Here is a 72,089-nt window from a genome sequence, read left to right as displayed (position 1 = left end):
CTCCCCCTAATATTTATCATCCAGGTTTGAGGAATCACGAGAATTTCTCTTATGCGAACAACAAGAACGTGTTGAATCCTCCACCAGGGTTCAATAGACAAAAAGGGGAAGGAAAGCCATCTTTTGAAGATCTAGTTGGTACATTGGTGACTGCGTCTGGGAAGAGAATGGTGAGAACTGAGTCTCGTCTTGATAACATGGAGACACACATGGGTAATATGGGTGCCACGATGAAATCCTTGGAAACACAGATTGGGCAACTAGCCAATGCTTTAAATGATCAGAATCGAGGACAGTTTCCCAGCAATACTGAGGTGAATCCTAGGGAACAGTGCAAAGCTGTCACACTGAGGAGTGGCAAGGAAATTGGGATTCCAGAGCCTACTGAAGAAAGTGTAGAGATTACAGTTGAGGAAGATGAAGGAAAGAGTGCAAGTTTTGGAGAAGAGAAAGCAGAGAAACCTGAGAAAGTACTTAAACAGCAGCCCTTACCAAAGGTGAATCTTTCATATCCACAGAGGTTCAAGAAGAAAGGGTTGGATGATCAGTTTGCGAAGTTCTTGGAAATTTTCAAGAAAATACACATCAACATCCCATTTGCCGATGCATTGGAGCAAATGCCCAACTATGCTAAGTTCATCAAGGATGTGATGTCCAAGAAGAGGAAACTTCAAGAATTTGAGACAGTAAAGTTAACCGAAGAATGCAGTGCAATACTCCAAAGGAAACTACCACAGAAACTCAAAGATCCAGGGAGTTTTATTATTCCTTGTGTTATTGGTGGTTCTAGAGTAAATAGAGCTTTATGTGATTTGGGCTAGTATAAATTTAATGCCTTTTTCTATTTCCAAGACTTTGGAGCTTGGCGAGGTGAAACCTAGTACTATTACTTTGCAGCTGGCAGACTATTCACTTACGTATCCACGAGGGATAGTGGAGGATGTTCTGGTAAAGTTAGACAAATTCATATTTCCTGCTGATTTTGTCATTTTAGATATGAAAGAAAACCAGGAGACCCCGCTTATCTTGGAAGGCCGTTCTTGGCCACCGGGAAAGCCTTGATTGATGTGCACAAGGGCGAACTCACATTGAGAGTAGGTGGAGATGAAGTCGTGTTCAAAATCTACAACACCATAAAAGGACCAAATGAGGTAAATACTTGTAAGAGTATTGATATAATTGATTCATGTGTATCTCATGTTGGTGCAAGTAAGTTGACAAAAGACTCTTTGGAGAGATGCTTGTTGGAGTCAGTTTCCACAGTTGATGAAGAGAACTGGGATATGCTAGAGGAGTTACTTGCTCTCAATACGCTACCTAAAGAAAAGGATAACGCCCAACTTGAAGAGTTACTTGAGGATGCAAATAAAGAGGTACCAAAAGCATCCCCTGTGTTGAAGGATTTACCGAGTCATTTGTGCTATGCATTCCCAGACGAGAGTTCGTCACATCCGGTAATTATATCTTCTGCTCTTACTATTGATGAAAAGGATAGGTTGTTGAGGGTGTTAAGAGAATTTAAATCTGCGTTGGGATGGACAATTGCTGATATAAAGGGGATTAGCTCTACTGTTTGTATGCATAAAATATTGATGCAGGAGTCATATTCCCCTTATGTTGATCATCAGATGAGGCTTAATCCAGCCATGAAAGAAGTTGTGAGGGCTGAGGTATTAAAATTGTTAAATGCAGGTGTTATTTATGCTATATCTGACAGTTCTTGGGTTTCACCAGTACAAGTAGTGCCTAAGAAGGGGGGGAATAACTGTAGTAAGAAATGAGAATAACGAATTGATTTCGACTCGTCCAGTGAATGGTTGACGAGTGTGTATAGATTACAGAAAATTGAATGATGCGACTAGGAAAGATCACTTCCCTCTTCCCTTTATTGACCAGATGCTTGATAGAGTAGGTGGTTATCGTTATTATTTCTTTCTAGATGTTTATTCCGGTTACAATCAGATTGTCATAGCACCAGAGGATCAAGAGAAGACTATCTTCACTTGACCCTACAGTACATTTGCTTTCAGGAGAATATCATTTGGTCTTTGCAATGCACCTGCTACTTTTCAGAGGTGTATGATGGCCATATTTTCTGACATGGTCGAGGAAATAATGGAAGTTTTTATGGATGATATCTTTGTGTTTGGTTCATAATTTGACCATTGTTTGCAGAATCTAACGCTTGTTTTACAGAGATGTCAGGCAAAGAATTTAGTGTTGAATTGGGAGAAATTCCACTTCATGGTCTCAGAAAGTATTGTGCTTGGGCATAAAATTTCAGCTAGAGGGATAGAAGTGGACAGAGCCAAAGTTGTGGCAATTGAAAATCTCCCACCGCCAAAGAATGTGAAAGGGATCCGAAGTTTCTTGGGACATGTCGGGTTCTATCGTCGTTATATTAAAGATTTCTCTAAGATTACTAGACCTTTATGTAATTTGTTAGAAAAAGATTCAACATTTATTTTTGACGATGATTGTTTGCAGGCGTTTAACAGGATCAAGGCAGTACTGATTTCTGCACCCATCATGATATTACCTGATTGGAAGGAGCCCTTTGAGCTCATGTGCGATGCTAGCGACTATGCTGTGGGAGCAGCATCGGGACAAATACGGGACAAGATGTTCAAAGCCATCTACTATGCAAGCCGTACACTCTGTTAGGATCGGTTATTGACTAAGGAGTGTTTAGAAGGGGGGGTTGAATAAACACTTCTAGGAATTTAAATGTTCTTCGAAAAAGGTAGTTCAGTTTTGTTACAAACTGAACTAAGTATCCCGTCGGTCAATATCAATCAGTTAAACTGAATAAGCAGTTGCGGAAAATAAACTGATTGAAAGATAGAATATCTAACTGAAAATGAAAAGCTGAAGTAAAGACAACACAATATGTTTCTGGATGTTCGGAGAATTGAATAACACCTACGTCACCCCTTCTATCTCAAGGATAGGATATTCACTAAAAGACTTTGATCGAGTACAACACTTGTACAGACCCACTTCGGTTAGGACTTATCTATTGCCTGAACTGAAACTCTTAGTATAATACAATGATCACTGTGAGTAACTGAACTTAGCACTTATTGAATTATCAATATTACAGAGTGCTAGTTTGCTCAACGTGTAGCCTTGATTGCTACGAATAGATCTAATAAGTATGAGCTGAGATTTTGACAGAGTAATAGCAAGTTTGAGATTAATCGATCGTCTCTTTTGTCATCTGCTCTTTAGTCATTTTTATAGACTTATCTTTCAACGGTAATTTTGAATTTACGCATCCGTTGATTGCCACCTCATCATTTCTTGGGCAGTGTTCTTGATTGCCACTTCATTATTGATTGTAAGACGGCGTTTTTAATTTCAATAGCCGAAATACTTTGTTCTATGCAGTGCGGCTTTCCATATTCAGTTGCTGTCTGATATGTCTTTCTGTCTGTTGAATGATCTTTCCCGAGGTATCTTCAGTTGAGAAGCTTTAATGTTTTCGGCTGAATGTTTTAACTGATCAGTTCTCAACTGATCAGTTTGTGTCAGCTGATTTCAGTTGAATGTCCAGCTGCCGAATTTGCTTTCACGTATTAGTTGATTTAATCGATTGATTTATGTTTTTGTCAAACTCCAGAATTTAGTTTCCAACAATTTCCCCCTTTATGGTGTTTGACAAAACCAAGAGACTTAACTCAGCTCTTTGTTGATAATAGATTATGCAACTGAATCATAGAATAGCTGGGTTCCTTGTAGATAATATAGAAGTCTGAGAAAATGATATCAGTAGATAATAATAGTCTGATTAATTCTTCATCTAATTCTTCAGCATAACTGAATCACAAAATAACTGGACAAATGATATCAGTTGCTTCAGCTGCTTTCCCCATTTTTGTCAAATACCTCCATTTTATCTGAGAGTTTTTTAACATCGATGGATAGAAGTTTTACATCTGACGAGATACTTGTGGCCATAGTGGTGAAGGAAATCCGCAGTAATTCTATCTGCTTTGAAACAGAGGTTTCCAGTCGCCCAATTCTTTGACTGTTTACATCCTGATTTGTAGAGAAAGAGTTGATGAGTCCCTGCTTCAGATCCTTTACAAGTTGTTCAAGAGAGTCCATATTTTTCTGAAGTTTATTCAGTTTCTCTAAGTTGGAGGCATGTGAATGGTCCAGCTTTAGAGTGTGCGATAGTTGTGTGTTCTGAATTTTGGAGATGGTAGAGGTCATTTGCTCCATATTATTCTGTAAGTGCTGAACTTCTTCCAAGATAAGTTCAACATCTGTTGAAGATGAAGGAGGAGACTGATAAGATGTTCCTGGTTCTTTAGAGATGTGCTCAGAGATGACCAAAGTTTGATCAGTTGAGACTGATTCAATGACATTTTGAACTGAAATATCAGTTTCAGTTATTTCTCCTTGAACTGGAATATCATCAGCAGTGATTTTATCTCGATCCTGAGGTGGTGAAGGAGGGTTCTGTTCAGCAGATGATAAGAGAACTGAAGTTGGTGCCTCTAAAGGATGATTGATGAAAGTGTCTGGCTCATTAGTGAGGTGAACCGGATCAGGTTGTACAGCATCAGTGACCTCTGGATTGATTTGATCAACAGAGTGATCAACTGTAGATATTTCCTGAACAACTGACTGAACGACTTCATCAATGTTTCCCAATTTCAGCTCAGCCTCAGAATACATCTTTGGAATAGTAGTTGTTGGTGTTGTCTTGAATGAAGATAGGGCAATTGATGAAATACCTTCTGGTTGGGATGAAGAATCAGCAAGATTCGTGACTGGGTTTCCAACTGAATGGTCAGCTGGAGCTTCTTCAGCAATTTTGTGAGACATCTCTGGGATGATCAGTTCTTGACCCATTTCCCAGTCTTTAATTTCTGCTTGCAGTGTTATCAGATCTGTTTCCAATTGAGCATAGACTGCTTTGTCGTTGAATGCAGTTGGGCTAAGGGGATTAAAGTTTTGCCTGAGTTCAGCAACTATTTGCTGCAACTTTTGTTCCCGAGATAAGTTAAAGAAATATTTCTTCCTTTGCAAAGCTTGCTGAATAGAGGAAGCCTTAACTGTTTTTAACACTATTCGTTCTACATCAATAAATCTTTTCAACTTGGATTTATTGTGCAGTTCCTTAGCAAAAACATTAACTCTGAAATTGACCAATTCCTCAAAAACTTGGTACCTCTCTGCTGCAAATGTATTGACTTCTTGCCAGATGAGGTCAATGTGAGTCTGAATTGCATTTGAGGGTCTTGGTTCTTCTTGAAGTTTATCCTTGCCCTTAGAATCACTCAAAATGTGTGGGATAGTTAATCCAGATGTAGTTGCGTCAATATTTTCTCTGAGTATTATTCCGGTGGGTCTGGCAAAAGGCAAAGAAGAGTAAGGTGAGATACTAATCAGTGGAGCTTTGATCCCTGGAAGTTTTGATGATTTGCTGGATGCAGTGATGTTTGGCAGAAGTGAGGATAGTGGTAACTGATCCTCAGTTAAGGATGCAACTGAAACTTCCTTTGTGATAACATTCTGAATTGGTTGTTGAATTCCTGCATCCATTACCTGATCAGTGGATGTGGGTTTAACATGATCAACTGATTTGGTCTTCAGTGTCCTTGGTTTCTTGAAATTTGAAGAGCTAGAGTCTTCTGACTATCAGAATAACTGAGAATCAGTTTGCATTTTGACTCTTTATTCTTTGTTAAGTTCTTGGCAACTTTGACTGTTTTGGGAGCAGCCTGCTCCATCCCAATTTCCTTCTTGATCTTGATGAATTTCTCAGGAGAAAGATCTAATTTGGTTTTTGATGGTAGAATGTTTTTATCATTGAACACCTTGAATCTTGATAATCTGTCAGAATCATAAGCAATTAACCCTTGGTTTTTCAGCAGATAACTGAGCTGGACAGCAAAACCTTTGGATTTCTTAGCAGAAGAGAACATGTTCTTCAAAATAGTGAATAGAAAATGCTTCCAGTTGATTCGTCGTCCAGTCATGATTACTGTGATGAGTTGAAACTTTTCCAGAGTTAGAGCAGCAAAGGACCCAGCCTTCGCCAAAAGCCCTTTGGCTACAATATCTGCCAGCAGTTGCCCCTCGTGCTTTAACTCTTTCTTGGGATCGGAAACTTTGATTTTCCGTCCATCTGCAGAGAGTAAAGTTTGCATCTCTTCGATTTCCGATGCTTTGATCTCAGAAATTTGTGTTTGCCCATCAGAAGGCAGTAAAAACAAATCTCCAAAATAATCTTCAGATATGATCATTAGTTTGTTATTGATGGTAGCAGCAATGTTTTCATCAGAATCGATGAATCCTGTTGAATAGAAGTCGTGAAGCTCTTTGGGATAAATTTCCTGAGCGTAGAGACCCAAAAAGGGTTTTAAGCCTGCTGATTCAGTTGCTGAAATACTTTCTTTACATCAGCATTTGTAATGGTCATAATTGAGTTGAAGTTGATAGCCATGGCGTTCAAAAGATGTGCTGGAATCTGGTTTGTCATTTGAAAGTGTTAAAAACTCTGATATCTCTTAAGATGAGAGTTCTTTAGAAAGATAAAGTGCTCGTAAAGGAAAACTGAAATGAAGCGGGGAATTGCAAGCTGTGAGCTCTGCTTCTCAAATGCCTTTAAGGTAATCTTGGACCTTTCCAAATGTGGATGAACAAACCACTGTTTATAAACAGGATTTATCTCTGGATCTTTTAATCGATCTTCAAGATTTTTAATTTGATTATTAATTAATTTAATCTTCTTTTTTAAGATTTTCAAATAATTTGCAGACGGCATAATATAATCAAATGGAGGATCATAAATATAATCGTATGACATAAACTTACATGAAATGATGAAACTTGAAACTGAGAACTCAAGAACTGGAGAAAACTTCGAAACTCTTATTATGAGAAAGTAGTAGAGAATTTTGGTGTGTCGATCGCAAAGGGAGTCGACTCCTTAAATAGTAAAGCAATACATACTAGTTACAGTGTTTACACAAATAAAAACATGACACGTGAAAAGTAAAACTCACACTCAATAATGCACCACAATACTACATACTTTATTACAAAGACTATAAGTCCCGTGATTGCTTGCCTTTTCATCCACTATCTTTAGTGACATCCAGCTCATGCATTCAATAATGCATATATGTCATCTTCCTCATACGGGTCCTGAGCGTCTTGCAAATTATCCTGATCTGTCATTGGAGTATCATCCTCCATTTTCTCTTTTCCTTTAGAAGAAGTAGATTCTTGTGTTGACAGATTTGATTTTTCTCCAAATACTTCAGTAAACATTGAAGTAATGGTATCTTTATCAAGATGTTGGAAAAGTTCTTTTAACAGTGTTGTTTGTGTTGGGGTATCATGATTTAAATTCTTCATGGTTTCTCTGGCAACTCCCAGAGCTATTACCCCTTGACGGTCATATACTTTGCCTTCTGCAAAGAAATCTTCTTTACCCCACCATTTGATGAGAACTTTTCTGATTAAGAAAGTAGAGGTATATTTGAGATCAAATTTCTCTTTAGCCATATCCTGTAATCCATATTCCCATCGAATAATCCAAGGAACATTGTAGTTAACGGCGAATTGTAATATGGCTGTTAAACCATCAAACTGTGTGTTTGCATTTAAAAATTTATTCCATATGTTTTTAACATTTCTCGGAAGAATAGAGGGCATTACCCCCCATGAGAAGAAAAAAGTTTTAAACCAAATTGGTATAAATTGATGAATATCATCTAATTGGAATTTTACCCACCATGAATGTTTTCTTTGAGAATTTTCATATAAAACAATGATATCCCAAGCCATGATATAATCATGGTAATTAAACATATTAGGCATTGCCTGAAAGGTGTTTAATTGACGTGCTTGTCCAAGGGATAAACCCCAATTAGCAGCTGGGATAATCTTTTTTATTATCATTTTAGAAAAAGCGTAATCGCGATTGCGATCCATATGTTGGATTTCAACTGAGCCAGTTTCGACTAGAATTGTTTCAAAATAATCACGAGTTTTTCTCCCCAATATGGGTTGTAAATCTTTAATTAAATAGCTTTGAGCTATATGAATTGGGGATAGACCTTTTAGGTCTTTGTCAACAGGACAGCAATTAAGACATCCTGAAATTAGATAAGGATATTTTAATTCCTCTTTTGATCCCTTTAAAGCAAATATAGCATTATTATAATAATGTATTTCATACGCAGTAGGATCTTCTGCAAATTCTTTAATTGGATCAAACTTTTCTTCCTCTGTGTTAGCCATATTTGACTGAGGAACTGTAGCACCTCTTTTGAAAGGTGGTTTATTCATGGGCTTCTTCCCGGTGGCTGGTCTTTTTAAGACTGTCTTCCAAGGCTGATCCCTGCAAGAATTCTCTAGTTAGAAAATCTGGTAAAGAATTAGATTTTCCAGAAATATGTTCAATATCAAAATCGAAACAGGCTAATATTGCTTGCCATCTAGCAAATATTTGTTTAGATGCTATTACTTTAACATCTTTTAAAAGAATATCTTTGGCAGATTTGCAATCAACTCTTAATAAAAATTTCTTATTTAAAAGATCACTTTCAAATTTTGTAATATATTTAACAATTGAAAGAATTTCTTTCTTTATTGTAGAATAATTCTTTTGAGTATTATTCCAAGTTCCAGAAGTATATCTTACAAGAATTTCTTTAGATGTATTATCTAATTGTTGTTTAATTATTCCTCCATATCCAATATCAGAGGCGTCTGTTTCAACTATTTTGAATGCTTCAGGATTAGCAATAGATAAACAAGGGAGTTCTTTAACTCTTTCTTTTATTTTTTGTATTGCTAAAGTATGACTATTAGTCCATGGTTGAGGATTTTTCTTCAACCTTTGAAATAATAATTTACAATCTTGAGCGAGATCTTTATAAAAATCTCCTATATAATTAAGACTTCCAAGAAATCTTTGTAATTGATTTATATCAGTAATTTTATCAGGAAATTTATCAGCAAAAACAATTGCTCTTTCAATAGGAATTATTATTCCATTTTCAATATAATGTCCTAAGAATTTTATCTTAGTTTGAAAAAGTTTTACTTTTTTCTGATTTACTGCCAAACCAGCTTTTTTAGTAACTTGAATAAATATATTTAAATGTTTAAAATGCTGATCAATATTATCAGAATATATAAGGACATCATCTATATAGACAATAATATAATCTGTATAAGAATTATAAATTTCATTCATTATATTTTGGAATTCCATTGGAGCATTTTTTAATCCAAATGGCATTACATTCCATTCGTAATGGCCAAATGGTACAGTAAAAGCTGTTTTATATTTATCTTCTTCTTTTAGAAGAATTAGATAAAATCCTGATTTTAAATCAAAAGAAGAGAAAACTTTTCCTTTAAATAATCTATTTAGTAAATCTCTTTTATTTGGTAATGGATGCTTTATCCATTTTAATGCTTTATTAAGTGGTTTATAATTGATAACAAGTCTTGGAGCTCCTCTTTCAATTTCGGCTGCATTTTCAACATAGAAAGCTGGGCAACTCCAAGGACTATTACTTGGTCTGATTAACTCTTTTTTAAGAAGACTATCAATTTCTTCTTTGCAATAATTTAAAAGTCTAGGCCCCATTGCTATAGGCCTTGTTTTTGTAGGAATTTTATCCTCAGAAAAATCATCTGTATAAGGAAGACTGACTTGATGTTTTTTCCTATTCCAAAAGGCATTAGGAACATCAGCGCATATCTCTTTAGATATGATTTCTGAAATAATTTTTATTTTTTCCTGAATTTTATCAGATTTTAACTTATCTTTAATATTTTTAAAGAGAATTTCATCTTTTAATGAAGTAATAAAATTTTCTTTATTACTAACTATTTTTTGTAAAATATTTATAGATTTTGAAACTGGTATTGTTGTGAATGGGAAAAATAAATCATTACCTTTAATGTTAGTATATAAACCCTTTTCATTAATTTTATTAATAGGAAACAACATTTGGAAAAATGGAGTTCCTAAAATCACAGGAGTAGATATATTTTTAATGAGAATAAAAGTTGTATTTAAACAAACTCCAGAATTACATATTGCCACATCAGACAATTTGTAATTAACTATAAGAGGTTGCTTATTAGCAGCAGTGATAAATTGAGTAGTCTTTTTATAATATTTAGACGGAACAATTCCTTCACTGATGCAATTTACATCAGCTCCTGTATCTAATAATGCTTCAATAGTAATTTTAAATTTTTTGTTAATAATTAATGTTACTTTTGAGTACCATTTTTGAGAAATAATCTGATCAATTTTATTGATCCATACCATTTGATTTATTTTTTGATCATCATCATTTTTTGATAAAATATCTTCTTCTTCTTCTTCTTCCTCAGAAGTAGAATCTTTGTCCCAAGTATTATTATTAATACTAAGAGTATTTACTCTTTCTTTTAAATATTTTATCTCAGATTTTATCTGATCTATTTCTCCTTTTAATTCAGAAATAGTAGGCTCTCTTTCTTTTTGTTTAGCCTTTTCTAATATTTTATTATAAGAATATAATTCATGTTCTTGTACAGTATTTTGTACAAGTTTAGTCGGCTTGTGATTTGCCATATTTAAATAATGTTCTATAGCTTTTTTTTTTTCTATAGGGTCCTTTATTTGATCTATGAGATCTAAAATGAAAGTTTCTTCATTTGATATGACATTGATTTCTAATCCCATAAAATTTATGAGACATGTATCACAATCACAATCTGGATTGCAAATTTTATTTTCTGATATTTCAGAATCATTATCTGTACTACTGTTAGAATATTCAGATAATTCATTATCAATAATATTGATATAAAAATCTTTTTCCTTTAGATTTTCTTCTGTATTAAGAAGAATATTTATCAATGATTCTTTTAAATCATTGTTTATATTGAGATTATTAATCTTTTTCTTGACATAACACTTATTAGCTTTATGTCCAATCTTTCCACACTTCCAGCATACTGGAACTTTATTAGAGTTATTTTTTATAGGTTTTTTAAACTTTTTCTTAGAATATTTTTTAGATTTTTCTTTATCTTTTATATAATGGTTTTTCTTTTTAAAAGGAAATCTTTTCTTTTTCTTATCCCTTTTAGGATATTGTATTGGTTGAAAGCCTATTTGCTCACAAAAATCACCAATAATATTTCTATTTTCTTCTTTTTGCATATCAAGTTATCTTTTTAACTTGATATCATTACAAAGATTAATTCCTTCTGCAGTTATTTCTGCAGATAAATCTCCGTAAGTAAGAATGTTCCAATCTATGGAATTTGTTGGAGATTTAGATTTTAATCTATTTTTTACTCTTTCAGCAAAAAGAACTGGAAGTCCAGAAATAAATTTTTCTTTCCAGAAATTTGCATTGCAATCATTTCTAGTTAAAACCTTAGTCATAAAAACATCTTTATACCATCTGAATTCAGATAGTGTTGGGCATCTAAAATTCATTAATTGTTCTTGAGATCTATCTAATTGGAGTTCATTAGCTCCAATAAAATTAGATAAAATTGTATAAATAAGTGTATTTACAGCATCTGACTCTTCTCTTCCATTAAGATCAACTATAGAAGAGTTTAGAATTTTATTCTTTGCTTCTTTAGAAAGATAAAAATCCCACCAACCTTGAAGTTGGCCTGTGAAACCAGTAATAATGGCTTGAGCAATTTGCCTATCATTATTACCTTTTATCTTTGCCGCAGAAGAATATATTAACATTTGTTTAATAATAGTTTTAATCTGATATTCAGATTTTCCATCTATATTCCATTCAGTAATGGCTTCCCCATTAAACTGAACGTAATCTTTTTTCTCTTCAATTTGAAGATCAACAGGTGTAGCCTTTTTATAAAAAGGTTTTACAATTGATACTTTATGCATTTTATTAATCTGCATTTCATCTTCTGACGAACTAGAAATATTATCTAGTTGTTCAGATTTGGTAATTACCGAAATAGAACCTTTCTCTTTAATATTAATTTTTTGTAATCGATCTATTAAACCTTCCATAAAATCATCATCTTTTTTAGAACTTAAAAGAAAATTTTCTTTTTTAAGATTAGGAGGAGGTTTTATCATCAAAGTTTTTGAACTTTCACCACTAGAATTTCCTTGTTTGGATTTTGATAAAATCTCTTCTATTCTAGTAGTCTGATTTCTTAAAGAATGTAGAGTAAGATTGGTAAAATTATTCTGTTGAATAATATGGTCAAAATTACCATGCCCTATTTCTGATTTTATAGGGGCAGCATATATTTCTTTATTACCCTTTTTAATTTGTAAAGTAGTAAAAGGAGGATGAATCTCAAAAGATTCTTCTCCAGTTTCATGAACATATAATTTATATGTTGATTCAAGAGTATTTATAAAAGACTCATCTTTAAAATTTGGAAATATCTTATTCCTTGCTGGAAAATATAAATTTTCCATCCATTTGAAAAAATCTAAATTTAATTTAGTTTCTTCAATCCATTCTAAGTATCTTGAAACATATAATGTTTGTTGTTTTGAATTTAAACAACTTAAAAACCATTTTTTCTTATTAAAATTTTTAATCTTATCTAAACTCTTTTGGATAGAGTTATTATTAATAACCATAATATTATATCCCATATCAGAAAAAGTAGGAGAATTTGATTTTTTATTATTAACAGAATAACTTCGTTGAAATCTAGACGTACTAGATTCAGGAATATCTACTTTATATTCTGGATGAGATACATTATCATTAGTCTTTTGAAGACCAGATATACTAATTTTTTCGAAATCAGATATAGAAGAAGTAGAATTTCTACTTTCTTCAGGAAGTTTAATTCGTAAATGTCTTTGAGATGAGAATTTTATTTCGACATCTCCATCAACATATTGAATTATACTTTCTAGTTTTCTAGATTCTTCTTTTAAAGAAGGGGCTATACTTTCCATTTTCCAGATTTCTGGCAGAGTAACTTGACTCCAATTAATTGTTTTAGGAATCATAATATTACTTTTAGTAATATCAGTTATGAAAAGAGTAGTTTCTCCTCTTTTTGAACTAATTTGATTAGTATTGATTCTAAAATTGGATATCGTTGAATTCATGACTTTGTAACAAATTCTATATAATAGAACAACATTTTCTGTTCCATCTATCATATCAAAACCTTCAGTTTTTATATTTAAAGTGAGGGCTTTCATGATATTTGGATCAGAAAGAGAAATTGGAAAATTAGGGAAACAACTAAAATGTATTGGTCCTTCGCATAATGAAGATTCTACTATTCCTAATAAGGAATCTTCGAATTTATTATGCCTTTGATCTCTTACTAAGATTAAAGCTGAAGTATTTAGACCTAATCTGGTAAGAGGTTTTAAACCTACTTGTATCATTCCCAAATGCATAAATTTGTAATTTTGCTTGTGAATATTAACAAGGTTTTGAAATAATAAACTAAATGAGTCGTATCCTCCTTTTAGAGGAATTGCTTCTTCAATTGTTTTAATAATATAGTCGGATTTAAAATTAAATCCATTAGTTCTATAAATCTTCATATTAGAAGATGTTGGTATTTTCCAGTTTTGAATATTTTTCTCGAATTTAAACATTTAAATATATTTATTCAAGTTACTAAAAAAGCTGGTTTGGCAGTAAATCAGAAAAAAGTAAAACTTTTTCAAACTAAGATAAAATTCTTAGGACATTATATTGAAAATGGAATAATAATTCCTATTGAAAGAGCAATTGTTTTTGCTGATAAATTTCCTGATAAAATTACTGATATAAATCAATTACAAAGATTTCTTGGAAGTCTTAATTATATAGGAGATTTTTATAAAGATCTCGCTCAAGATTGTAAATTATTATTTCAAAGGTTGAAGAAAAATCCTCAACCATGGACTAATAGTCATACTTTAGCAATACAAAAAATAAAAGAAAGAGTTAAAGAACTCCCTTGTTTATCTATTGCTAATCCTGAAGCATTCAAAATAGTTGAAACAGACGCCTCTGATATTGGATATGGAGGAATACTTAAACAACAATTAGATAATACATCTAAAGAAATTCTTGTAAGATATACTTCTGGAACTTGGAATAATACTCAAAAGAATTATTCTACAATAAAGAAAGAAATTCTTTCAATTGTTAAATGTATTACAAAATTTGAAAGTGATCTTTTAAATAAGAAATTTTTATTAAGAGTTGATTGCAAATCTGCCAAAGATATTCTTTTAAAAGATGTTAAAGTAATAGCATCTAAACAAATATTTGCTAGATGGCAAGCAATATTAGCCTGTTTCGATTTTGATATTGAACATATTTCTGGAAAATCTAATTCTTTACCAGATTTTCTAACTAGAGAATTCTTGCAGGGATCAGCCTTGGAAGACAGTCTTAAAAAGACCAGCCACCGGGAAGAAGCCCATGAATAAACCACCTTTCAAAAGAGGTGCTACAGTTCCTCAGTCAAATATGGCTAACACAGAGGAAGAAAAGTTTGATCCAATTAAAGAATTTGCAGAAGATCCTACTGCGTATGAAATACATTATTATAATAATGCTATATTTGCTTTAAAGGGATCAAAAGAGGAATTAAAATATCCTTATCTAATTTCAGGATGTCTTAATTGCTGTCCTGTTGACAAAGACCTAAAAGGTCTATCCCCAATTCATATAGCTCAAAGCTATTTAATTAAAGATTTACAACCCATATTGGGGAGAAAAACTCGTGATTATTTTGAAACAATTCTAGTCGAAACTGGCTCAGTTGAAATCCAACATATGGATCGCAATCGCGATTACGCTTTTTCTAAAATGATAATAAAAAAGATTATCCCAGCTGCTAATTGGGGTTTACCCCTTGGACAAGCACGTCAATTAAACACCTTTCAGGCAATGCCTAATATGTTTAATTACCATGATTATATCATGGCTTGGGATATCATTGTTTTATATGAAAATTCTCAAAGAAAACATTCATGGTGGGTAAAATTCCAATTAGATGATATTCATCAATTTATACCAATTTGGTTTAAAACTTTTTTCTTCTCATGGGGGGTAATGCCCTCTAAAAACATATGGAATAAATTTTTAAATGCAAACACACAGTTTGATGGTTTAACAGCCATATTATAATTCGCCGTTAACTACAATGTTCCTTGGATTATTCGATGGGAATATGGATTACAGGATATGGCTAAAGAGAAATTTGATCTCAAATATACCTCTACTTTCTTAATCAGAAAAGTTCTCATCAAATGGTGGGGTATAGAAGATTTCTTTGCAGAAGGCAAAGTATATGACCGTCAAGGGGTAATAGCTCTGGGAGTTGCCAGAGAAACCATGAAGAATTTAAATCATGATACCCCAACACAAACAACACTGTTAAAAGAACTTTTCCAACATCTTGATAAAGATACCATTACTTCAATGTTTACTGAAGTATTTGGAGAAAAATCAAATCTGTCAACACAAGAATCTACTTCTTCTAAAGGAAAAGAGAAAATGGAGGATGATACTCCAATGACAGATCAGGATAATTTGCAAGACGCTCAGGACCCGTATGAGGAAGATGACATATATGCATTATTGAATGCATGAGCTGGATGTCACTAAAGATAGTGGATGAAAAGGCAAGCAATCACGGGACTTATAGTCTTTGTAATAAAGTATGTAGTATTGTGGTGCATTATTGAGTGTGAGTTTTACTTTTCACGTGTCATGTTTTTATTTGTGTAAACACTGTAACTAGTATGTATTGCTTTACTATTTAAGGAGTCGACTCCCTTTGTGATCGACACACCAAAATTCTCTACTACTTTCTCATAATAAGAGTTTCGAAGTTTTCTCCAGTTCTTGAGTTCTCAGTTTCAAGTTTCATCATTTCATGTAAGTTTATGTCATACGATTATATTTATGATCCTCCATTTGATTATATTATGCCGTCTGCAAATTATTTGAAAATCTTAAAAAAGAAGATTAAATTAATTAATAATCAAATTAAAAATCTTGAAGATCGATTAAAAGATCCAGAGATAAATCCTGTTTATAAACAGTGGTTTGTTCATCCACATTTTGAAAGGTCCAAGATTACCTTAAAGACATTTGAGAAGCAGAGCTCACAGCTTGCTGCTTAAAATTGAGATTAAATCTCGTATTTGTAACAGTGTGATTAAATCTCGTATTTGTAACAGTGTAATAGTGGTATCAGAGCCATTGTAATTGGAGAAATTCTTCAGAAATTAATACAAGTTATTCTTCTACGATCTTATTCTTTTATTCTGTAAGGAAGAAGGTAGTTATACCCTGGAGAAATCCTTAAGTCGGGTTCCATAAGACCTGTAAAGCCAAAGGGTAAGGCAGGGTAAAGCCTTGACAGTATCTACCATATTCTTGAATGGATAAATTAATACGATCTTTTACGAAGAATAAATCTTCAAGTAGTAATACTAAGAACAAATAGTTAATTATTTCTGAAAATTTCGAGAAAAATATTCAAAACTGGAAAATACCAACATCTTCTAATATGAAGATTTATAGAACTAATGGATTTAATTTTAAATCCGACTATATTATTAAAACAATTGAAGAAGCAATTCCTCTAAAAGGAGGATACGACTCATTTAGTTTATTATCTCAAAACCTTGTTAATATTCACAAGCAAAATTACAAATTTATGCATTTGGGAATGATACAAGTAGGTTTAAAACCTCTTACCAGATTAGGTCTAAATACTTCAGCTTTAATCTTAGTAAGAGATCAAAGGCATAATAAATTCGAAGATTCCTTATTAGGAATAGTAGAATCTTCATTATGCGAAGGACCAATACATTTTAGTTGTTTCCCTAATTTTTCAATTTCTCTTTCTGATCCAAATATCATGAAAGCCCTCACTTTAAATATAAAAACTGAAGGTTTTGATATGATAGATGGAACAGAAAATGTTGTTCTATTATATAGAATTTGTTACAAAGTCATGAATTCAACGATATCCAATTTTAGAATCAATACTAATCAAATTAGTTCAAAAAGAGGAGAAACTACTCTTTTCATAACTGATATTACTAAAAGTAATATTATGATTCCTAAAACAATTAATTGGAGTCAAGTTACTCTGCCAGAAATCTGGAAAATGGAAAGTATAGCCCCTTCTTTAAAAGAAGAATCTAGAAAACTAGAAAGTATAATTCAATATGTTGATGGAGATGTCGAAATAAAATTCTCATCTCAAAGACATTTACGAATTAAACTTCCTGAAGAAAGTAGAAATTCTACTTCTTATATCTGATTTTGAAAAAATTAGTATATCTGGTCTTCAAAAGACTAATGATAATGTATCTCATCCAGAATATAAAGTAGATATTCCTGAATCTAGTACGTCTAGATTTCAACGAAGTTATTCTGTTAATAATAAAAAATAAAATTCTCCTACTTTTTCTGATATGGGATATAATGTTATGGTTATTAATAATAACTCTATCCAAAAGAGTTTAGATAAGATTAAAAATTTTAATAAGAAAAAATGGTTTTTAAGTTGTTTGAATTCAAAACAACAAACATTATATGTTTCAAGATACTTAGAATGGATTGAAGAAACTAAATTAAATTTAGATTTTTTCAAATGGATGGAAAATTTATATTTTCCAGCAAGGAATAAGATATTTCCAAATTTTAAAGATGAGTCTTTTATAAATACTCTTGAATCAACATATAAATTATATGTTCATGAAACTGGAGAAGAATCTTTTGAGATTCATCCTCCTTTTACTACTTTACAAATTAAAAAGGGTAATAAAGAAATATATGCTGCCCCTATAAAATCAGAAATAGGGCATGGTAATTTTGACCATATTATTCAACAGAATAATTTTACCAATCTTACTCTACATTCTTTAAGAAATCAGACTACTAGAATAGAAGAGATTTTATCAAAATCCAAACAAGGAAATTCTAGTGGTGAAAGTTCAAAAACTTTGATGATAAAACCTCCTCCTAATCTTAAAAAAGAAAATTTTCTTTTAAGTTCTAAAAAAGATGATGATTTTATGGAAGGTTTAATAGATCGATTACAAAAAATTAATATTAAAGAGAAAGGTTCTATTTCGGTAATTACCAAATCTGAACAACTAGATAATATTTCTAGTTCGTCAGAAGATGAAATGCAGATTAATAAAATGCATAAAGTATCAATTGTAAAACCTTTTTATAAAAAGGCTACACCTGTTGATCTTCAAATTGAAGAGAAAAAAGATTACGTTCAGTTTAATGGGGAAGCCATTACTGAATGGAATATAGATGGAAAATCTGAATATCAGATTAAAACTATTATTAAACAAATGTTAATATATTCTTCTGCGGCAAAGATAAAAGGTAATAATGATAGGCAAATTGCTCAAGCCATTATTACTGGTTTCACAGGCCAACTTCAAGGTTGGTGGGATTTTTATCTTTCTAAAGAAGCAAAGAATAAAATTCTAAACTCTTCTATAGTTGATCTTAATGGAAGAGAAGAGTCAGATGCTGTAAATACACTTATTTATACAATTTTATCTAATTTTATTGGAGCTAATGAACTCCAATTAGATAGATCTCAAGAACAATTAATGAATTTGTGATGCCCAACACTATCTGAATTCAGATGGTATAAAGATGTTTTTATGACTAAGGTTTTAACTAGAAATGATTGCAATACAAATTTCTGGAAAGAAAAATTTATTTCTGGACTTCCAGTTCTTTTTGCTGAAAGAGTAAAAAATAGATTAAAATCTAAATCTCCAACAAATTCCATAGATTGGAACATTCTTACTTACGGAGATTTATCTGCAGAAATAACTGCAGAAGGAATTAATCTTTGTAATGATATCAAGTTAAAAAGACAACTTGATATGCAAAAAGAAGAAAATAGAAATATTATTGGTGATTTTTGTGAGCAAATAGGCTTTCAACCAATACAATATCCTAAAAGGGATAAGAAAAAGAAAAGATTTCCTTTTAAAAAGAAAAACCATTATATAAAAGATAAAGAAAAATCTAAAAAATATTCTAAGAAAAAGTTTAAAAAACCTATAAAAAATAACTCTAATAAAGTTCCAGTATGCTGGAAGTGTGGAAAGATTGGACATAAAGCTAATAAGTGTTATGTCAAGAAAAAGATTAATAATCTCAATATAAACAATGATTTAAAAGAATCATTGATAAATATTCTTCTTAATACAGAAGAAAATCTAAAGGAAAAAGATTTTTATATCAATATTATTGATAATGAATTATCTGAATATTCTAACAGTAGTACAGATAATGATTCTGAAATATCAGAAAATAAAATTTGCAATCCAGATTGTGATTGTGATACATGTCTCATAAATTTTATGGGATTAGAAATCAATGTCATATCAAATGAAGAAACTTTCATTTTAGATCTCATAGATCAAATAAAGGACCCTATAGAAAAAAGAAAAGCTATAGAACATTATTTAAATATGGCAAATCACAAGCCGACTAAACTTGTACAAAATACTGTACAAGAACATGAATTATATTCTTATAATAAAATATTAGAAAAGGCTAAACAAAAAGAAAGAGAGCCTACTATTTCTGAATTAAAAGGAGAAATAGATCAGATAAAATCTGAGATAAAATATTTAAAAGAAAGAGTAAATACTCTTAGTATTAATAATAATACTTGGGACAAAGATTCTACTTCTGAGGAAGAAGAAGAAGAAGAAGATATTTTATCAAAAAATGATGATGATCAAAAAATAAATCAAATGGTATGGATCAATAAAATTGATCAGATTATTTCTCAAAAATGGTACTCAAAAGTAACATTAATTATTAACAAAAAATTTAAAATTACTATTGAAGCAAAAGGAGGATACGACTCATTTAGTTTATTATCTCAAAACCTTGTTAATATTCACAAGCAAAATTACAAATTTATGCATTTGGGAATGATACAAGTAGGTTTAAAACCTCTTACCAGATTAGGTCTAAATACTTCAGCTTTAATCTTAGTAAGAGATCAAAGGCATAATAAATTCGAAGATTCCTTATTAGGAATAGTAGAATCTTCATTATGCGAAGGACCAATACATTTTAGTTGTTTCCCTAATTTTTCAATTTCTCTTTCTGATCCAAATATCATGAAAGCCCTCACTTTAAATATAAAAACTGAAGGTTTTGATATGATAGATGGAACAGAAAATGTTGTTCTATTATATAGAATTTGTTACAAAGTCATGAATTCAACGATATCCAATTTTAGAATCAATACTAATCAAATTAGTTCAAAAAGAGGAGAAACTACTCTTTTCATAACTGATATTACTAAAAGTAATATTATGATTCCTAAAACAATTAATTGGAGTCAAGTTACTCTGCCAGAAATCTGGAAAATGGAAAGTATAGCCCCTTCTTTAAAAGAAGAATCTAGAAAACTAGAAAGTATAATTCAATATGTTGATGGAGATGTCGAAATAAAATTCTCATCTCAAAGACATTTACGAATTAAACTTCCTGAAGAAAGTAGAAATTCTACTTCTTCTATATCTGATTTTGAAAAAATTAGTATATCTGGTCTTCAAAAGACTAATGATAATGTATCTCATCCAGAATATAAAGTAGATATTCCTGAATCTAGTACGTCTAGATTTCAACGAAGTTATTCTGTTAATAATAAAAAATCAAATTCTCCTACTTTTTCTGATATGGGATATAATGTTATGGTTATTAATAATAACTCTATCCAAAAGAGTTTAGATAAGATTAAAAATTTTAATAAGGAAAAATGGTTTTTAAGTTGTTTAAATTCAAAACAACAAACATTATATGTTTCAAGATACTTAGAATGGATTGAAGAAACTAAATTAAATTTAGATTTTTTCAAATGGATGGAAAATTTATATTTTCCAGCAAGGAATAAGATATTTCCAAATTTTAAAGATGAGTCTTTTATAAATACTCTTGAATCAACATATAAATTATATGTTCATGAAACTGGAGAAGAATCTTTTGAGATTCATCCTCCTTTTACTACTTTACAAATTAAAAAGGGTAATAAAGAAATATATGCTGCCCCTATAAAATCAGAAATAGGGCATGGTAATTTTGACCATATTATTCAACAGAATAATTTTACCAATCTTACTCTACATTCTTTAAGAAATCAGACTACTAGAATAGAAGAGATTTTATCAAAATCCAAACAAGGAAATTCTAGTGGTGAAAGTTCAAAAAATTTGATGATAAAACCTCCTCCTAATCTTAAAAAAGAAAATTTTCTTTTAAGTTCTAAAAAAGATGATGATTTTATGGAAGGTTTAATAGATCGATTACAAAAAATTAATATTAAAGAGAAAGGTTCTATTTCGGTAATTACCAAATCTGAACAACTAGATAATATTTCTAGTTCGTCAGAAGATGAAATGCAGATTAATAAAATGCATAAAGTATCAATTGTAAAACCTTTTTATAAAAAGGCTACACCTGTTGATCTTCAAATTGAAGAGAAAAAAGATTACGTTCAGTTTAATGGGGAAGCCATTACTGAATGGAATATAGATGGAAAATTTGAATATCAGATTAAAACTATTATTAAACAAATGTTAATATATTCTTCTGCGGCAAAGATAAAAGGTAATAATGATAGGCAAATTGCTCAAGCCATTATTACTGGTTTCACAGGCCAACTTCAAGGTTGGTGGGATTTTTATCTTTCTAAAGAAGCAAAGAATAAAATTCTAAACTCTTCTATAGTTGATCTTAATGGAAGAGAAGAGTCAGATGCTGTAAATACACTTATTTATACAATTTTATCTAATTTTATTGGAGCTAATGAACTCCAATTAGATAGATCTCAAGAACAATTAATGAATTTGAGATGCCCAACACTATCTGAATTCAGATGGTATAAAGATGTTTTTATGACTAAGGTTTTAACTAGAAATGATTGCAATGCAAATTTCTGGAAAGAAAAATTTATTTCTGGACTTCCAGTTCTTTTTGCTGAAAGAGTAAAAAATAGATTAAAATCTAAATCTCCAACAAATTCCATAGATTGGAACATTCTTACTTACGGAGATTTATCTGCAGAAATAACTGCAGAAGGAATTAATCTTTGTAATGATATCAAGTTAAAAAGACAACTTGATATGCAAAAAGAAGAAAATAGAAATATTATTGGTGATTTTTGTGAGCAAATAGGCTTTCAACCAATACAATATCCTAAAAGGGATAAGAAAAAGAAAAGATTTCCTTTTAAAAAGAAAAACCATTATATAAAAGATAAAGAAAAATCTAAAAAATATTCTAAGAAAAAGTTTAAAAAACCTATAAAAAATAACTCTAATAAAGTTCCAGTATGCTGGAAGTGTGGAAAGATTGGACATAAAGCTAATAAGTGTTATGTCAAGAAAAAGATTAATAATCTCAATATAAACAATGATTTAAAAGAATCATTGATAAATATTCTTCTTAATACAGAAGAAAATCTAAAGGAAAAAGATTTTTATATCAATATTATTGATAATGAATTATCTGAATATTCTAACAGTAGTACAGATAATGATTCTGAAATATCAGAAAATAAAATTTGCAATCCAGATTGTGATTGTGATACATGTCTCATAAATTTTATGGGATTAGAAATCAATGTCATATCAAATGAAGAAACTTTCATTTTAGATCTCATAGATCAAATAAAGGACCCTATAGAAAAAAGAAAAGCTATAGAACATTATTTAAATATGGCAAATCACAAGCCGACTAAACTTGTACAAAATACTGTACAAGAACATGAATTATATTCTTATAATAAAATATTAGAAAAGGCTAAACAAAAAGAAAGAGAGCCTACTATTTCTGAATTAAAAGGAGAAATAGATCAGATAAAATCTGAGATAAAATATTTAAAAGAAAGAGTAAATACTCTTAGTATTAATAATAATACTTGGGACAAAGATTCTACTTCTGAGGAAGAAGAAGAAGAAGAAGATATTTTATCAAAAAATGATGATGATCAAAAAATAAATCAAATGGTATGGATCAATAAAATTGATCAGATTATTTCTCAAAAATGGTACTCAAAAGTAACATTAATTATTAACAAAAAATTTAAAATTACTATTGAAGCATTATTAGATACAGGAGCTGATGTAAATTGCATCAGTGAAGGAATTGTTCCGTCTAAATATTATAAAAAGACTACTCAATTTATCACTGCTGCTAATAAGCAACCTCTTATAGTTAATTACAAATTGTCTGATGTGGCAATATGTAATTCTGGAGTTTGTTTAAATACAACTTTTATTCTCATTAAAAATATATCTACTCCTGTGATTTTAGGAACTCCATTTTTCCAAATGTTGTTTCCTATTAATAAAATTAATGAAAAGGGTTTATATACTAACATTAAAGGTAATGATTTATTTTTCCCATTCACAACAATACCAGTTTCAAAATCTATAAATATTTTACAAAAAATAGTTAGTAATAAAGAAAATTTTATTACTTCATTAAAAGATGAAATTCTCTTTAAAAATATTAAAGATAAGTTAAAATCTGATAAAATTCAGGAAAAAATAAAAATTATTTCAGAAATCATATCTAAAGAGATATGCGCTGATGTTCCTAATGCCTTTTGGAATAGGAAAAAACATCAAGTCAGTCTTCCTTATACAGATGATTTTTCTGAGGATAAAATTCCTACAAAAGCAAGGCCTATAGCAATGGGGCCTAGACTTTTAAATTATTGCAAAGAAGAAATTGATAGTCTTCTTAAAAAAGAGTTAATCAGACCAAGTAATAGTCCTTGGAGTTGCCCAGCTTTCTATGTTGAAAATGCAGCCGAAATTGAAAGAGGAGCTCCAAGACTTGTTATCAATTATAAACCACTTAATAAAGCATTAAAATGGATAAAGCATCCATTACCAAATAAAAGAGATTTACTAAATAGATTATTTAAAGGAAAAGTTTTCTCTTCTTTTGATTTAAAATCAGGATTTTATCAAATTCTTCTAAAAGAAGAAGATAAATATAAAACAGCTTTTACTGTACCATTTGGCCATTACGAATGGAATGTAATGCCATTTGGATTAAAAAATGCTCCAATGGAATTCCAAAATATAATGAATGAAATTTAAAATTCTTATACAGATTATATTATTGTCTATATAGATGATGTCCTTATATATTCTGATAATATTGATCAGCATTTTAAACATTTAAATATATTTATTCAAGTTACTAAAAAAGCTGGTTTGGCAGTAAATCAGAAAAAAGTAAAACTTTTTCAAACTAAGATAAAATTCTTAGGACATTATATTGAAAATGGAATAATAATTCCTATTGAAAGAGCAATTGTTTTTGCTGATAAATTTCCTGATAAAATTACTGATATAAATCAATTACAAAGATTTCTTGGAAGTCTTAATTATATAGGAGATTTTTATAAAGATCTCGCTCAAGATTGTAAATTATTATTTCAAAGGTTGAAGAAAAATCCTCAACCATGGACTAATAGTCATACTTTAGCAATACAAAAAATAAAAGAAAGAGTTAAAGAACTCCCTTGTTTATCTATTGCTAATCCTGAAGCATTCAAAATAGTTGAAACAGACGCCTCTGATATTGGATATGGAGGAATACTTAAACAACAATTAGATAATACATCTAAAGAAATTCTTGTAAGATATACTTCTGGAACTTGGAATAATACTCAAAAGAATTATTCTACAATAAAGAAAGAAATTCTTTCAATTGTTAAATGTATTACAAAATTTGAAAGTGATCTTTTAAATAAGAAATTTTTATTAAGAGTTGATTGCAAATCTGCCAAAGATATTCTTTTAAAAGATGTTAAAGTAATAGCATCTAAACAAATATTTGCTAGATGGCAAGCAATATTAGCCTGTTTCGATTTTGATATTGAACATATTTCTGGAAAATCTAATTCTTTACTAGATTTTCTAACTAGAGAATTCTTGCAGGGATCAGCCTTGGAAGACAGTCTTAAAAAGACCAGCCACCGGGAAGAAGCCCATGAATAAACCACCTTTCAAAAGAGGTGCTACAGTTCCTCAGTCAAATATGGCTAACACAGAGGAAGAAAAGTTTGATCCAATTAAAGAATTTGCAGAAGATCCTACTGCGTATGAAATACATTATTATAATAATGCTATATTTGCTTTAAAGGGATCAAAAGAGGAATTAAAATATCCTTATCTAATTTCAGGATGTCTTAATTGCTGTTCTGTTGACAAAGACCTAAAAGGTCTATCCCCAATTCATATAGCTCAAAGCTATTTAATTAAAGATTTACAACCCATATTGAGGAGAAAAACTCGTGATTATTTTGAAACAATTCTAGTCGAAACTGGCTCAGTTGAAATCCAACATATAGATCGCAATCGCGATTACGCTTTTTCTAAAATGATAATAAAAAAGATTATCCCAGCTGCTAATTGGGGTTTACCCCTTGGACAAGCACGTCAATTAAACACCTTTCAGGCAATGCCTAATATGTTTAATTACCATGATTATATCATGGCTTGGGATATCATTGTTTTATATGAAAATTCTCAAAGAAAACATTCATGGTGGGTAAAATTCCAATTAGATGATATTCATCAATTTATACCAATTTGGTTTAAAACTTTTTTCTTCTCATGGGGGGTAATGCCCTCTATTCTTCCGAGAAATGTTAAAAACATATGGAATAAATTTTTAAATGCAAACACACAGTTTGATGGTTTAACAGCCATATTAAAATTCGCCGTTAACTACAATGTTCCTTGGATTATTCGATGGGAATATGGATTACAGGATATGGCTAAAGAGAAATTTGATCTCAAATATACCTCTACTTTCTTAATCAGAAAAGTTCTCATCAAATGGTGGGGTAAAGAAGATTTCTTTGCAGAAGGCAAAGTATATGACCGTCAAGGGGTAATAGCTCTGGGAGTTGCCAGAGAAACCATGAAGAATTTAAATCATGATACCCCAACACAAACAACACTGTTAAAAGAACTTTTCCAACATCTTGATAAAGATACCATTACTTCAATGTTTACTGAAGTATTTGGAGAAAAATCAAATCTGTCAACACAAGAATCTACTTCTTCTAAAGGAAAAGAGAAAATGGAGGATGATACTCCAATGACAGATCAGGATAATTTGCAAGACGCTCAGGACCCGTATGAGGAAGATGACATATATGCATTATTGAATGCATGAGCTGGATGTCACTAAAGATAGTGGATGAAAAGGCAAGCAATCACGGGACTTATAGTCTTTGTAATAAAGTATGTAGTATTGTGGTGCATTATTGAGTGTGAGTTTTACTTTTCACGTGTCATGTTTTTATTTGTGTAAACACTGTAACTAGTATGTATTGCTTTACTATTTAAGGAGTCGACTCCCTTTGTGATAGACACACCAAAATTCTCTACTACTTTCTCATAATAAGAGTTTCGAAGTTTTCTCCAGTTCTTGAGTTCTCAGTTTCAAGTTTCATCATTTCATGTAAGTTTATGTCATACGATTATATTTATGATCCTCCATTTGATTATATTATGCCGTCTGCAAATTATTTGAAAATCTTAAAAAAGAAGATTAAATTAATTAATAATCAAATTAAAAATCTTGAAGATCGATTAAAAGATCCAGAGATAAATCCTGTTTATAAACAGTGGTTTGTTCATCCACATTTGGAAAGGTCCAAGATTACCTTAAAGGCATTTGAGAAGCAGAGCTCACAGCTTGCTGCTTAAAATTGAGATTAAATCTCGTATTTGTAACAGTGTGATTAAATCTCGTATTTGTAACAGTGTAATAGTTGTAACAGTGTGATTAAATCTCGTATTTGTAACAGTGTAATAGTGGTATCAGAGCCATTGTAATTGGAGAAATTCTTCAGAAATTAATACAAGTTATTCTTCTACGATCTTATTCTTTTATTCTGTAAGGAAGAAGGTAGTTATACCCAGGAGAACTCCTTAAGTCGGGTTCCATAAGACCTGTAAAGCCAAAGGGTAAGGCAGGGTAAAGCCTTGACAGTATCTACCATATTCTTGAATGGATAAATTAATACGATCTTTTACGAAGAATAAATCTTCAAGTAGTAATACTAAGAACAAAGAGTTAATTATTTCTGAAAATTTCGAGAAAAATATTCAAAACTGGAAAATACCAACATCTTCTAATATGAAGATTTATAGAACTAATGGATTTAATTTTAAATCCGACTATATTATTAAAACAATTGAAGAAGCAATTCCTCTAAAAGGAGGATACGACTCATTTAGTTTATTATCTCAAAACCTTGTTAATATTCACAAGCAAAATTACAAATTTATGCATTTGGGAATGATACAAGTAGGTTTAAAACCTCTTACCAGATTAGGTCTAAATACTTCAGCTTTAATCTTAGTAAGAGATCAAAGGCATAATAAATTCGAAGATTCCTTATTAGGAATAGTAGAATCTTCATTATGCGAAGGACCAATACATTTTAGTTGTTTCCCTAATTTTCCAATTTCTCTTTCTGATCCAAATATCATGAAAGCCCTCACTTTAAATATAAAAACTGAAGGTTTTGATATGATAGATGGAACAGAAAATGTTGTTCTATTATATAGAATTTGTTACAAAGTCATGAATTCAACGATATCCAATTTTAGAATCAATACTAATAAAATTAGTTCAAAAAGAGGAGAAACTACTCTTTTCATAACTGATATTACTAAAAGTAATATTATGATTCCTAAAACAATTAATTGGAGTCAAGTTACTCTACCAGAAATCTGGAAAATGGAAAGTATAGCCCCTTCTTTAAAAGAAGAATCTAGAAAACTAGAAAGTATAATTCAATATGTTGATGGAGATGTCGAAATAAAATTCTCATCTCAAAGACATTTACGAATTAAACTTCCTGAAGAAAGTAGAAATTCTACTTCTTCTATATCTGATTTTGAAAAAATTAGTATATCTGGTCTTCAAAAGACTAATGATAATGTATCTCATCCAGAATATAAAGTAGATATTCCTGAATCTAGTACGTCTAGATTTCAACGAAGTTATTCTGTTAATAATAAAAAATCAAATTCTCCTACTTTTTCTGATATGGGATATAATGTTATGGTTATTAATAATAACTCTATCCAAAAGAGTTTAGATAAGATTAAAAATTTTAATAAGAAAAAATGGTTTTTAAGTTGTTTAAATTCAAAACAACAAACATTATATGTTTCAAGATACTTAGAATGGATTGAAGAAACTAAATTAAATTTAGATTTTTTCAAATGGATGGAAAATTTATATTTTCCAGCAAGGAATAAGATATTTCCAAATTTTAAAGATGAGTCTTTTATAAATACTCTTGAATCAACATATAAATTATATGTTCATGAAACTGGAGAAGAATCTTTTGAGATTCATCCTCCTTTTACTACTTTACAAATTAAAAAGGGTAATAAAGAAATATATGCTGCCCCTATAAAATCAGAAATAGGGCATGGTAATTTTGACCATATTATTCAACAGAATAATTTTACCAATCTTACTCTACATTCTTTAAGAAATCAGACTACTAGAATAGAAGAGATTTTATCAAAATCCAAACAAGGAAATTCTAGTGGTGAAAGTTCAAAAACTTTGATGATAAAACCTCCTCCTAATCTTAAAAAAGAAAATTTTCTTTTAAGTTCTAAAAAAGATGATGATTTTATGGAAGGTTTAATAGATCGATTACAAAAAATTAATATTAAAGAGAAAGGTTCTATTTCGGTAATTACCAAATCTGAACAACTAGATAATATTTCTAGTTCGTCAGAAGATGAAATGCAGATTAATAAAATGCATAAAGTATCAATTGTAAAACCTTTTTTATAAAAAGGCTACACCTGTTGATCTTCAAATTGAAGAGAAAAAAGATTACGTTCAGTTTAATGGGGAAGCCATTACTGAATGGAATATAGATGGAAAATCTGAATATCAGATTAAAACTATTATTAAACAAATGTTAATATATTCTTCTGCGGCAAAGATAAAAGGTAATAATGATAGGCAAATTGCTCAAGCCATTATTACTGGTTTCACAGGCCAACTTCAATGTTGGTGGGATTTTTATCTTTCTAAAGAAGCAAAGAATAAAATTCTAAACTCTTCTATAGTTGATCTTAATGGAAGAGAAGAGTCAGATGCTGTAAATACACTTATTTATACAATTTTATCTAATTTTATTGGAGCTAATGAACTCCAATTAGATAGATCTCAAGAACAATTAATGAATTTGAGATGCCCAACACTATCTGAATTCAGATGGTATAAAGATGTTTTTATGACTAAGGTTTTAACTAGAAATGATTGCAATGCAAATTTCTGGAAAGAAAAATTTATTTCTGGACTTCCAGTTCTTTTTGCTGAAAGAGTAAAAAATAGATTAAAATCTAAATCTCTAACAAATTCCATAGATTGGAACATTCTTACTTACGGAGATTTATCTGCAGAAATAACTGCAGAAGGAATTAATCTTTGTAATGATATCAAGTTAAAAAGACAACTTGATATGCAAAAAGAAGAAAATAGAAATATTATTGGTGATTTTTGTGAGCAAATAGGCTTTCAACCAATACAATATCCTAAAAGGGATAAGAAAAAGAAAAGATTTCCTTTTAAAAAGAAAAACCATTATATAAATGTAATGCCCGAGATTTTAATGAGATTAATATGAGATTATTGATTATGACTGAAGGTGGTTATAGCCGGGCCAGTCCGAGATTTTATTGGACCAGGAAATAGGAAGAGCCAAGATGTGGGCCGAAAGTAGCTCGCCCGGGCGGAAGTTTTGTCCGCCCGAGCGAGACTGAATCGCGCAGGAGGGCCGAGAGTTGCTCGCCCGGGCGGAAATTTATGTCCGCCCGAGCGAGAGACGTGCGCTGCGAAAAATAAGCCACTTGGCTTAAGCAAGTGCGAGATGGTATATATATATATATATATATATATATATATATATATATATATATATATATATATATATATATATATATACATGCAAACCGTACTCAGAAGGAAGAAAAGGAGAATTCAGAGGAAACTTTGGATCCTTGATTTTAGAATTTGATTTACGATCAATCCGTCCGTTAGATTTTAAATCCGACTTCGGTACCGAGTTCCTATTGACGTAGGCTACACTCTGACGTAAGTTTTGCTACGTTTTGACATGCTTTGAAATTATGCTATTGTCAGAATTGAATGGAACTCATATATGTTGTTCTTGACATAGTAGACATCATAGAATCGAAGTCAGATTAAGAAATAGACTGATTATGGAATTGTTATGATTTTCTGATTATAATCAGTTGATACCGGACAGATTTGGATTAGGGATTGATTAGAGATTGTATTGGATATGGGTTATAGATTGTAACTATTATCTAGTGAATTGGTATAGACGGGGATATTGGAATTGTACCGTTATACCGTTGATTTTGAATTAAATCCAGATTGATCAGATTATTATGGAATTGACTGGTATATTGACATAAGATTATTGGCATTGTCATTATCAGACAGGCTGTGAGTTGAGGACTTCGACTGAGCCAGGAACCGAGACTGCAAAGAAAGGTATAAGTCAATGTGGTATTGGGAGATGGACTTGAGTCGGCTTGGACTTGGGTTTCCCTAAATCACATACTTTATTTATTGCATTGATATTTGCATTTAATTGATTAATATACTGTGCTCTTGATATTTAGATGACAGGTATTAGTCGAACTGTCTTGTGACACACCGTGCCGGATAGTGGTGGTATCGCCACGGCACATTGCACGATGTCACAAGATAGGATGCTAGCGATAGGGCTACAGTCCATGACGGATAGGTCAGGACACTGGATGTATGGTTATATCGAGTAATGGAATCCATTACGGAATTCGATATAGGAACACCATATTTGGTTATATCGAGTAAAGGGTTTGGAATTCTTCTATTACGGAATTCGATATAGGAATACCGGGGCACTGGTTATATCGAGTAATAGAGATTATGGTTCCCTCCTTTACGGAATTCGATATAGGAATACCACATCTGGAAACCGGGATCCCTAGACTAGGATTGAGTCTAGTCTTAAATGATGTAGCTACGAGTATTGTTTATGTTTCGGATTTAGATACATATTCATGTTACCTGATTACATGCTTTATATTTGTTTATATGATTGCATGTTTCATTGATTTATACTGGGAGTATATTCTCACCGGTTTATCCGGCTGTTGTCTTGTCTGTATGTGTACTTGACAACAGGTGGGACAGGATCAGGGTCCAGGAGATGAGAGAGATCGTGATTAGCGTGGAGGCTCCGAATTTGGACTAGAGATAGGGTTGAACACTTGATAGTAGTTTTTAAACCCTAGTTTGAATAAATGTGTGAAATACAGGACTTGTATTTTATATATATACTGATATATATATATGGTTTGATTTCACTACGTTCCGCATTTTAAAAAAAAAAAAATTTAGACCCTGTTTGTAATTGATTAATTAGTCCCATTTATGATTAAGAACTTGATTAGCGTCCGGGTCCCCACAATAAAAGATAAAGAAAAATCTAAAAAATATTCTAAGAAAAAGTTTAAAAAACCTATAAAAAATAACTCTAATAAAGTTCCAGTATGCTGGAAGTGTGGAAAGATTGGACATAAAGCTAATAAGTGTTATGTCAAGAAAAAGATTAATAATCTCAATATAAACAATGATTTAAAAGAATCATTGATAAATATTCTTCTTAATACAGAAGAAAATCTAAAGGAAAAAGATTTTTATATCAATATTATTGATAATGAATTATCTGAATATTCTAACAGTAGTATAGATAATGATTCTGAAATATCAGAAAATAAAATTTGCAATCCAGATTGTGATTGTGATACATGTCTCATAAATTTTATGGGATTAGAAATCAATGTCATATCAAATGAAGAAACTTTCATTTTAGATCTCATAGATCAAATAAAGGACCCTATAGAAAAAAGAAAAGCTATAGAACATTATTTAAATATGGCAAATCACAAGCCGACTAAACTTGTACAAAATACTGTATAAGAACATGAATTATATTCTTATAATAAAATATTAGAAAAGGCTAAACAAAAAGAAAGAGAGCCTACTATTTCTGAATTAAAAGGAGAAATAGATCAGATAAAATCTGAGATAAAATATTTAAAAGAAAGAGTAAATACTCTTAGTATTAATAATAATACTTGGGACAAAGATTCTACTTCTGAGGAAGAAGAAGAAGAAGAAGATATTTTATCAAAAAATGATGATGATCAAAAAATAAATCAAATGGTATGGATCAATAAAATTGATCAGATTATTTCTCAAAAATGGTACTCAAAAGTAACATTAATTATTAACAAAAAATTTAAAATTACTATTGAAGCATTATTAGATACAGGAGCTGATGTAAATTGCATCAGTGAAGGAATTGTTCCGTCTAAATATTATAAAAAGACTACTCAATTTATCACTGCTGCTAATAAGCAACCTCTTATAGTTAATTACAAATTGTCTGATGTGGCAATATGTAATTCTGGAGTTTGTTTAAATACAACTTTTATTCTCATTAAAAATATATCTACTCCTGTGATTTTAGGAACTCCATTTTTCCAAATGTTGTTTCCTATTAATAAAATTAATGAAAAGGGTTTATATACTAACATTAAAGGTAATGATTTATTTTTCCCATTCACAACAATACCAGTTTCAAAATCTATAAATATTTTACAAAAAATAGTTAGTAATAAAGAAAATTTTATTACTTCATTAAAAGATGAAATTCTCTTTAAAAATATTAAAGATAAGTTAAAATCTGATAAAATTCAGGAAAAAATAAAAATTATTTCAGAAATCATATCTAAAGAGATATGCGCTGATGTTCCTAATGCCTTTTGGAATAGGAAAAAACATCAAGTCAGTCTTCCTTATACAGATGATTTTTCTGAGGATAAAATTCCTACAAAAGCAAGGCCTATAGCAATGGGGCCTAGACTTTTAAATTATTGCAAAGAAGAAATTGATAGTCTTCTTAAAAAAGAGTTAATCAGACCAAGTAATAGTCCTTGGAGTTGCCCAGCTTTCTATGTTGAAAATGCAGCCGAAATTGAAAGAGGAGCTCCAAGACTTGTTATCAATTATAAACCACTTAATAAAGCATTAAAATGGATAAAGCATCCATTACCAAATAAAAGAGATTTACTAAATAGATTATTTAAAGGAAAAGTTTTCTCTTCTTTTGATTTAAAATCAGGATTTTATCAAATTCTTCTAAAAGAAGAAGATAAATATAAAACAGCTTTTACTGTACCATTTGGCCATTACGAATGGAATGTAATGCCATTTGGATTAAAAAATGCTCCAATGGAATTCCAAAATATAATGAATGAAATTTATAATTCTTATACAGATTATATTATTGTCTATATAGATGATGTCCTTATATATTCTGATAATATTGATCAGCATTTTAAACATTTAAATATATTTATTCAAGTTACTAAAAAAGCTGGTTTTGCAGTAAATCAGAAAAAAGTAAAACTTTTTCAAACTAAGATAAAATTCTTAGGACATTATATTGAAAATGGAATAATAATTCCTATTGAAAGAGCAATTGTTTTTGCTGATAAATTTCCTGATAAAATTACTGATATAAATCAATTACAAAGATTTCTTGGAAGTCTTAATTATATAGGAGATTTTTATAAAGATCTCGCTCAAGATTGTAAATTATTATTTCAAAGGTTGAAGAAAAATCCTCAACCATGGACTAATAGTCATACTTTAGCAATACAAAAAATAAAAGAAAGAGTTAAAGAACTCTCTTGTTTATCTATTGCTAATCCTGAAGCATTCAAAATAGTTGAAACAGACGCCTCTGATATTGGATATGGAGGAATACTTAAACAACAATTAGATAATACATCTAAAGAAATTCTTGTAAGATATACTTCTGGAACTTGGAATAATACTCAAAAGAATTATTCTACAATAAAGAAAGAAATTCTTTCAATTGTTAAATGTATTACAAAATTTGAAAGTGATCTTTTAAATAAGAAATTTTTATTAAGAGTTGATTGCAAATCTGCCAAAGATATTCTTTTAAAAGATGTTAAAGTAATAGCATCTAAACAAATATTTGCTAGATGGCAAGCAATATTAGCCTGTTTCGATTTTGATATTGAACATATTTCTGGAAAATCTAATTCTTTACCAGATTTTCTAACTAGAGAATTCTTGCAGGGATCAGCCTTGGAAGACAGTCTTAAAAAGACCAGCCACCGGGAAGAAGCCCATGAATAAACCACCTTTCAAAAGAGGTGCTACAGTTCCTCAGTCAAATATGGCTAACACAGAGGAAGAAAAGTTTGATCCAATTAAAGAATTTGCAGAAGATCCTACTGCGTATGAAATACATTATTATAATAATGTTATATTTGCTTTAAAGGGATCAAAAGAGGAATTAAAATATCCTTATCTAATTTCAGGATGTCTTAATTGATGTCCTGTTGACAAAGACCTAAAAGGTCTATCCCCAATTCATATAGCTCAAAGCTATTTAATTAAAGATTTACAACCCATATTGGGGAGAAAAACTCGTGATTATTTTGAAACAATTCTAGTCGAAACTGGCTCAGTTGAAATCCAACATATGGATCGCAATCGCGATTACGCTTTTTCTAAAATGATAATAAAAAAGATTATCCCAGCTGCTAATTGGGGTTTACCCCTTGGACAAGCACGTCAATTAAACACCTTTCAGGCAATGCCTAATATGTTTAATTACCATGATTATATCATGGCTTGGGATATCATTGTTTTATATGAAAATTCTCAAAGAAAACATTCATGGTGGGTAAAATTCCAATTAGATGATATTCATCAATTTATACCAATTTGGTTTAAAACTTTTTTCTTCTCATGGGGGGTAATGCCCTCTATTCTTCCGAGAAATGTTAAAAACATATGGAATAAATTTTTAAATGCAAACACACAGTTTGATGGTTTAACAGCCATATTACAATTCGCCGTTAACTACAATGTTCCTTGGATTATTCGATGGGAATATGGATTACAGGATATGGCTAAAGAGAAATTTGATCTCAAATATACCTCTACTTTCTTAATCAGAAAAGTTCTCATCAAATGGTGGGGTAAAGAAGATTTCTTTGCAGAAGGCAAAGTATATGACCGTCAAGGGGTAATAGCTCTGGGAGTTGCCAGAGAAACCATGAAGAATTTAAATCATGATACCCCAACACAAACAACACTGTTAAAAGAACTTTTCCAACATCTTGATAAAGATACCATTACTTCAATGTTTACTGAAGTATTTGGAGAAAAATCAAATCTGTCAACACAAGAATCTACTTCTTCTAAAGGAAAAGAGAAAATGGAGGATGATACTCCAATGACAGATCAGGATAATTTGCAAGACGCTCAGGACCCGTATGAGGAAGATGACATATATGCATTATTGAATGCATGAGCTGGATGTCACTAAAGATAGTGGATGAAAAGGCAAGCAATCACGGGACTTATAGTCTTTGTAATAAAGTATGTAGTATTGTGGTGCATTATTGATTGTGAGTTTTACTTTTCACGTGTCATGTTTTTATTTGTGTAAACACTGTAACTAGTATGTATTGCTTTACTATTTAAGGAGTCGACTCCCTTTGTGATCGACACACCAAAATTCTCTACTACTTTCTCATAATAAGAGTTTCGAAGTTTTCTCCAGTTCTGGAGTTCTCAGTTTCAAGTTTCATCATTTCATGTAAGTTTATGTCATACGATTATATTTATGATCCTCCATTTGATTATATTATGCCGTCTGCAAATTATTTGAAAATCTTAAAAAAGAAGATTAAATTAATTAATAATCAAATTAAAAATCTTGAAGATCGATTAAAAGATCCAGAGATAAATCCTGTTTATAAACAGTGGTTTGTTCATCCACATTTGGAAAGGTCCAAGATTACCTTAAAGGCATTTGAGAAGCAGAGCTCACAGCTTGCTGCTTAAAATTGAGATTAAATCTCGTATTTGTAAAAAATGTGTACACGTTATAAACTGAAATTCATCATGAATTAGCAGACAGTCACGTCATTTTGATGTGGAATATAATAGGTTTAATTATTTAACTTTTACGAGAAGATTAGTTGAATAATCAACTGAACGATCAGTTAGGAAAAATTGATTCCTTTCAGTTGAGAATTCACTAACAACTGTCTTCTCAGTTAACTTCTTAAACCTTCATTCCCCCTAAATAGATGCATTAAATAAAATAATCCTGATTAAGATAATCCCAAGGTTTGGTAGTGTAATCGTCTTTTAAAGGATTGTCCTTTCATCTTCTTTGACCTGGCCTATAAATAAGAATAGAGAAGTTAGTCACAAGCATCAGCAGAAAAGACTCAAAGATAAATGGCAGGAGCAAGTAGTTCAAACGTTGATCCTTTTTCTCTGGAAGCACGGAAAGCTGCAATAGAAGACAAAGTTTTCTATGCTAGTCTTCCCTGCTGGGAAGAATTACTGGAGCTCGAGCTCCTGTATAATTCAGGAAAGGTGACTTCGTTCAGACGGATGGCCCAGCTGAGAGAAGTGCGAGAGCACTTAAAGATTTCTGCAGAGGTGGATGCCTTTAAGGAAGGCCATCTCTATGAGCTGATGCTGCGCAAGGAGTTGGAGACTCTTAACAGCATCGCTTCTTCACACAGTTTCTGCAAAACTTCGTCCTCAGCACTAGATGTTTTGATGAATATGTGGATAGCTAGTGTGAAGGAAACTTATGATAATGTAATCCTTTCAAATATTTATGGATGAATAAAATATTTAGTGCATCATTTTGTTTTATTTCTTCACACAATTATCTGTTATATGATCTAATGAAATGCTAACAGTCAGCAGTTTTGATAAGTAAACAAATGAACTGATGAAAAACTAATTTTCATAATTTGATAATGAAAACAACTAATAAAATTCAAATTGTTATCAGTTGACAAAGATTAACTGATATCTTAAATGTCCTCGGTAAATGTGAGAGACGCTTTAATTGACTTGTGATTCTTCAACTTCTTCAATACCTTTTTCTTATAAATGAGATGATAGTGATGAAAATGTGATTCCAAATTAGTTCAAAACTATTTCAATATGTCTGATTCTGATGCATGCAGTAGCACTCACGTTCATGTGACTGATCAGTCAGCCCCTCGCTTAGCTGAAATTAAAAGAAAAATGGAGAGATATGTCTTTCAGAAGATATTGACAACCTGGGAAAAGATTTATGAGTTGAAGATGGTGAGTGACAGTGGTGTCATTCCTACTCGTGCTCAGGAGGCAAGAGCACTGAAATACCTTGCTCGTTTTGAGGTTAGGCACGTTAACGATTTGGTTGAAGACAAATGTCTTTTAGAAGCAATGCTATGGAAGGAGTGGCATGTTGTTGATAAGATCTCAAAGTCAAGGGCATTTGCTGGAGTTCGAATTTATGAGTTGAATGATTGGGTTAGAGCATGGCTAGATACAGTTGGATCTATGATTTCTTCTGTAAATTGGGAACGTTGGTATTCTTAATGAAATATTATTCTCAATTTGTTGTGTTCTTATTTTCTGCACTTAATTTAGTGAAGTTATATTACTAATAATATCTTAAGATAAATCAATTAAACCAAGAATATTTCGGAAATAAGAAAACTTAGCCTCTGGTAATGGTTTTGTGAAAATGTCTACTGCTTGTTGTTCCGTTGAGACGTGTTCTAATCTGATGTTCTTCTTCAGTGCATGATCTCTGATGAAATGATGTCTGACATCTATATGCTTAGTCCTGGAGTGAAGAACTGGATTGTATGTAATAGCAATTGTACTCGTGTTGTCACAGAATATTGGTGATTCCTTTGCATCATTACCATAATCTTTCAGTTGTTGCTGAATCCAGAGTAGTTGGGCACAGCAGCTTCCAGCAGCAAGATATTCTGCTTCAGTTGTGGAAGTTGCTATGGATGTTTGCTTTTTACTAAACCAAGAGATCAGTCTGTCTCCAAGAAACTGACATGATCCACTTGTACTTTTCCGATCAAGCTTGCATCCTGCATAATCTGCATCTGAATAGCCAACTAAATTGAAAGATGAGTCTTTAGAGTACCATAATCCAACATTTTTCGTGCCTTTAAGATATCTCAAGATACGTTTGGCAGCAGAAAATGTGATTGCTTAGGATTAGCTTGAAATCTTGCACATATACATACAGCAAACATAATATCAGGGCGACTAGCAGTTAGGTACAATAAAGAACCTATTAAACCTCTGTATAGTGTCGTCTCAACTGATATTCCCCCTTGATCAGTGTCTAATTTAACTGATGAGCTCATTGGAGTGCTTGCTGCTGAACAAGATTCCATGCCAAATTTCTTCAGCAATTCCTTGGTATATTTGGTTTGACTGATAAATGTTCCTGAATCCAATTGCTTCACTTGTAAACCAAGAAAGAATGTCAGCTCACCCATCATGCTCATCTCGAACTTATCCTGCATCAACTTGGAAAATTTCTTGCATAATTTGGGGTTAGTTGACCCAAAAATAATGTCATCAACGTAAATTTGAACAAGTAAGATATGATCATTTTTCGAAAATTTAAACAAAGTCTTAACAACTGATCCAACAGAAAAATCATGATCAGTTAGGAATTTTGAGAGGGTTTCATACCAAGCTCGTGGAGCTTGTTTGAGACCATATAACGCTTTGTTCAAATAATAAACATGATCAGGGAAATTATGATTGACAAAACCTGGAGGTTGTTCAACGTAGACTTCTTTGCAATTGGCCATTTAGGAATGCACTTTTCACATCCATTTGATAGACTTTAAAGTTTTTGAAGGATGCATAGGCAAGAAATATTCTGATTGCCTCCAGTCTTGCAACTGGTGCATATGTTTCTTCATATTCATAATCAATTCCTTCTTCTTGTCTATACCCTTGTGCCACTAGCCTTGCTTTGTTGCGCACGACTGAACCATCTTCGTTCAGTTTGTTTCTGTACACCCATTTTGTACCTATAACAGTTTTAGAAACTGGTCTTGGAACTAAGTTCCAGACATTGTTATGAACAAACTGATTTAGCTCTTTTTGCATTGCATTAATCCAATTAGGATCAGCAAGAGCTTCGTCAGTTTTTGTTGGTTCAATTTGAGATACAAAAGCTGAATGAATAAATAAATTGAGCATCTGATTTCTTGTTCTTACTGGATCAGATGGGTTTCCTATTACCAGTTCTGGGGGATGTGATTTCTTCCATCTAAGTTCAGCATTTGTTGCTTCACAGCCAGCAAATTCTTCGTTAGGTAACTGAATGTTCTCAGTTTCAGTTGGAGCTGATTCACTTGTTAATTGATTCCCATTAGTTTGCTCCACTAACTGATTGTTAATATTTGCTTCCAATTCAGCTGGTTGATCCAATATCTCAGGTTCAGGTGTATGAAAGATATTCTGATTATTACGACTTTCGTCTGAGTCATCATCTTCCAGACTGATATCTGTAAATCGATCAGCTAGCTCAACTTGATCAGTTGGCTTATCGATTAGTGCAGTTTCATCAAAATCAACATGTGCAGATTCTTCAACAGTTAAGGTTTTCTTATTAAATACTCTGTAAGCTATGCTAACTGATGAATATCCAAGGAAAATTCCTTCTGTAGATTTTGCATCAAAAGCCTTTAAATAATTTTTACCATTATCATGAATGAAGCATTTACAGCCAAATATTTTGAAGTAAGTGCTTATGCTTTTTCTTCCATGTCAGATCTCATATGGTGTTTTCATGTGGTTCTTATTAATCATCGATCTGTTCTGAGTATAGCATGCATTGTTTACTGCTTCTGCCCAAAATTTTTGAGAAATACCAGAATCAGCAAGCATTGTTCTAGCAGCTTCTTTAAGAGTCCGATTCCTTCTCTCAGCTACACCGTTTTGCTGAGGTGTTCTTGCTGCTGAGAGCTCATGCTTGATTCCACTATTTTCTAAAAAGCTTGAAAGTTTTTGATTGATGAATTCAGTTCCTCGATCAGATCTGATTCGATCGATCCCAACTGATTTTTCATTTAAAAGTCTTTTGAAGAGTTTAATCAGTTGTGCAGCCGTATGGTCTTTGGATTTTAGAAATATAACCCAAGTAAATCTTGAAAAGTCATCTACGACCACCAAGGTGTATTTGATTCCCCCTAAACTCATGACTGGTATTGGACCAAAGAGATCCATGTGCAATAATTCTAAGCATCGGGATGAAGATTTACAGCCTTTGTTTTTGAAAGAGGATCGTACTTGTTTTCCATACTGACATGCTGAGCAAAGTTTTTCTTTTGAAAAATTTATTTTGGGCAAACTAGTTACAAGTTCATGCTTACTCAGATAGGCAAGAGATTTAAAATTTAAATGATTTAACCTTTTATGCCACAACCAGTTTTGAGATGATTTAGAGGCGATAAAGCATACTGGTGTATAGGGTTGATCATTCCAGCTAACTTTGTAAGTGTTTCCACACCTTTTGCCAGTTAGAATAATCTCTTCAGTTGAGTTTTTGACTGGACAAGAGTGTTTATCAAACTGAACTGAGAATCCATTATCGCATAACTGACTAATGCTTATCAGATTATACTTAAGATTCTCGACTAATAAAACATCATTAATGGTGAAGTTACCATGGATAAGCTTACCCTTACCCACAGTTTTACCTTTGGAGTTATCCCCAAAACTGATGTTTGGACCAGTGTATTTGACCAGTTGAGATAATAAATTTGAATCTCCTGTCATATGTCGTGAACATCCACTGTCCAAATACCATATTGATCCAATGCTTGTACCTACTATCTGCAATTAAACACAAAATAAGATTTTGGTACCCTTTTCTATTTGGGTCCAAAGTTGATTAGTCCTTTAGGAATCCAGACTTGAATCAGTCTAACTGACCGTCCTGTTGCTGTATTCCATATGGTCCTTCCCTGTCTGTGTGTGCTTGGTGTAAGGTGTGTGGATGATACAACATGTGTTTTGTCCTTTTTCAACTGATTGTTCAACCGATATCTTTTCTGAACTGGCTTACTGTTGTAGTAGTTTGAGTAGCCATTTGAATATTTTCTGCTGAGAGTTTTTAGTTGCTGACTCCGTGAGTCAGTCTAACCCTTTGGATTATACCCAATGTCACATCTCTTTCCTTTATTCATGTTCTGAGATGGCTGTTCAATCAGTTTACTCAACTCTGCTTGTTCTTGTACCATAACTGATTTTACAAAGTGAATATATTTTCCTTTGTTCATATTCAGTTTTGGTTGAGTATCTTGGGAAGACGAATCATCTTTACTACAGAATCCTAAACCAGTTTTATCATCAACTGATTTCTGAGAATTCTGTATATTAGTTAAAGTTTTAGATGATTGTTCCAAGCTTGAATAAGCTCATTGTGCTTTGAATTTTCAAGCAACAATTTTTGAATCATTAATTGATCCCTGCTTCTTTCATTTCTGAGTTCAGCAATCTCCCTTCTTAGACTCAACATATCAACTGATTCATCAGTTTTTGTCTTATCGTCTTTGGGATCATCTTGCTTTGCTCTGATTTTTTCAAACGATAAAGCAAGCTTTTGATACTCACTGACCATGTCATGAAGAGTTGAGATGAGTTCTTCTCTTGTAAAATCAGTTGAACTAAAATCAAATACCTGCTGATAGCTTGATTGATCTTCTATGTTATCAGCCATTAGACATGTTACTTCTTCCTCATCCTCACTAGAACTGCAAGAACTTTCTGGTTCTGACTCTTCGCTGTCAGTTTATGTCCATTTGGCTTTGTTATCTTCAGCTAAGAGTACTTCATGTTTCTTTCTGTAAGGCTTCTTGTCGTCCTTAGATCTCCTCTTATGCTCATACACTTTCTTCTTTCTTTCAGTTGAGACTTGATTGTCCTTTTTAGGCTTGAGACAGTTAGCAATAAAGTGACCCGATTTGCCACAGTTGTAACATACATTAGACTCTTCTCTGGAGTTGTTTCTTTGATAATTCTTCTGAAAATTGCCTTGATTTTTCCTCATGAATCTTCCAAATTTCTTAATGAATAGTGACATAGCATCATTGCTCAGTTGATCAGCAGCTTTCTCAACTGAACCAGTTGGTTCACTTCTAACAGCAGAAAAAGGAGTGTTTAGAAGGGGGGTTGAATAAACACTTCTAGGAATTTAAATGTTCTTCGAAAAAGGTAGTTCAGTTTTGTTACAAACTGAACTAAGTATCCCGTCGGTCAATATCAATCAGTTAAACTGAATAAGCAGTTGCGGAAAATAAACTGATTGAAAGATAGAATATCTAACTGAAAATGAAAAGCTGAAGTAAAGACAACACAATATGTTTCTGGATGTTCGGAGAATTGAATAACTCCTACGTCACCCCTTCTATCTCAAGGATAGGATATTCACTAAAAGACTTTGATCGAGTACAACACTTGTACAGACCCACTTCAGTTAGGACTTATCTATTGCCTGAACTGAAACTCTTAGTATAATACAATGATCTCTGTGAGTAACTGAACTTAGCACTTATTGAATTATCAATATTACAGAGTGCTAGTTTGCTCAACGTGTAGCCTTGATTTTTACGAATATATCTAATAAGTATGAGCTGAGATTTTGACAGAGTAATAGCATGTTTGAGATTAATCGATCGTCTCTTTAGTCATCTGCTCTTTAGTCATTTTTATAGACTTATCTTTCAACGGTAATTTTGAATTTACGTATCCGTTGATTGCCACCTCATCATTTCTTGGGCAGTGTTCTTGATTGCCACTTCATTATTGATTGTAAGACGGCGTTTTTAATTTCAATAGCCGAAATACTTTGTTATATGCAGTGCGGCTTTCCATATTCAGTTGCTGTCTGATATGTATTTCTGTCTGTTGAATGATCTTTCCCGAGGTATCTTCAGTTGAGAAGCTTTAATGTTTTAACTGATCAGTTCTCAACTGATCAGTTTGTGTCAGCTGATTTCAGTTGAATGTCCAGCTGCCGAATTTGCTTTCACGTATTAGTTGATTTAATCGATTGATTTATGTTTTTGTAAAACTCCAGAATTTAGTTTCCAACACACTCGATACAGCCCAACAGAATTACACAACTACTGAGAAAGAGATGCTAGCAGTGGTGTTTGCATTCGACAAGTTCAGAACATATCTCATTGGCACCAAGGTGACTGTTTTCACTGACCATGCAGCTCTTCGTTACTTGTTCGCCAAAAAGGATGCAAAGCCCAGGTTGATACGATGGATACTCCTACTTCAAGAATTTGACTTTGAAGTTAAAGACAAGAAAGGTTGTGAGAACCAGGTTGCAGATCACTTGTCACGACTAGAGTTGGAAGAAAGAACTGAAGGTGGAGCTATCAACGAGTCGTTCCCAAACGAACAACTCTTCAAGGTAAATGTTACACATCCTTGGTTTGCAGATATAGCAAATTTTCTGGCTGCAGAGGAATTACCTTCAGATTTAACTTATCATCAAAAGAAGAAATTTCTTCATGATGCCAAGTTTTATCTGTGGGATGATCCTTTCTTGTTCAAGAGATGCGTTGATCAGATAATCAGACGATGTGCAGCTGAGGAAGAAGCGGGTAAGATTCTAGAGCAGTGTCATTCCTCACCCTACGGTGGACACTTTGGAGCATCAAGAACAGCAGCTAAGGTATTACAATCTGGTTTTTATTGGCCTAACATGTTTAAGGACAGTTATACTTTAGTTAAGTCATGTGATAAATGCCAAAGAGTTGGCAATATAGACGACATGAATTACCACTAACAAATATTTTGGAGGTGGAACTATTTGATGTCTGGGGTATTGACTTTATGGGTCCATTCCCATCCTCTTTTGGTCAATCTTACATTTTACTTGTTGTTGATTATGTGTCCAAATGGGTTGAAGCCATTGCCACCAGTACTAATGATGCTCGAGTTGTTGTTAAGTTTGTCCACAGTAACATCTTCACAAGATTTGGAACGCCTAGAGCCATTATCAGTGATGAAGGTACGCATTTCTGTAACAAAATTTTTAACTCACTGTTGGCTAAGTATAATGTGAAGCACAGGGTGACACTGGCATACCACCCGCAAGCTAATGGGCAAGCAGAGATATCAAACCGGGAGATTAAGAAAATATTAGAAAAGAAAGTGAAAACAAACTGGAAGGATTGGGCGATCAAGCTAGATGACGCTTTATGGGCGTACATGACTGCATACAAGACACCTATTGGGATGTCACCTTATAGGTTGGTCTTTGGGAAAGCTTGCCATCTACCTTTGGAACTGGAGCACAAAGCATTTTGGGCTGTGAAAAAGCTCAATTTTGATATGGGAGCATCGGGAGAGCAACGACTATTGCAATTGAATGAGATGGAAGAATTCAGGAATGATGCATACGAGAATGCCAAGATATACAAGGAAAGACCAAGAAATGGCACGACAAGCATATTCTTCGACGAGACTTCGAACCAGGGCAACAGGTGTTATTATTCAATTCTCGACTGAGGTTGTTCCCTGGTAAGTTAAAATCACGATGGTCTGGACCATTCACAGTGGAAACAATGTACCCACACGGTGCGATTGAGTTAAAGTGCAACAATGGTCAGACATTTAAAGTCAATGGTCAGAGGGTCAAGCATTACTTTGGAAATGAAGTGCGACACATGGACAACATCCCCCTGGGAGAACCAAAGTAGACTGAAGAAAGTCAGGCTGATGACGTTAAACCAAGCGCTGTGTGGGAGGCAACCCACATTTATTTATTTTTGCAATCATTTTATTTATTTTATTTTATTTCGATTCCTCAGTTTATTAATTTTAATTTTCTCGATTCAAGTATTAATTTGCATTTTGTTATTTTTTGCAAGTATTTAAAAAAAAAGAGAGAAGGTAATGGACAGTGTGCCCCGCGCACATGCGCGACAAATTTCTGCGCACATGCGCGATATTGGAAGAGGGCTCGGCGCATATGCGCCACTCCCGACGTGCACATGCGTGAAATTTACAGAGAGGTCGGCGCATATGCGCCAATCCGGGCGCGCATATGCGCCACATTCCAGCATGCCGAGACAGTAGCAGCGGCGCATATGCGCCATTTCAAGGCGCGCATATGCGCGCGACCCAGTTTTAAAAAAAAGGGCAACAGATCGCGATTTCATTTCTCTCAGCAAAACACTCCACGCCGCCGCCCTCTCTCAGCAAAACCCTCTACGCCGCCGCCGCTCCTCCTCAGAAATACACGCCGCCGCCCCCCACTACCGAAAGCCGACCACCGTCTACACAACAGCAATTTTTCCATCAACACTCCGATTTCTGGTAACTCTCTCGTGAAGTCAAAGGTTTTATTTCGAAATTTTTCTCAAATCTTGAGATTAGTTGAAGTTGGTGTCATTCTAGTGAGGAATTGGTGATATTCTGAAGTGGGTACGTCGAATTGGTATAACTCTTCTGTAATTGGATGTACGTTGAATTGATTATTGGTGCGGTGCGATTATAGTGTTTAAATTTGGGGGTCCGATTAGGTTTGATTTTTGTTTTTCTGTTGGTTGGGTTTGATTGTGTGATTGTGATATTTGATTATTGAGTTGATGGCACCAAAAAAGAAGTCGAAGAAGGGTGCCTCTTCCTCTTCAAGCTTCGATGCTCACCGATTCTGGAATGTGGAGGCCCAACAGGTGTATGAGAGATCAATGACTCGGTCGATCATTCTAGAGAGGGGATTTAATTTATCAACAATACATGGTTTTATTAGGCGTGAACTGCAAAGAAGACAATGGGTTGAATTTGCTCAACCTCCTCTAGACGCCGTGATTTCTGTCGTGCGAGAGTTCTATGCCAATCTGCGGATACGGCATGACGATTCAAAGGTACTGGTGCGAGTTAAGTTGGTATCGTTTGATTCTCAGACGATAAATATGATCTATCAGATGCCAAGCCTCGAAGAAGACGAGTACAGTGAATTCTTAGAAGATGGGGTTGATTATTCAGAGGTCATTCGGACCGTGTGTCAGGCAGGCGCCGTATGGAAAATGAGCTCGAGTGGTCCAATTTCGCTGAAGAAATCCGAGATGAACCCTAATGCAAGTGCGTGGACATCGTTCGTGTTGGCTCGGGTTCTCCCATCCTCGCATTACCACGATGTAACCAAAGACAAAGTTGCGCTTGTCTTTGCTATTTTGATGGGCAAATCTGTTAACTTGGGAATAATAATATATGGATCGATCATGAGAGCCGGCACAGGATTAGCCACGGTCGCCCTTCCATGCCTTCACATTGTTACCGAACTATGCAGACAGGCCGGCGTTTCCTGGCCGCCTGATGAGCCAGTGCTTAAGCCGAAGGCTCCCATCGTTGTTTCCTATAGGCCCCCCGGTGATCCAGATGACGAGGACCTGCCACAGGCACAACAACCACCACCACGACCTGAGGGAGCCCGAAAGCGCAAGGGAGACAGATTGAGGCGACTGGAGAATGAGATGCAGGATCAGAGGCAGTTACTAGTTGAGCAGCACCAGGTGCTAGATTCACTTCAGTACCGGACCGACCATTTCATGGGATTCATGATGGACTTCACCTCCGTGCTTGCTCAGCGATTCCTACCTTTAGGTCCAGAGGATCCCATGTTTCCCCAGCCACCTGCATGGCCACCGCAGTATCCAGGACCACCACCACAGTATCCAGAACCTCCTCCGCAGGCCCCACCCCAGCACATGGATGAGGATGTCGATGATGATGACGGCGAGCACTGACGCTCGTCGTGTGAGGTATGCTTGTCCCGTTCGTTCTTGTTTATACATTGAGGACAATGCATATTTTATGTTTGGGGGGATGATTTGAGTTTATTTGATGCTTTAGTGTTTAATTTTGATGTTCATTTATTTATTTTAACAAAAAAAAAATATTTTATTTAGTTTTTATGTTTTTCTTAGTCATAATTTTTTTTAGAATTGTGGAATTAAGGTGATAACCAAACAATGAGGAGAGTTGACCCGAAACACATGTTGTTCCTTGATTACGAATCTAAATGCATGCTATCTTTACTTAACCGTTTATACATTAATTCACGATTGCTATGATTGTTGATACATCCGACGCTAAGAGAGTGTTCATGTGATTTGTGATTTGGAATGTATGAATGGACTCCAAAACCTGCATGTTGATTACTTGTTATTGAGTTGTATGTTTACTAACACAAAAATGATTCTGGCAGTCTTTGAAGTATGTTGGGCTTGTTTTCCTTGAAAAAAAAAATTGTCATTTGTTAGCCCTTTGAGCCTAAATGAGAATGAGATGTGGAATTCTTTCTGTTTGAATACCCGAAAACATGATCTGTCTGTGTTTGTTGATTGGTAAATTGAAAGTAGTCTAGAACTTGGTTTGGCACTCTTCGAGGTGAGATACGGGTATTGTGTGACTTAGGGATGATTTAGGCGATTTTTGGAACGTTCGAGCCTTTCAAGCCTACCCATAACATCATATACACCCTAGTGTCCCATGTTTGAGCTTAATGAAAATCGAATGGAGTGTGCCAAGGCCCAAAAGCCCCCATTCGTATCAATTCTAAACTCCTACGTCAACTACCAACTTTTGAGCATATACACTAGTACCCACCGAAAACTGAGAGAAAACGAACCTGTGTATCACTACAAAAGTTCTTCTCCCTTGTCTGCGTATAAGAATAACATGAAAATGTGAAAAGAAAGAAAGAAATGTCTATTAAAAAAAGAAAGAAAAAGTTGAATAAAGAGGGAAAGAGTATGACATGTGATGTGAAAAGGAGGACAAAATGGTGAAAATGTTGTGGCAAGGCAAGTGGAAGTGAAACAAAAGGAAGGAGACCCGTGTTGAAAAATAAATTGGTTTGTTTTCTCTCACTTTTGACTCCCTACCTTCATTTGAAGCCATTAGCCATAGCCTAACGTTATAAGCTTAAAAGACCTATTAACCAAGTCACACGTACCCAATATACTAGTGGAGAAGAGTTGTCAAAGTTAAGCCTATGGACACTTGAAAAATGCCGTCGATACACAGAGAATTTGATTGTGCACATGTGCGCATCTCATAATATTGGATTTTATTTGGTTAATTGTTGTTTTCATTTTACCACTTTTGTTTAGCCAAATGTTACCCTATAAGTCCTGTTGATTTGTGAAGGTAAATGTGTGTCTCAATGATTTTTCTAAGTACGTGTGTGTCGAGGAGTCCAAAATTTTATGAGATGAATAGTTATAAACGTATCTTGGCATTTGGAGTGGGTAAACGAGAATAGCAGAACACACATGCACGTGAACTGTGAGTAATTTGGCATGTGTTCGATTCAATATCATGGAAACTATAATCTCTGAGGCTAGAGGTTATCCTTTTATTCCACAATTCTTGTTCGTTTAGTCACTTTCTTTAGGATGTGTTTAGTTTATTCTAGTCTAGTTAATGTTTTATTCATTTTTATTTTGCTCGGAACTAGGAAAAGTTTAAGTTTGGGGGGATTTGATAAGTGCATTTTATGCACTTACATTATTCCTATACTTCATATAGATTGTTAGTCTTTTTGAGCGGAATTACACGCTTTTGTTGTTTTTTGGTGTGATTGCAGGAATCTAGGCGCGGCTACAATATGTGTATGGAAACGAGCTAAAATGGCGCCTAGGAACAGAAGTGAGAGAAAACACAAGCTCTGAAATGCAGTGAGACTCGCGCATATGCGCGAGTAAGATCGCGCATATGCGCGAGCAATGCCCAAAGCGAGGTGAATTACAGTGGGCCTCGCGCATGAGCGCCGCTCATGGCGCGCATATGTGCGAGAGACAAGAAGCAATACCAGAGACTAGAGCGCAAATGCGCCGATCATGGCGCGCATATGTGTGCAAGACAAAGGCAACGCACAGGAGACCCGCGCATATGCGCGAGTCTATGTCGCACATATGCGCGTGTCGCGCATATGCGCGCGGCGCGATGTTCAGAAATAAAAGGGTTTCGGCGTTGATTTTAAAAGGGTTCCGAAATATTTTTAGAGGCAGCCGTCATAACACTCGAAAAAGAGGCGAAAAAAGTCAGAGCACGGAGCACGGGGCGCGAAGAACAGAGATAGAAGACGTTGGATCCAGACATGGAAACGCACTTTCATCTCTCGTCAACACGTTCTTAATTCGGTTTCTTACTTTTACGTTTTTAATGATTACAAACAGTTTTGTATTGATTTAAATTCGAGTATGAATAAGTTTATTTGCTAGAGATTGACGTAGTCGTGGTCGAACCTATGTATTGACGTTTTGAATTTTCATTGATTTAATTCATCGTGTTTATTTTTGATTTCTTGTCTTTAATGCTTTTGGATTACTGGCCATAATTAGACTGATCTAATAATTGAGATCTAACACTCGAGAGAGGTGATCGAAATTAGGACATGGGAAATCGCATTTTCAGATGTTTATAGCATGCAAAAGACGTATAACTTTGGCGAATCCATAACAGGACCTTGTGTGCATTTATTACGTGTTACATGGTTTTTGATAGACATATTAAAATCAGTAATAGGTAATACAGTTCTATTTGTCACTTGAAAAAGGGAATAGAAAATATGGTGAGTTCTTGGTTAATAAATACGGTGTGATTTAATTAAATGTTAGGCAATGTTAATTTAGCATAGGGGAGACTCGACGAAATCATATCTCTAGATTTATTTACTAATTGAATTTATACTGCATGCTAGAATTACTGGAATTGTTATTTAATTTGACTTGATTTTAAACCAACTATTTGATTTGTCAAAATAAAGTCGAGCTATGTCAATTATGGTACTTAATATACAATTCTAAATATTTACTCTTCGTGTGATCGATATTTGTATTCAAACTAGTACTAAAACTTGACAATATATACTTGCGGTAGTGAAAACACGCAACAATTATATATCATGTCTATATATACGTAGAAACATTACGTGCTCTGATTCGCATGTAAAAATGAGTGGAGAATGGAGATATGTATATGTTTGATGATTAATATATATATTTTTTACATGCACTCTAGTTTGTGAATAAATTTTATATATTAAATTGAGTTTAAATAGTACAATTTAAATATAATTACTTTTGGCGTTAAAGTATGTACATTGATTTTTTCCATAGTTTAATTCTTTTTTTATATGGTGTTGATGCGATGATGTTAACATGTGATCGACGTATCTAACATCACATTAACAGTCTAATGAAAAAAAATTAAAATTAAAAATAAATAACTAAAATGAAAATTACGAGATACAAATTTGGCAGCATTGTTGACCAAAACCACACGGGTACACATATGAAAAAATGGATAATTATATTTTTGGTCTTGTAATTTTCGTTGCTTCCGCTTTTGGTCCTATTAGAAATGAATTTGGATTTTTAGTCTTGTAATTAATATTTTTTCAGTTTTTTTGGGATGTGTTACGGTCAAATTACATTTTTAGTTCGGTAACTTGCATGTTTTTTTAATTTTCGGTCACATAACGACAAATTTACATTTTTAATCTTGTAATTCGAATTTACTCATTTTTGGTCCTTTTTCTCGTACATGGATGTCGCATTGATTATTGGAAGAAAACTTCAATACATGTCGCGAATTTTTTAGAATAGTATTTGGAAAAAAAATCGACGGACTCTGGTTAAAAAAATGACCAAAAATGAAAAACATACAAGTTACAGGACTACAATTGCAAATGCACCGTGTTAACATGATAAAAAAAATGGAACAAAAATACAGGTTACAAGAATAAAATGCAAATTTATTTTATCAGTACAAAAAATGGGAAAAAAAGTTATTTGACAAAATATATAAATTCATTATTAACAAGATCAAAAATAAAAATATATATAAATTACAGTACCAAAAATATAATTTTCGAGAAAAAATCCAATTTCGGTTAAAAAAAAATACAGGAAGTGCAAATTTCAACCCAAATCGCCTTTGAAATTTCCAACCACACCCTTAACCTTGATTACGAGGATCACTATAAATGCCATTCCCACAATTTCCTCTCACCTTTTCACATGCAAACAAGAACCACCACCCCCTTCATTACACTTCTACGCAAACATCTTCATGTATCTATACATATACACACACAACATAGAGATATATACACATACATATTTACATAGATATATGTGCATAAATTGTCTTAATTTTGATAAAATGAACCGTTGTTCGAATTCTCAATGCAACAGCAATAGTCACAACAGCCGCAATTGTTCGACGAAAGCATCCACCACGGGGATCGGCGGTGGAGAGGGTGGTGTCAGGCTGTTTGGGGTGAGGTTGACGGATCGATCATTCATAAAGAAGAGTGCGAGTATGGGAAATCTGAACTCAAATCACTCGGCTGCGTCGGCGTCGGCGTCGGCGGATTTGCCTGATGGGTATCATTCGGATGATCTGGCGCACGGGTCTGCAGCTGATGCTGCTTTCCATCGAGCTCAGAGGAAGAGAGGTCTTTATTTTATTAGGGTTTGATCTCTTTGCATGTGAGATTAATTGGGATAATTAAACAATTTTTTTCGTGGTTGGGCTTTGCATGCGGATAAAATTGGGACCTGGATAGATTGAGGATTCTTGAATTTATTCAGAAGATTGTTTGATTAAGTTTTTTCGAAGCTTCGCATGTTGGGGTGATTGTTGATTCTGAGTTAATTTTTTAAAATTTTTGCGCTTTGCGTGTGATTTTAGTAAGTTAATTTCATGTTTGAATAAAAGAAAATTCTTGAATTATCGAATTATTTCCACTTAATTTCAAGATTTTTTTCTTTACTTCCGATGCGTTTTGTTTATTCGTATTTTTTTTGGGCGTTTTGAATGTGAAAATATATCCAAAAAATAAGTGCAAGAAATTTAAGCAGCTTAATTTAGTTAATATACATATTAATATGAAATTTTTCTGATGTTCTTTTCCCAGGATATTGCTTTTGCTTGGTTCTTTAAACGATTATTAATGTTAGGGGTTTGATTTCTCGTATCACTGCGTAGAAAATGTGAAGTTCTCCATTGATGTTGATATGATTTTATGATTAAGTCATTCCATGTATGTCTGATACGATTTGGAGAAATTTGTCGTTTCTTATTAATTAAAATATGGATTCTGGAAATTTTCTACATATATGGAGTTTTCAAATAACCTTTACATTTTGGCGCACCCTATATACTTAAGTCAAATTCACTGCATAATTAAGAAACAGCAGTCCCCAATCTATTTGCACCTTCAATTACGTTGGACCTTCCTGCGGAAGGAATATGGTAATGGGATATCATATATATTCTTGGTCATAATATAGTCTGTGTCTATGACAATCTTTGCATTTCCTCGACTTGGAAAGTCATTCTATGTAGTGTCAGAAATATAAGACTACTCCTCTTGAATTGTCTTTAACTCTTAGCGTATGTATCTTTTTATGAACGTTGCTATCCAATTTTGTACTGGGCCTGATTTATATTACATGCTTGAATGCTAAAAATTGTATTGTCTCTTTATAACAATGATACATTAGATTGTCATCATATCAATGAATCTGTAGAATTCAGTTATTCAAGGATATGATATATGTAACGTTCAGCAAACACTTGGATGATATAATTCCATTTTCTTCAAGTATTAATAAGTGATCTGTCTTTTTTCTTTTTTATTGCCAGGTACTCCATGGACAGAAGAAGAGCATAGGAAATTCTTAAACGGTCTACAAAAGTTGGGGAAGGGTGATTGGCGGGGCATATCAAGAAACTACGTTCCTTCACGAACGCCGACTCAAGTAGCTAGCCATGCTCAGAAGTACTTCATTCGTCAGAATAATACCGCTAGAAGAAAGAAACGAAGCAGCCTCTTTGACATGGCACCAGACATGGTTCGTATAGCTTCTCCTCGCCTACCTCTAAATCCCTGCTATGGAGTGTGTTTGAATTGAGTAACACTTTTCTTGTGAGAATCTTTTTAAATAAATGTGTCTGTGAAAACCTGATGTTTTGTTGGACTTTTAAATTTTTTTAGTGCAAAAACAAAGTTGAAAACAGGAACCCAGATGATGTAGTCTCTGAAGCTTCTTATTCAACTTGTCTTTGAAGATCAAAAATATGTTTTTCAACTATCATACCCAAAAAGCATACATTATAAAAAATTCTGATAATGAAGTATTTTTTTAAGCTAAGTGATTCTATATCCAAACTTACTAAATCTATATTGTGAAAGTAAATGATTTGTTTTAAATATCAGGAAGCATTCTCATCATCAATGCCTGAAGGCCCAGAGCGATGCAGCAGCCAATCTCGAGTGATCACCACAGAAAATGAAAAACACATTGTTTCATCATCTCATGTGACAGCAGGTAGCAACAGTTCATTGCCTTCTCTAGCGCTGACCCTGAAGCCAGCTTTTATGCCCTTGCCATTCCAACTGTGGCCACCGAATGCATCTTCGGATAACGATGATGAATCCCATATATCTCTCCCACTAATACTTAATCCAGCACCAGTCACTAAAAAAGAACCGGTAAAGGAAATGGTAGCCATATCTGAGCTGAATTTAGAAGTGGTCGGAACTTTCCCGGTCGAGCCTTCATCACTCTCCTTGAGGCTACCCGAGGATCAATAAACCAATGATTAGGAGCAGTTTAAATGGGAGAATAGTTGCTCCCTAATCTCCATTGTTAGAGTAAATGCATAGCAAACCAACTTGTTGCTTGAGTTTCGTTGATTGTTATTTTAAAAAAAATTTAAATAATATTTTACAGTTTTATCAAGTTATGATATTTAATTTATATGTATACTCGTGCAAGTTGCATAGATAAAACCCTTGAATATATTAAAGGTACCATGAGATCTATCTCTCAACGTAAAATCCTGAACTCAATATGAAGTGTGTCGTATATTCTAAACAGTTTCCTAATAGAATCAACCGCCTAACATAAAGATAAAGATTGTTTGATCTTGAGACTATCATTGTTTCATTGGTGAGGACATGGAGATCCATTCATACAGATGGTTAATCATTTGATGATGCAATGAACAACCCTTTCTCGGACTATTTAACAACCCTTCAAGTGGTTATCACTTCTCGAGTAGAATAGTCTGTGGTTATGGTTGTATATCATTAGTCCTTTGACCCGGGATAATGTAGAGGCTCTACATATTAGCACGCAATTTGATCTATTTACAGACTTCATTGAGGGTCATCAGGTGGCGAAGGTTGGGTATAGTTTCGAAATATGTAGGAGCAAATCATTGCATTCGAGTATTCACTGTTTGCCTACGATTGAAGTTATCATATGTGATTTGATGAGTTAATAGTATAAGGAATCACTAATCAAAGATGTATCACATCATTATCGAATTCATTCGCAACTCTCAATATACGAATGATTGTAGATTCGATCTAGATATATGAGTTGAATGGACTGTATTGTACTTTAACCATAATTTAAGGTTCTTTTATGTACTATCAATGATATATAGGGGCTCATGAGACGATGTTATTAGACGCTCTTACCATGATCTGATGGGTGCAGACAAACTTGAGTTCTAACATTCTTGATCAAAGGGTTTATGAAAAAGAATGATGCCAATTAGGGTAAGTTCGAATAAAAACAAATATTATTCTAAATTATAAGAAGAAGTTGTGAACTCACGGCTAGCTGTATTCCTGAATCATTGAAGGTCATACATGAAATACCCCACTCCCATGGCATTTAAATTACATAGAAATAGCATAGCGTATGTGGAAGCATAGCACTTTAAAGTGAAAACATAAAATACTAATTTCATAATAAACATTACTAAACTTTTAATCATCATCCTTTACAAAACTATAAGAACATAATACTAAAAGTCACTACAAATTTTTTTTTGGGTTTAAGGTATTAAAATACAGATAAAATTCCCAATGATTCCCAACATGACAAAATATTTTTCCTTATATTTTATATGACTTCTTCCTCCTGGACAATCCATTTCAGTCCTTTTTATCACCTGCACCACATGACATAACTGGAATGAGATAAAACTTAGTAAGTAGAACACTATACATATCAATTCCGTATAGATAACTTTGGCTTAAAATGTGGCTATAGCAATGAAAATGAAAGTAGAACGATACCATCTAGAATTAACATTACATACTCAAGGCAATATGGATAGTATCTCATGGCATCAGTGAAAGGAAAAGAAATGATAGTCTGTGACATGTGACCTGTGGTAAGTATCTCCTTGATATAAATTTCAAAACTGGGAGAGATACTCTATAATCATGTGATTGACCAATAACATGCATGGATTATTATCATTCCTTGGCTTTAATCATAGGAACTCTTATTGAGGCATTTATACAAACACTTGGTAGGCACAATGGTGTATTAGCTCATTGATAAATGAATTCAATGAAAATCCTTGAACAATGAACATATAACAATATATAGATCAAATATATACCAATGAAAGGAGCTAATTATTGACAAACATGGCTTATATACATATATTCATCATATGAGCTCAAGGAGACGTTTCTACTTACAACCCACAATCACTTGGTAGCTATAATATCTTGAAGCAATTCCTACAACCATAAACACAACAATAACTATATATCATGACCAATTGGCAAAGAAATTCATCATCTCTCTAAACTCTCCTAACTTCCAACAATACTAAGTTCTTACCTTGTAGCTTGTAATTTGAGGTAGAATAAGCTAAGAATTCTACTACGCTTATTTAACTTGAGGTGTAATTTGAGGGAGAGAAAATCTTTGAGGGAGAAAGGAAAGAATCGATGGAGAAGGATAGAAACGAGGAGTGAAGGGTTTAGAATTATATTTAGAAGCCTCCAAATACACCAAAAACGTTTTTTCTATGCCACAGACACGAACCCCATGCCCCCCCTCCGTGTATGAGTCCGTGTACATGTTGGAAATCACTCATTTTTCATGGCAAGACCGGACCCCGTGTAGGGGTCCGTGTACCCTCTGCCAAGGGCCAAAACTGCGTTTTTTCTTCCGAATTAGCCAACGTGGTAAACATAAAAGTTGTAGCCCTATGTCTTTTCTTGCATCTCCAATTGGCCTCATGTCATTTGAAGGTCTTAGTAAAAGGTTATGCTCATTATCCCAACATGTGTCAGTGCAGGAACAACGAAACATACGACACACTTCGGGCCACTTTTGGCTCGTCTTCCCTAATGATTTCAACAAAACTCAAAACAAGAAAGTTATAGCCTTATATCTTATCTTTCTAATGGAAGTGGCCTCACATCAATTGGATCAATATAAAAAACATCATACTAAAAATCACAACTACTGTCACATTTTTCATATTGTTTTTGCACTTCCGTTTCCTATTTAGCTCAAGATCAACTTTATATTCTACCCATTCATTATCATTCCCAATCACAATTATATAACATAACTCCAACAACTATTCCAATAAACATAAACATAACCATTCTAATCCCATTTCAATAAACAACACCATAAACAATAACCATTAAATCATAAAACATGATTATAATAATAATAAATCATAGAGATTAACATAATAAAAGATTGGGCTATTACAATCTCCTCTCCTTATAAAAATTTCGTCCCCAAAATTTTCTTACCGTTGAATAAATTGGGATAACGATGATTCATTTCTTCCTCCGATTCCCAAGTCGCCTCTTCAATAATATGATTCCGCCATAGAACTTTTGCAATACCAATCTCTTTGTTTCTTAATACTTTTACCTTGCGATCAATAATTTGAACCTGTACTTCTTCGTAGCTTAGGTAAGGTAAAAGATCTAATGATTCATGTCGAAGAACATGAGATGGATTGGGAAGATATTTGCGTAGCATAGACACATGAAAGACATTGTGCATTCGATCCAAGTGTGGTTGCAATGCAAGACAATAGGCTCAGTCCCCAATCTTGTCGAGAATTTCAAACGGCCCAATGTATCGAGGATTTAACTTACCTTTCTTGCCAAACCGCACCACTCCCTTAAAAGGGGCTATTTTAATAAAAACATGATCACCTACCTCGAATGTCAAAGTCCGTCGATGAACATCAGCATAACTCTTCTGTCGAGACTGAGCGGTCTTCATTCGTTCTTGGATTAATGCCACCACATCTGCTGTTTTTTGAACCAATTTTGGGCCCAACATCTTCCTTTCACCTACTTCTTCCAAATATAAAAGAGATCGGCACTTTCTTCCGTACAGAGCTTCATGAGGTGCCATGCCAATTGAAGTCTGTAGCTATTGTTATACGTAAATTCTACTATAGGCAATTTAGAATCTCAACTTCCCGGGAAATCAATTGTGCAAGCTCATAACATATCTTCAAGAATTTGAATTACCCTTTCGGGCTTCCCGTCGATTTGATGATGATATGATGTGCTAAAGGCCAACTTGGTGCCCAATGCTCTGAGCAAACTCTTCTAGAATTCAGAAGTAAACCTCGGGTCACGATCAGATTCAATTGACACAGGGATTCCATGAAGTCTTACAATCTCAGCCACATAGACTTCAGTATACTGGCTCATTGTAAATTTTGTCTTGACCGGAAGAAAATGAGTTGACTTTGTTAACCTGTCAACAATCATCCATATGGAGTTGTAACCCTTTGGCGTTCATGGAAGTCCCGTTACGAAGTCCATGGTGATATGTTCCCACTTCCATTGAGGTATTGGGAGAGATAACAAAGTTCCAGCAGGTCTTTGATGCTCAATCTTAACCTCCTGACAGGTTAGACATTCAGAAATAAATAACATGATATCTTTCTTCATACCTGGCCACCAATAAAGACGTCAAAGATCTTGATACATTTTGGTACTACCAGGATGAACTGAATATGGCACTGTATGAGCTTCAATGAGAACATCCTTTCGAATATCATCACCCATAGGAACACATATCCTACCTCGAAAGGTCAACAACCCATCACGGTTCAAACCAAACTCAGAAACTCCTTTCAAATCACTCTAATTGTTCAACTCTAACTAGCTACTGAGGCATACACGTTGTGTGTGTCATTAATATATGAGGCTAATATATTAAACATTCATGATATTACAATACTATGAAACCAAAATATTTTGTACTTGATCCATGAAAGGCAAGGGACCCCAAAACGTAATAAATATTTTTGAAGCAATAATATCATCTCATGTGAAATAATGATAAACTTCAATGTAAAAGAAGTAAACAAATAGTCAAAAGATTATCCAAACAATATGAGAATATCATCAAACAAAAATTTATTTAATATAAAAACCTAAAATTTGTCATCCATATTCAGCTAATAAATAGAACAAAAAACAATTAAAGTTTTAATTGTCTTTAAGCATTTTATGCATAAGCTAAACCCACTATGGCCTAACGTAATAAAAAAATATTCATTTTATCAAATCATATCATGGTACAACATAAACATACAAAATAAATAGAACAATATATTAAAGCGTGCTATAAAAAATTGATATGACAAGTATTTTGCTAAATACATGGCAAATAAAGTAGAATTGATAAACTCCTTTTATTTGATCATTTATAATGTTTCCGAGCATTATAAATTGGAGTATTTGATAATAAAAGGTCTCACCAGAACTCAATTATTAACATAAAATAATAACAAAAACTATAAATCGTTGTAATGAAATTTTTTAAAACTAAGGGTTGTCATTAACATGTGAAAACTGAATTTTTTTAAAAAATAAAGGTTGTCATCAACACAGCCAAAGAAAAAAATAAATAAAATAGGACTTTTTTGATACACTGAATATGATGAAAAAGATATGAAAAATTGTAAATTAACATGAGAAGTCATACTTAAAGATCTCAACTTTGTATCATTGTCAGAGTATAAATGAGAAATGAGTTTTTCTAAAAACTAAAGGTTGTCATCAACACAACCAAAGACAAAAATAAATAAAATAGGACCCTTTTGATACACTAAATATGATGAAAAATATATGAAATAATGCTAATTATGAAAAAATGTAAATTAACCTAAAAAGTCATACCTAAAAAGTCTCAACTTTGCATCAATGTCAAGGTATAAATGAGAAATGAGTACAAACTTTAGAGTACCATGCTCATTTCGCTTATTGCAATTGCATATATTATCACAAATAATTTGCTTATTGCACTTGCATGTATCAAAAAACCCAAGGTTTGATGATGTTCAATTCCAGAATTTGAATACCATGGTGGAAACTAATTGGTGATGAAAAAATAGACTATTACAATAAAATTTCCTCACCAACTGATTCAATTTCATTTTAATCAAAATTTAGATTAGAATTGAGGGTGATTAACTTTTCTGCTGGTTCGTCTCTAGGTACACTTGGCACATGCTGCTCAACTACTTCTTGGGAGTATAACTTATCATTTTCAAAAGACACTGATGGGTAGCGGTGCCTGTAGTGATATGACTTCCTGTCACAGAATCATTTGCCAGTCATGCAGTGGTAAACTTTGAAGTCAAAAGTCTCCTTAATATATTCAATCAATGATGAAACACATCTCAATCAAGATGAGTAACAAAATCTACGCATTCCCCAAGATTCCTTGTCGACGAAGGCGTGGCTTTGTTGATGGTTTGAACTCGTTTAAATTGTCCATATTGTTCCCAACTGTTTTTGTATTTTTTTTTTGCGTATGAAATGATTTATAATGATATCATAATTTCCAAACAAATGCATGGCACATGGGAATAATTAGAGAAATAGCATTTAAAAAATTACTTTCTAGCCTCTCGTATGCATCAAAAAATTCATCTGGGTCTTGGAGCTTATCAATGTCCAGAGATGGTTCCAGGCTTACAGGCTGACTGTTAATGTAGAAAAATTACCATTTAGTCAAGCACATATGAATCAAATGAGTCTCGTAGAACTTGTGTCATTAAAACTCATAAACTGCAGTCTTTACCTAAGACTTGTCTTCAAAGTAAATGGTGCTAGTTTTCGAGCAAGGCCAAGACCTTGCCTTCTATCTCGAGGCATGTCCTTACCTTTTTTAGAAACAGCATCACTTACGTTTACATTTTTAGCAAAGCTCGCCAAATTGGAGTCCAAAATCGTTGTTCTGATGTCCACAATTCTCTTCGCCTCAATCAAGAGCTTTTCCAGACTCCTTAATCCCTAATATACATATAGAGCACCGCACCGATTTTTTATTCCCTATTTGCGAATAAAACACTCAGAAAAAATCATGAGCGAACTAAACCAACTTCAAGCGAGATGGAAGACAAAAAATCTACGACAAATTCAATGTAGTCTTGTTTTCATCCTTTCTGCACATTTATCCTCCAAGCCACAGTCATTCGCACCCCAATAGTTAGTAATACGGTGGAACTGAACCCAGAGGAAAGGAAAAATCAAATGCAAGTAAACGGTTTCTACATTTCTCATCTTATCAATATAAATTGTAAATGCAAAGTAGTTTACACAGAAAATTAGTCAAACAATTAATCTTCGTATGCTAATATCAGCATTCAAAAGCATAAAATTCGCACAAAAATTAGGCAAGCCTTTTAGCTTACGACTTCAAATAATCGAATAATATAAGCATTTTCTCTCCCAATAAAGCTAGTCAAAAGAATGCATAAATTAAACAAATGCAAAACATTAAAAGTACCCGATATTTCATAAACTCATTGATAGAATCTAAGTCCTCAGAGTCTATGGTCACTGAAGAGGAAAAAATTCCCCAATTCAAACGATGAATAAAAAAATTGGAAAAGAATCATAAGATGTAAAATATTACAGAGTAGAGAAAGAGATAAATATGAAACCTTCAAAAAGTTGATGGGTTTGAAGTGGGAGTGAAGATCAGTCAAGTTTTGAGAAACTTTAATTTTCACGGAATAGAAGATCTTTCACAGAAGAGAAGAAAAAAATATTAGTGTGAGATTGAACAATCTGGGTGGGAAATTGAACATGGGAAAATCTAAGTGATGCATTTAAGAACGTGGAGTGATGAAGTGGGGGTGAATGGTATTTTAGGTAGTTTAAAAAACAGACCAAGACACCATTTAACTCTAGTATGCCCAACTTTAATAAATAGTAAAAGATAACTGAATATCCAATTGTTGTTCCCTTAAAATTCGATCAATCAAAGTAGAGCAAAGAACTAATGCAGATAATTGATTTACTGTACATGGAGATACTAGAGTTATTCCACTCCTTTGAAAATCAAGTAACAATGGTTTCTGAATCATGAAACCCAATAAATAACTGGATTTACGACTTAAAGCATCCGCAACCACATTAGCTTTTCCGAGATGATAGCTAATGGTGCAATCATAGTCTTTTACTAGTTCCAACCATCTCCTCTGTCTCATATTCAATTTTTTCTACGAAAATAAATAAATCAAACTTTTATGATCTGTAAAAATTTCACATTTCTCACCATATAAATAATGTCGCCCAATCTTTAAGGAGAATACCACAGCCGCCAACTCAAAATCATGCGTGGGATAATTCTGCTCGTATTTTTTTAGCTGATGAGAAGCATAAGCGATCACTTTCCCACGTTGCATCAACACAGCACCTAACCCATGCTTTAAAGCATCTGTATACACAACAAAATCCTCAGTACCACAGGGAAGTACTAATATAGGGGCAGAAGATAATTTATCTTTCAAGGTTTGGAATGTTTTTTGGCATTCTATGGTCCATTCAAATTTGATAGCCTTTCGTGTCAAGCTTGTCAATGGCAATGTTATTTTTGAAAAGTCTGCTATGAATCGTCTGTAATACCCTGCCAAACCAAGAAAACTCCGTACCTCTGGAAATGTCTTTGGAATGGACCATTTTCTAATAGCTTCAATCTTAGATGGATCGACTGCTATTCATTCTTTTGACACAATATGGCCCAAAAACGCCACTTGCTCTAACCAAAACTCGCATTTCTTTAATTTCGCATATAACTGATTTTCCCTCAATGTCTGTAACACGATCCTCAAATGCTTCTTATGAAGTTCTCGTGTCTTAGAATATATCAAAATGTCATCAATAAACACAATCACAAAAGTATCCAAATATGGCTTAAAGACACGATTCATCAAATCCATAAATAATGAAGGAGCATTAGTTAATCCAAATGACATCACCAAAAATCCATAATGGCCATACCTCGTTCTAAAAGTAGTCTTGGGTATGTTCTCTGTTTTTACCTTCAACTGATGATATCCGGATCGAAGATCGATTTTTGAAAACACAGTGGCTCCTTGTAATTGATCGAAAAGATCATCGATTCAAGCCAAAGGATATTTATTTTTTATAGTTACCTTATTGAGTTCTCGATAATCAATGCATAACCTCAATGACTCATCTTTATTTTTCACGAACAAAACCGGAGCTCCCCACGGCGAGAACTAGGACGAATGAATTCTTTATCTAATAGCTCTTGCAATTGATTCTTCAATTCCCTCATTTTAGTTGGCGCCATTCGGTAATGAGCTTTAGAAATTGGGGCTGTACCTGGACTCAATTCAATAACAAACTCTACCTCTCCATCAAGAGATAAACCAGGCACATCATCATCAAATACGTCAGGATACTCTTGAACCAAATCAATATTCTGATATGACTGAAGAATCAGGATTCCATCTTCTTTTTTCATCGTAAATATTCTGCCCTGAACCTTTCCTTTTTAAGAAGAAAGAGGACACTTCTATGCTGTATGCCCCATTTTCTTGCATCTATGACATCGGCCACTTCCCACTAAACACTCACCCTTGTGTGGCTTGCCACACTTAGGACATAACGGTCGCTCCATATCTGAAGAAGGTGCAGAAAGTTTATTGTGTTGGTCCATTTTTCCTTTGCCTTTATAACCACCTCGAGTGCTAGTCTTAACTGTCGCTCCTTTTCAATTTCTTGTTCAGCGTGCTCGGCAAGTAAGGCTCGCTCAACGATGTCTTGATAGGTGATTGATTTTTCCATGTGAACATCCCTTCTAATTTCTTGTTTCAACCCGCAAAGGAAATATTCTCCTTTGTCTTTATCATTTTCAGCAATAAATGGAACAGACACGCATTCTTCTTCAAATTTCAATATATATTCAGCAACATACAAGGAATCTTGGCTCAATGCAAGAAATTCTTTAACTTTCTTCGCTTTAACTTCTCTTGAAAAGTTCTTGGCATAAAATAACTACTTGAACTCATCCCATTTTAACTCGCGAACATTGACAGTCACTTTCGTAGCTTTTCACCAGATGCGAGCATATTTCACTAGCATAAACACAGTACAACTTACTCTATCTCGATCAGTGAACTTCAGATAATCGAATATAGCCTCCAATTATTTAACCCATTCAAGAGCTACGAGTGGATCGGAACCACCAACAAATTCGGGAGGTTTCATTCGCCTGAATACTTCATACGAACCACCTTCGGTGTTTTCCACTCTACCCAGTCCTGTTTCTTGATCATGACCCTGAATTGGATGGTGCATGCTCAGTAGCTATTGAATCTGATGACTATGTACATTCGCTTGTTCTTTCAGTAGCTTATTAAATTCATCTACAACTTTTACAGTCTTATCAATGGGAGGCGTCCTATCGTACCCTTCAATAATCTTTCGTTTGGGAGGCCTATCCTACACATATGTTCATTTTAACATAGATAGGAAGAAAGAATACATGAATGGAAATGAAATAGAATCAACTCTTAATGTTAAAATCAATAGATGCAGGATCAAAAACATACCGGATTGTCCTAGGTAGAAGAAGTCATATATGGTCCAAGAAAATTGTGCTCTGATATAAATTGAAACACCCCACTCTCATGGCATTTAAATTACATAGAAATAACATAGCATATGAGGAATTTATAAAATAAACATGTAAATAATTTTAACTTTAAAATAACAGCGGAAGTCAACATTGTATTTCAAATCACAATTTAAAAATAATCCAACATGTTAAAATCGAGTTTGAATAATAAAAGGTGCATAAACTAAATCATGAGGTCCTCGGGTCTACTACTGCTGCCACAAGATCTCTCATTGGTCTACGCCCTCCGTCTCGACCTCTTCAGTACCTACTACAATCAAGTCTAGTGAGTTTAAAGACTCAACATGTAAATATCGTGAATAATAAGTAAATATATCATAAAATCGCATGCAACGTAAAAATAAAGTATCGTAAAGCGTATGGCGAAAATCATACCATGAATAATTATAACTACGTGCATATCTGAAAATCATACGTAAAAGCTTTGCTCAATAGAGCTCTGTCATGTCATATCATAATTTTCTGATAGAGATAATGTTTCTAAGCAAGTAGCCCATGACATAGCGTAAGCGCATGATCAGACTAAACCACAGTATACTGTGCGGTAGAGATCAATCACAGCCCTTGGACTCGATGTCCGTACCCATACATAATCATAAACCGGTCGTAAGTCACCGGGCGGAGAGGTCTTCGGTTGCGCCTACCGACTTCCAAACCCATAAGCATAAGGTGGCCACAAGACATATAGCATATATCTCAAAAATAAACATTTTATATTTTTATGCACGTAATATAATTATAACCTTATTTTTACCGGATGAGTTGAATCGCTCCCAGGCTTGATGCGACTTAATTCTAATATGTAACACATGCAATAAATCTTAACTTGACAAAAACTTAACAATCGAGCTAAAAACGAGAATATTAAGACAAACCACTTGATTTTTAATCATGGTTAAACGTACCAACTCGAACTAACATTAAACTGACGTTTAACCATGATCAAAAATACTCCAAATATACTGAAAAATATGCATAAGAACTGTAAAACACGAAAATAGATGAAAGGAATCCAAAAACATAAAACACTCTTTCGAGAGTCATTTTGGCACCTTTCACCGTAAATTCTCGTACGACCTCCAAACTCGACCAATTCACGAACGGCCAAAAACATTACCTTCCTAACTCATTGAGGTATGGGCTAAAAGCCAACCAAGAACTCAAACCACCACAAAAACCGCAACCTAAAGTTGCTGTCAAGAACAGAATTTCAGCAGCAACTATGGTGTGTGCGTGAGGTGTATATCTGAAACAAATGGTCATTGTTTTCACAGACTCTTACCAACATCCTAAGGCATGGCTTGGACCATGGCTAAAGGCTAAAAGTCATTCACAACTCGAACAAACAACTAGGACAACAGAAAGTACCAACCGAGAGCACCTAAGTCTGTATATTGTGATGTTTTGCATTGTTTTGCTGTCAAGTTTCGTTCCAATGGCCATTTCATCGACCATGGCTCGATCTAGACATGATGAAATGTTGTATGAACCATGGCTATGGGATACAAGCCAGCCACAACCCATCCCAACACCTCAAAACCTAAGTCACTCACACAACCAGAAACAGAAATTTTCGAATGATGCTTGGGTTGCTGTTTTAAAAATCCGATGGAACCATGAACCAAGCTTTGAAAGGACACCTTGTTCATGTCCTAGACATGATAAGGGATGATTCTAACCATGGCTACAGTCCCTAAGACAGCCAAGATTCGAAATCCCACTTTAAACACCCAATGACAGAAACTTTGACACAAAACTGTAACTCATGGAAATGTTGCTGTAAATTCTTTGTTATGCTTGTATGGACTTGAACCATTGACCCAAAAACATCCTAACACATTCTAATTTATTCCTAAAAGCAGCCTTGTGTGCCTGGAAAAACGAGACAACCTCCTGAAGCACCAAACAATTCAAAACCGTGAGTCACAAAGAGTAAGCCGAAAAATCTGCGCAGAAACTTTTGTGTTGTTGCTGTCAAAATTTCGTTTTTACCTCATGAATACTGAACATATAATGCTTAAAAATATTTATAGGACTTGATTGAAGAGCAAAGAAACAACATATACATGCCTGGAATTTGTTTTGACACAAAACAAATCAATACGACGAAGACGAACGGCGGAGTCGGAATGGAAATTTCTTTCTTGTTTTCTGCTGATTTTCACGATTACAGCTGCTGTTCTCTTCTGAAATATTTCGAAATTATGGATGAAGGGCTGCTAGGTAATGAGGATGAAGGTTACAAGGGGTGATAAAGGAGTCTTGAAGTGCATTCAGTTGAGAGTTACAAGTGCAAGAGTTGAATGGTTTGAATTCTTTCCTTACTCTTTATTGCCGATTCCTTTGCTATTAATCTTGCTGCTACTCACGATTTCAATAGATTACTACCTGATGTATTTCGAAAATGAAGGTGTGTGCTTACTAGGCAATGAAGAGGAGTTGTTGGAGGTGTTAAAGTAGCCATAATATGCATTAAGGTGGGAGGTTACAACTCAAGGAGTTGAATATCATTTGAATTGTTTCTCCTTCTCCTAATTGCCTTTGGTTTATTCTCCATTATATTCTTTGCTGTAGCTTCTCGTTAGTTTGCTTGGTTAATTAGTCGAGGAAAAGTTATGTAAATTATAGTATTTGAATGTACTATTAACTAGTGAATTAAAAGTGGAGAATTATATTTTTCTTTAAAGACTAATGAGGTGATTTGAATGAGGTTTACTACAATTTTTGAATTTTCTTAACCAAATATTATTACTACATCTTGCATGGTATAATAATATTTTAAATCTTGCATTTTAAATTCTTAAGGTTTAATACACTCATTATATATATTTTTAATGAATGACAAATTAATTTAGAATAGAACATTGCATGGTAAGCTTAACTTAAAATTTAAGTATTTAAATGTTATGTTTAATTTCTTGAATATATTATACTTAGATTAATTTATCCCCACTTGTTTACATATTTTAAATTAAGCTTTAATTAAATATTGAATCTAAAAGAATTTATTTACAAACTTAGCTCTAATTAATTAAATAAATTCTAATACATTTTATTTCTTTAAATTAAATTATTCTTTGCCTTAAATTAAATTTAGGAATATTTTCTTATTATTAATCTTATCTCAAATCTCCAAACTCCGGTCCGACCTCGCGTATTTATCCTGGAAAGATAAAACTAAACATCTATTTTTTTTAAATAAATAATCACGACTCAATAAATTTAAAAGAATGAATTTAAACTCTCATGCATAAAAATCATTTTAATTTAAATAACAGTAATTATGCATGGCTTATACGTAGTCTGATTTTCGGGACGTTACAATCTACCTCCCTTAAATTGAATTTCGTCCTCGAAATTCGCTTATCCTTGATAATCAAAAAGTTTATATTCTTAATTCTATTATCCCAGCAATCCACGCTACCGTTGCGCTACTCTGATAAAAATTAAGTCCTAGGCTGTCTTTACGTTTATTCAATCCTAATTAGATTGCCTACCAAAAATCTCGTTTGCGAATCGCAACTTAAAACGACTTATGGTAACTTAGCTTTACTTTACTATGACCTCGAATTCTGACTTTTCTCACCGCTCCCAATATTAGAATTGTTGGTTCAAACTTATCATATCTTACCTTCCTTATACTATACCTGTAATGTTCAACGACATATTACATTAGTATATACGCAGTTCAACTTAAAGACTCTTAGCACCAAAGGTTACTGATCAACTTCTATCATCGGCAATACACTTAAAAGTTAAACCTTATCTTAACTCCATAATAATATTAGCCCAATATCCTTGAATCGAATCATTATCTTACAACACCAACCTTACGTAATTTAACTATTTACAAGTACATCTCAATTACAAAATTGTTGCAAATCTTAAATCTCGAATAACGTTAACCCATAAAACCCAATTATACAAGATCGACCTTCTACCAATATTTTAAAGCCCTTCAAGTCCCAATTATATGTTTAAACTATTATCTTCCCACCATATAGTTGAGGCCTAAGACTCTGGATTTTCCTCATTGAAAAAAATGCCGCATTCTTAAGTATCATCAATGCTTAATGAAGTCTAGTGTATAAAACTTAATAAGTTATCTCATGTTAGCCATAAACTTACTCTAAAAATTTAACTTCGCTTATATCCCTCATAGAGTTCTAAAATTCACATATAAAGATTTCAAATTTCTTACTCAATTAAAATCTTAATGTTAGTTCATTGATACTCTATGTTGAACGTCTCTAATTCTCTTTTTGTTTTTATTTCGCCCAAAACTTTATGTATGAACACCTATCTTATAAATCTTGAAATTCAAGTTTATGCAACCCAAATAATATTAGATAGTATAACTCCAGCGTACATATCCGTTTAGTCCCAAGTTTCTTAATGACTTTCCAAAATTCCTCAAGATAAGGTGTCTAAACATGCGTCTATCGATTAACCTAACCATCTCTAGAAAAATCAATTCCAACAAAAGTGTAGTCCTAACTGTTAAGATCATGACTAAAACTTACGACACATCAAACTTAAATTCTCAAAACTTCGTTATCTCAATGTCTACTCTTAGAACTTAACTAACTGATCAAGTTTCCCTTAAATCGTCAACACGTTAAATTCTTAATTTGCCACAACATTATTTCACAAATGCTTAAATTTTCAATCCCGAGATTGGTTCATCCTACAATGTCCTTGATTACCATTCATTATAACATTATAACTCAGATATCTAAATGTTCTAAATATCCTTCAAGCCCAAATCTCCTAAAATTCCTATCATTTAAACCATTCAATTCTCACTTACTGCTAAACTAGTCCCCCAAATCTCTTAAGATAACAACATAAATTCTTAATTTCTTCGAAAATTATCCAATCTTTCCTTAATTTCGACAATTCCATAGTTACTCATAGATTCTTGGCGTTCTCAATTTCATTTTATAGGTTTCCCCTATCATAAGGTTCAATAACCTTACGTTTAATAAACCCAAGAATTTAATTTTCATAACCCGTCTTACATTTCTATAAATACTTAAAATCTCAAGTGTTCCTCAAAAAGTTCGTATTTAATCCTCAAAATTTTCGGACTCTGCAATTCGGCCCTTAAAGTTCTCAAAATTTATATTTTTGGTCTTACAACTCTAAGAAATTTGCGTTATTGTCCCCATAAAATTTTTCTATTTAACCCCATTAACATTAAAATTCTCGAACTAAAAATTATACATCTCAAATTTGGTAAATTCGAAAATAATCCCTTAGAATTTTATTTTTGCACTTAGATCCTCAAATTATTGGTTATTACACTTAGGTCCTTAAAATTCTCAATTCATGCAATTCGATTTTTATAACTAATCTTACATTCCCCTCAATACTTAAAATCCCAACTTATACATTTTTACACTTATAAATGTCAGTCGTAGATTTCTAGTCATTATTCCTTATACAAGATTCTCAAAAATTAAGTCAACTATTAATCACGAATCATCATAATTTAAAAAAATATCTACTTCCTGAAAGCATTCAGAATTTTCATGATTAACTTATTACCCAAAGAGTTGAACTCCAGTGCTTATTAACCAAAAATCAATATACTCAAATCGTTATCAACATTTCGTAACGCCCAATAATCAAATTCCTACTCCAGTCCAATACCACAAAGCCAACATGCATAAAAATAATATAATTTCGCATTTCATTCGTAATATGCATAAAAAAATTTCTAAAGATTCAATTTCAAATCATAACGGCAGGCAAACCTGTACTTTAAAACGTATGTCATGCGAACATACATGTGATAGAATTAAAACATACACATGCTAAAATCATAACTTGATGCTTACTACATGAAATAATTTAAAACTTTAAAACTTACAGAACGAAGACGTGACTTCATGAGTTTCTCGAGGTCAGTAGTAGTACAACCCTTTACAAGATCATAGGCTCTGATACCAACTGTAAAGGCCCGTATTTCGTATTTATAATTTTGCGGAATTATTAAAATTTTTCTAAATAAATAAATAACTTGCTCAATTTATAAAATAAACATGTAAATAATTTTAACTTTAAAATAACAGCGGAAGTCAACATTGTATTTCAAATCACAATTTAAAAATAATCCAACATGTTAAAATCTAGTTTGAATAATAAAAGGTGCATAAACTAAATCATGAGGTCCTCGGTTCTACTACTGCTGCCACAAGATCGCTCACTGGTCTACGCCCTCGATCTCGACCTCATCAGTACCTACAACAATCAAGTCTAGTAAGTCTAAAGACTCAACATGTATATATCGTGAATAACAAGTAAATATATCATAAATTCGCATGCAATGTAAAAATAAAGTATCGTAAAGCGTATGGTGAAAATCGTATCATGAATAATTATAACTACATGCATATTTGAAAATCATACGTAAAAGCTTTGCTCAATAGAACTCTGTCATGTCAAATCATAATTTTCTGGTAGAGATAATGTTTCTAAGCAAGTAGCCCATAACATAGCGTAAGCGCCTGATCAGACTAAACCACAATATACTGGGCGGTAGAGATCAATCACAGCCCTTGGACTGGATGTCCGTACCCATACATAATCATAAACCGGTAGTAAGTCACCAGGCGGAGAGGTCCGCGGTTGCGCCTACCGACTTCCAAACCCATAAGCATAAGGTGGCCACAAGACATATAGCATATATCTAAAAAATAAACATTTTATATTTTTATGCACGTAATATAATTATAACATTATTTTTACCGGATGATTTGAATCGCTCCCAGGCTTGCTGTGACTTAATTCTGATATGTAACACATGCAATAAATCTTAACTTGACAAAAACTTAACAATCGAGCTAAAAACGAGACTATTAATACAAACCACTTGATTTTTAATCATGGTTAAACGTACCAACTCGAACCAACATTAAACCAACGTTTAATCATGATAAAAAATACTCCAAATATACTGAAAAATATGCATAAGAACTGTAAAACACGAAAATAGATGAAAGGAATCCAAAAACATAAAACACTCTTTCGAGAGTCATTTTGGCACCTTTCACCGTAAATTCTCGTACGACCTCTAAACTCGACCAATTCACGAACGGCCAAAAACATTACCTTCCTAACTCATTGAGGTACTGTCCCGTTCAAGGCCATGGGCTAAAAGCCAACCAAGAACTCAAACCACCACAAAAACTGCAACCTAAAGTTGCTGTCAAGAACAGAATTTCAGCAGCAACTATGGTGTGTGCGTGAGGTGTATATCTGAAACAAATGGTCATTGGCTTGCACCACTGCCCAGAGACTCTTACTAGCATCCTAAGGCATGGCTTGGACCATGGCTAAAGGCTAAAAGTCAATGAAAACTCGAACAAACAACTAGGACAACAGAAAGTACAAACCGAGAGCACCTAAGTCTGTATATTGTGATGTTTTGCATTGTTTTGCTGTCAAGTGTCGTTCCAATGGCCATTTCATCGACCATGGCTCGATCTAGACATGATGAAGTGTTGTATGAACCATGGCTATGGGATACAAGCCAGCCACAACCCATCCCAACACCTCAAAACCGAAGTCACTCACACAACCAGAAACAGAAATTTTCGAGTGATGCTTGGGTTGCTGTTTTAAAAATCCGATGGAACCATGAACCAAGCTTTGAAAGGACACCTTGTTCACGTCCTAGACATGATAAGGGATGATTCTAACCATGGCTACAGTCCCTAAGACAGCCAAGATTCGAACTCCCACTTTAAACACCCAATGACAGAAACTTTGACACAAAACTGTAACTCATGGAAATGTTGCTGTAAATTCTTTGTTATGCTTGTATGGACTTGAACAATTGACCCCAAAACATCCTAACACATTCTAATTTATTCCTAAATGCAGCCTTGTGTGCCTGGAAAAACGAGACAACCTCCTGAAGCACCAAACAATTCAAAATCGTGAGTCACAAAGAGTAAGCCGAAAAATCTGTTCAGAAACTTTTGTGTTGTTGCTGTCAAAACCTCATGAATACTGAACATATAATGCTTAAAAATATTTATAGGACTTGATTGAAGAGCAAAGAAACAACATATACATGTCTGGAATTTGTTTTGACACAAAACAAATCAATACGACGAAGACGAACGGCGGAGTCGGAATGGAAATTTCTTTCTTGTTTTCTGCTGATTTTCACGATTACAGCTGC

The 72,089-nt window shown here is 33.3% G+C and overlaps 2 protein-coding genes and 1 long non-coding RNA gene across 3 annotated transcripts; 2 read left to right on the top strand and 1 right to left on the bottom strand.

Moving 5' to 3' along the window:
- Positions 1-36,482: 36,482 nt before the first annotated feature.
- On the top strand, positions 36,483-44,609 carry LOC140824143 (uncharacterized). Its single transcript, XM_073185742.1, has 2 exons — positions 36,483-36,623; positions 44,166-44,609. Exons 1-2 carry the CDS (start codon positions 36,483-36,485, stop codon positions 44,607-44,609), a joined length of 585 nt encoding a protein of 194 aa, XP_073041843.1.
- A 6,539-nt stretch (positions 44,610-51,148) lies between these two features.
- Positions 51,149-53,831, top strand: LOC140824608 (transcription factor MYBS3-like). Its single transcript, XM_073186175.1, has 3 exons — positions 51,149-51,573; positions 52,767-52,975; positions 53,341-53,831. Exons 1-3 carry the CDS (start codon positions 51,186-51,188, stop codon positions 53,716-53,718), a joined length of 975 nt encoding a protein of 324 aa, XP_073042276.1. The 5' UTR covers positions 51,149-51,185; the 3' UTR covers positions 53,719-53,831.
- A 5,357-nt stretch (positions 53,832-59,188) lies between these two features.
- LOC140824607 (uncharacterized) lies at positions 59,189-61,041 on the bottom strand. The gene is made up of 4 exons (XR_012116393.1): positions 60,888-61,041; positions 60,023-60,783; positions 59,646-59,924; positions 59,189-59,530 (listed from the first exon to the last, which is right to left on the bottom strand). It is a non-coding gene; the product is annotated as an uncharacterized lncRNA (long non-coding RNA).
- Between the last annotated feature and the right edge of the window lie 11,048 nt (positions 61,042-72,089).

Source organism: Primulina eburnea, chromosome 2 (genome assembly GCF_022965805.1).
Source record: "Primulina eburnea isolate SZY01 chromosome 2, ASM2296580v1, whole genome shotgun sequence".
NCBI lineage: Eukaryota > Viridiplantae > Streptophyta > Magnoliopsida > Lamiales > Gesneriaceae > Primulina > Primulina eburnea.
This window is presented reverse-complemented; position numbering and strand designations above follow the sequence as displayed.

Excerpts from the sequence above, each read along its gene's own strand:
- LOC140824608 (XM_073186175.1), top strand. The coding sequence starts at position 51,186 with ATGTATCTATACATATACACACACAACATAGAGATATATACACATACA. Across the intron at positions 51,574-52,766 it reads TCGAGCTCAGAGGAAGAGAG|GTACTCCATGGACAGAAGAA; the intron begins GTCTTTATTTTA and ends TTTTATTGCCAG. Across the intron at positions 52,976-53,340 it reads TTGACATGGCACCAGACATG|GAAGCATTCTCATCATCAAT; the intron begins GTTCGTATAGCT and ends TTTAAATATCAG.
- LOC140824143 (XM_073185742.1), top strand. The coding sequence starts at position 36,483 with ATGGCAGGAGCAAGTAGTTCAAACGTTGATCCTTTTTCTCTGGAAGCA. Across the intron at positions 36,624-44,165 it reads TCCTGTATAATTCAGGAAAG|CACAGGGTGACACTGGCATA; the intron begins GTGACTTCGTTC and ends TATAATGTGAAG.